At 43.8% G+C, this 71,607-nt stretch overlaps 12 protein-coding genes across 12 annotated transcripts; 8 read left to right on the forward strand and 4 right to left on the reverse strand.

Moving 5' to 3' along the window:
- Positions 1–2,203: 2,203 nt before the first annotated feature.
- On the forward strand, positions 2,204–3,145 carry LOC310956833 (olfactory receptor 8G17-like; the record flags this gene model as incomplete). Its single annotated transcript, XM_083927205.1, has 1 exon — positions 2,204–3,145. The coding sequence occupies exon 1, from the start codon at positions 2,210–2,212 to the stop codon at positions 3,143–3,145; it is 936 nt and encodes a 311-aa protein (XP_083783331.1). The 5' UTR covers positions 2,204–2,209.
- Positions 3,146–6,617: 3,472 nt separating this feature from the next.
- LOC310956834 (olfactory receptor 8G17-like) lies at positions 6,618–7,571 on the forward strand (the record flags this gene model as incomplete). The annotated part of the gene is made up of 1 exon (XM_083927206.1): positions 6,618–7,571. The coding sequence occupies exon 1, from the start codon at positions 6,627–6,629 to the stop codon at positions 7,569–7,571; it is 945 nt and encodes a 314-aa protein (XP_083783332.1). The 5' UTR covers positions 6,618–6,626.
- A 3,946-nt stretch (positions 7,572–11,517) lies between these two features.
- Positions 11,518–12,468, forward strand: LOC310956612 (olfactory receptor 8G17-like; the record flags this gene model as incomplete). The annotated part of the gene is made up of 1 exon (XM_083926905.1): positions 11,518–12,468. Exon 1 carries the CDS (start codon positions 11,527–11,529, stop codon positions 12,466–12,468), a length of 942 nt encoding a protein of 313 aa, XP_083783031.1. The 5' UTR covers positions 11,518–11,526.
- A 7,141-nt stretch (positions 12,469–19,609) lies between these two features.
- On the forward strand, positions 19,610–20,554 carry LOC310956611 (putative olfactory receptor 52L2; the record flags this gene model as incomplete). The annotated part of the gene is made up of 1 exon (XM_083926904.1): positions 19,610–20,554. One exon carries the CDS (start codon positions 19,610–19,612, stop codon positions 20,552–20,554), a length of 945 nt encoding a protein of 314 aa, XP_083783030.1.
- Positions 20,555–24,484: 3,930 nt separating this feature from the next.
- On the forward strand, positions 24,485–25,429 carry LOC310956214 (putative olfactory receptor 52L2; the record flags this gene model as incomplete). Its single annotated transcript, XM_083926380.1, has 1 exon — positions 24,485–25,429. One exon carries the CDS (start codon positions 24,485–24,487, stop codon positions 25,427–25,429), a length of 945 nt encoding a protein of 314 aa, XP_083782506.1.
- Positions 25,430–29,705: 4,276 nt separating this feature from the next.
- On the forward strand, positions 29,706–30,650 carry LOC310956669 (putative olfactory receptor 52L2; the record flags this gene model as incomplete). Its single annotated transcript, XM_083926982.1, has 1 exon — positions 29,706–30,650. The coding sequence occupies one exon, from the start codon at positions 29,706–29,708 to the stop codon at positions 30,648–30,650; it is 945 nt and encodes a 314-aa protein (XP_083783108.1).
- A 3,124-nt stretch (positions 30,651–33,774) lies between these two features.
- Positions 33,775–34,728, reverse strand: LOC310956835 (olfactory receptor 52D1-like; the record flags this gene model as incomplete). Its single annotated transcript, XM_083927207.1, has 1 exon — positions 33,775–34,728. One exon carries the CDS (start codon positions 34,726–34,728, stop codon positions 33,775–33,777), a length of 954 nt encoding a protein of 317 aa, XP_083783333.1.
- A 7,580-nt stretch (positions 34,729–42,308) lies between these two features.
- Positions 42,309–43,238, reverse strand: LOC310956836 (olfactory receptor 52N5-like; the record flags this gene model as incomplete). The annotated part of the gene is made up of 1 exon (XM_083927208.1): positions 42,309–43,238. One exon carries the CDS (start codon positions 43,236–43,238, stop codon positions 42,309–42,311), a length of 930 nt encoding a protein of 309 aa, XP_083783334.1.
- A 6,604-nt stretch (positions 43,239–49,842) lies between these two features.
- Positions 49,843–50,793, reverse strand: LOC310956837 (olfactory receptor 52N5-like; the record flags this gene model as incomplete). The annotated part of the gene is made up of 1 exon (XM_083927209.1): positions 49,843–50,793. The coding sequence occupies one exon, from the start codon at positions 50,791–50,793 to the stop codon at positions 49,843–49,845; it is 951 nt and encodes a 316-aa protein (XP_083783335.1).
- Positions 50,794–54,821: 4,028 nt separating this feature from the next.
- On the reverse strand, positions 54,822–55,772 carry LOC310956838 (olfactory receptor 52N5-like; the record flags this gene model as incomplete). Its single annotated transcript, XM_083927210.1, has 1 exon — positions 54,822–55,772. One exon carries the CDS (start codon positions 55,770–55,772, stop codon positions 54,822–54,824), a length of 951 nt encoding a protein of 316 aa, XP_083783336.1.
- Positions 55,773–63,246: 7,474 nt separating this feature from the next.
- Positions 63,247–64,191, forward strand: LOC310956839 (olfactory receptor 52Z1P-like; the record flags this gene model as incomplete). The annotated part of the gene is made up of 1 exon (XM_083927211.1): positions 63,247–64,191. One exon carries the CDS (start codon positions 63,247–63,249, stop codon positions 64,189–64,191), a length of 945 nt encoding a protein of 314 aa, XP_083783337.1.
- A 5,939-nt stretch (positions 64,192–70,130) lies between these two features.
- Positions 70,131–71,060, forward strand: LOC310956840 (olfactory receptor 5B17-like; the record flags this gene model as incomplete). The annotated part of the gene is made up of 1 exon (XM_083927212.1): positions 70,131–71,060. The coding sequence occupies one exon, from the start codon at positions 70,131–70,133 to the stop codon at positions 71,058–71,060; it is 930 nt and encodes a 309-aa protein (XP_083783338.1).
- Positions 71,061–71,607: the final 547 nt, after the last annotated feature.

Here is a 71,607-nt window from a genome sequence, read left to right on the forward strand (position 1 = left end):
TCCAGCCAAACTCACGCTCCATCATCCCCTCACTCGTGAACATGATCCCGAGGTCCTTGAACTCATTTGGGGTCAGGACTCATTCCCTACCTGGAGTAGGCAATCCACCGGTTTCCTGCTGAGAGCCACTGCCTCAGATTTAGAGGTGTCTATCCTCATCCCAGCCGATTCACACTCGGCTGCGAAACGATCCAGTGAGTGCTGAAGGTCACTGACCCACGATGCCATCAGGACCACATCATCTGCAAAAAGAGACGAGATCCTCAGCCCACCGAACTGCAACCCCTCCCCACCACAACTACGCCTCGATATCCTGTCCATGAAAATCACGAACAGGATTGGTGACAAAGAGCACCCCTGGCAGAGGCCGACCCCCACCGGGAATGACTCTGACTTACTGCCGAGGATCCGGACACAGCTCTCGGGTGTACAGAGATTGGACGGCCCACAGAAGTGACCCCCTCACCCCATACTCCCGCAGCACCCCCCACAGTATCTCCCGAGAGACCCAGTCATGTGCCTTCTCCAGATCCACAAAACACATGTAGACTGGAAGGGCATACTCCCAGACCCCCTCCAGGATCCTTGAGAGTGAAGAGCTGGTCCTGGTCCAAGTCCAGGACGGAATCCACATTGTTCCTCTTCAGTCTGAGGTTCTACAGGACGAACCCTCCTTTCCAGCATCTTGGAGTCGACTTCACCAGGGAGGCTGAGTAGTGTGATCCCCCTGTAACTGGCTCACAGCCTCTGGTCCCCCTTTCTGAACAGGAACCACCACCCCGGTCTGCCACTCCCTTGGCACTGTCCCAGACTTCCACGCAATGTAAAAGAGACGAGTCAACCAAGACTGGCACTGATACCAGAAAAGCTCTGCCGGAGGTGTGAGTTGAAGATCTCTCGGACAGGGGCCTCCTTCAGACGTTCCCAGTTCACCCGCACTACTGGTTTGGGTTTACCTGGTCTGTCCAGAATCTTCCCCATCCTCTGACCAACTCATCCCCAGATGGTGATCAGTTGACAGCTCTGCCCCTCTCTTCACTCGAGTGTCCTCAGATCAGATGATACGATCACAAACTGGATCCTGGACCTTTGGCCTAGGGTGTTCTGGAACCAGGTCCACTTCTGAGCCTCCTTATGTTCCAACATGGTGTTTGATTAAGACAATCCGTGACAAGCACACAAGTCTAATAACTGACAGCCACTCGGATTAAGATCACAGAGGCCGTTCTTCCCAATCACGCCTCTCCAGGTGTCTCCATCGTTGCCCACATGGGCGTTAAAGTCTCCCAGCAGAAGTATGGAGTTTCCTACTGGAGCCCCATGCAGGACTCCATTCAGGGTCTCCAAGAAGGCCGAATAGTCTGAACTGCTGTTCGGTGCATATGCACAAACAACAGTCAGAGTTTCCCCCAACCACCCGTAGGCATAAGGAAGCGACCCTCTCGTCCTTTGGGTTGAGGTGGTTCAGGATCATCTGGTAAGGATGAACCCTGGGCGCCTCCCTAGGGAGGTGTTCCAGGTACGTCCAGCTGGGAGGAGGGCTCGGGGAAGACCCAGGACCAGGTGGAGAGATTAGATCTCCACACTGGCCTGGGAACGCCTCAGGATCCCCCAGTTAGAGCTGGTTAATGTGGCCCAGGAAAGGTAAGTTTGGGGTCCCCCGCTGGAGCTGCTGCCCCCGAGACCCGACCCCGGATAAGAGGGTGAAGAAGGGGTAAAAATCGAACAATTGAATACTTCCTCCTTTGTCAAACATGTGATCTTCTATTTGGGTTATTTACGTTTTTATTTCATTGCCTTTTTTGTTCTTCATGTTTGCAATGAAATATAAACAAACAAAGCTCAGTGAGCATCAAACAAAACTTCTTCTTGTCTCTGTGCTCACAAGCACAACACGTATGCCGTTTGTTTACGTTTGCATAGTTGCATCATCGCTGAGGAAATTGTGTTTATAAAATCTTGCTTCAGGGATCTTCAGAGGTGCTGGTAGGAAGCATCAGCAGTGAGCGTTGAGGGAAAGACTGAGAGACACTTGAAGACAGTATCACTAATCTGCATGCGACTGCTTCTTCACAATTTTTGCAACTTGCTCTCATCGTTTCTGATAAAATGTCTAATCCCATGTAAGAATATTTAGATATTTTAGATTGTTACTAATAAGACAAACTCATTATCTGTGATTTTTACATGATTTTGTTCTTTCAGGTTGATGGAAAACTTCACCTACAACAGCTTCACGCTCCAGCTGGAGGGGTTAAATGTGTCAAGAGAGTTTTTGTACCCTTTGTTTTTCTTCTTCTTTTTCTCCTACCTCTTTATAATTGTTGCAAATGTAGGCATTGCTGTTCTGGTTTTCACTGACAAAAACCTGCACCAGCCCATGTATCTGCTTTTTTGCAACCTGCCCTTTAACGACATCCTTGGCAACTCGATCATGGTGCCCCGTTTGCTTATGGACATGTTGAGATTTCAGTCTGAGCCGTTCATCAGTTATTATGAATGTGTGGTCCAAGCTTTCACCACACACATGTTTGGTGCCACCGCTCACACGGTGCTCATGATTATGGCCTTCGACAGATATGTGGCCATCTGTAATCCTCTGCGTTATTCAACCATAATGACCAACAAGATGGTGCTGAAGCTGACAGTCTCTGCCTGGGGGGTGGCCTTTGTTTTGGTCGGGATTCTGCTCGGTCTGACCGTACGACTGAACCGATGCAGGACTCTGATCACAAATCCTTACTGTGACAACGCCTCACTGTTTAAACTCTCCTGTGAGAGTGTGTTCATTAATAATGTCTATGGCCTCACGTTCACTGTCGTCCTGTTCACAAGCTCAATTGGCAGCATGGTTCTCACCTATGCTAAGATTACAGTCGTCTGTCTGTCCAGTAAGAACAAGTCTTTGAACAGTAAAGCCTTGAAGACCTGCAGCACTCATCTGCTTATGTATCTGATCATGTTGCTCAGTGGGATGCTTGTTATCATCCTGCATCGCTTCCCTCAGTACTCAGACTACAGAAAACTTGCTGCTATCTTGTTCCACATCGTCCCCGGCAGCCTCAACCCCATCATTTATGGAGTTCAGTCCAAAGAGATACGGAAATTCCTGTCACAGTTCACAAAGATTTTGCCATTGTTGTAAATAGAATTATCTATGAATATAAAATGTCAACTCAGGGTATTCTGCTGTGCTTGTTTCTGTCAGTTTTAGATGTACTGTATAAGCACTTAAAGTACACAGAATGTATGATTATATTTCAGTAATAAGGTGTCATCTTTGACAGCTGTGTTATCTGGAAAATACAGATGCAAGCACCTTTGTAAAACCTGGGACAAAAGTTTTAACATAATACCCATGAACTGTGGCAGGAACATGCAAAAGCACCTTTTCTCTTAACTGTGTGGCATCTGTACTTCAACCTAGGACTCAAAGGTTAGAGTTATTATCTGGAAACATAGGATAGATTTATGTCATAGAAAAAAAGGGAAATTCACGTACTTTCAGATATTACTTTAAATACAACACTGATGATCAGAGTCATACGATGGTTGCACAGATAGTAGTTTTAATGTAATAACTAAGATAGACAATGCTACAAGAACCTGTTGGGTCCACTTGGTTCCTAGTAACTGATACCCAAAAACTATTTACCTTGTTTACAGAGCATACAGCACAGTCACTTGACATTAAAGTACAAATTAATGTAAATATGTATATCGTTTTATCCTTCAATAAATATCAAAATTCGTAACAGAAAAATAAATGGTTCCTGTTTTATTTTCACTATTCCAAAACAAGACACGCTACAGGAATCATTGGCTGTATTTTTGCACATAATGTAGATCAAACTTCATCCATAAAGTTCTGTGATATGAAGCAGACATTTGGTGATAAGGATAGAGCGTTTGTTACAATTTAAAAAGCCTTAAGAGTCCAGAAATGCTGAAAGCTTTGGGTTTGGAGGGGCTTTCTTGGTCCACACATCTCTTCAACATTGTGTTGAAGTCTAGGACAGTGCCATGGGAGTGGCAGACCGGGGTGGTGGTTCCTGTTCAGAAAGGGGGACCAGAGGGTGTGAGCCAGTTACAGGGGTATCACACTACTCAGCCTCCCTGGTGAAGTCGACTCCAAGGTGCTGGAAAGGGGGTTCGTCCTGTAGAACCTCAGACTGAAGAGGAACAATGTGGATTCAGTCCTGGACGTGGACCAGGACCAGCTCATCACTCTCAAGGATCCTGGAGGGGGTCTGGGAGTATGCCCTGGAGAAGGCATTTGACCGGGTCCCTCGGGAGATTACTGTGGGAGGTGCTGCAGGAGAATGGGGTGAGGGGTCCCTTCTGAGGGCCGTCCAGTCTCTGTACACCCAAAGAGAGAGCTGTGTCCGGATCCTCGGCAATAAGTCAGAGTCGTTCCCGGCAGCGTTGGGCCTCCTCCAAGCCGAGTGTGAAACGGCCGGGATGAGGATCAGCGCCTCTAAATCTGAGGCCATGGCTCTCAGCAGGAAATCGGTGCCCCTGAGACCTGACCCCTGATAAGAGGTTGAAAATGAGTGAGCAAGTTTTTCTAAAATGGCAGTGTTAAAGTGTGTGGATCACTGAAACGGTTTGAAACCTAGGATATGGCTGGAATGTGTACGGCATGAAACAGATTTGGATTGAGCGGAGGTCTCTGTGACCACGGTTTTCAAACCTAAACGAGAAAATAAAAAATATTTAATGCTGTCAAATATTTTAAACACATGACTGTGGTGATCACATAACTATTGCATTTCTACTTTCAAGGTTAAATGTACCTTTTTATTATCCTCAAAGGGACATCTGATATACAGCTAGCCGTAGTACATAAAACACAAAAACAACCAATAAATAAACACAACAGCAGCAGCAAAATAGATTCAAATTTTACATTTTTAGAGTTATTTAAAATGCTGATAGCAGCAGAAATAAATGACCTCTTGAATCTATTACTTTTGCATTGCAGCAGAATGTATCTGCGCTCTGATAGTAGCAGCATGAATTCTGACTCTAGCTCGGATCAGTCAAGATAAATTGAGTTTTTCTCAAGGACCCGTCCGGATACAGGTCATGAAGGTTGTTCAGTGAAGCTGTACTAGAAATTTTGCTGCACACCATTGCACTCAGAAACTACCCTGTACCAGCATATCCAAGAAAGGGTAAGGTCAGATCCAATAAAACAGTAATAAAACATTTTCATTAAAGTGATGTCTACACAAAACTAATACTATTTTTTTTAGACACAGCATCAACTTTGTATTTAACGTTATGAAACAAAACTACTACTTGCTTAGGGTTACAAAAAGATAACGGACTGGCTTAAAATGAGTCACAGACAGAGGGATGTCATTGAATTGGCCAACTTAAAAAAATATCACAAATGACTTTTGGACACAAACTCCTGTCTCCTGGGTGACGGTCCTGTGTTTGTCTGACATATACCCCCCCCCCCCAACCTTCCCTCAGTGAAAGGCAGTGGTAAGGTACCAACAGGCCTGAAGGGTTGCAGAGAAGTTCAGAGAAGGGGAAAAAGGGGGGAAATGGGGAACCATCCAAGAGGTGTACAGTAAGGGTGAGATGTTGTTGACCTCAACTGAGGAGGAAATCGGGCAGTGGAAGGAGCACTTTGGGGACTCAGACTAACAAACTAACACATCCTGTATTATAGAGGCAGAGCTGGAGGCCAATGGGGGGCATCGTCAATTTTGACTATCCCCAAACGATATATCTTAAGTCAAAGCAATCAAGTTTCAATCTAAAACAATTACACTACTATTAAACAACTAAACCATTGCACTCAGAGGTTATACAAAAACAATACTTGGTTATAATACCAAACAAAACAACACAACAGGTGTCATTATTTCTATTGTATGGTCCCTCTCATTAGTTTCAGTTTGAGTGTTAAATACTGTAGATTATTTATTTTTCCAATGTAATGAATTCCAGTTACTAGAGGCTCTACAGATAAGCAAGCTTTGTTTTTGCTTTAGGAAGTGAAAGATGACCCTTGGTGACATCTTCTTTATTGAGAATGGTGCATTTTATATTTTGGTAACTTTAAGCTTGAGGTGGGATGATTTAGAAGAAGTGTTGGTTCAAGAGAGGGTGAACAGGGTGACACAAATGTGACTTTATAATCTTAGAGATAAAAATTGTACATTGTTGCTTGTAAACAGTTGCAATGGCAAACATAGAAACGTCTTCATGTTGCATCACACACTGCCTGACGTAATGACGACTGATTCCCTTGCAGATAAAACCATGTCTACAAAAACATAGCAACAGAGGAGATCTGGTGGATATGACCAGCAATGAGCAATGAGCAATGAGCAGGTATTACTGAACTACATGTTTCTTTACAACTTTCATTCTTTATATTTCTGTATTGTTATTTTTTATGATAAACTTGGACTCCAACATGAAGTAACAGAAACACTTTAACCATCCACACTGGGATATATTCATTAATACCGATATCTGGGAAAACCTGCAGGTTTCTATTGTGGTAAGTTGCAGAATAGTACTGTGACTTGATGATCTCTGGAATCTAAATTGCCAGGACATCACTTGTGACATTTATAGGATTGTTTTTCTCTTTTAGGTTGATGGAAAACTTCACCTACAACAGCTTCACATTACAGCTGGAGGGGTTAGATGTCTCAAAGGATTCTACGTACCCTGTGTTTCTTATTATCTTGTTCACCTACTTGTTTATCATTTTTGCAAATGTAGGCATTGCTGTACTGGTTTTCGTGGACAAAAACCTGCACCAGCCCATGTACCTCCTGTTTTGGAACTTGTCATTCAATGATTTACTTGGAAACTCGATCATGGTGCCCCGTTTGCTTATGGACATGATGCGATCTCCCTCTGAACGCATCATCAGTTATTATGAATGTGTGGTTCAAGCTTTCGCCACGCACATGTTCAGTACCACCTCTCACACTGTGCTCATGATTATGGCCTTTGACAGATATGTGGCCATCTGTAATCCTCTGCGTTATTCAACCATAATGACCAACAAAATGTTGATAAAGCTGACAGTTTTTGCCTGGGGGGTGGCCTTTGTTATGGTCGGGATTCTGCTCGGTCTGACCGTACGACTGAACCGATGCAGGACTCTGATAAAAAGCCTTTACTGTAACAATGCTGGGCTGTTTAAACTCTCCTGTGAGAGTGTGTTCATTAATAATGTCTATGGCCTCACCTTCACTGTCGTCCTGTTCACGGGTTCAATTGGCAGCATGGTTCTCACCTACACTAAGATCACAGTCGTCTGTTTGTCCATGAATAACAAGTCTTTGAACAGTAAAGCCTTAAAGACCTGCAGCACTCATCTGCTTATATATCTGATCATGTTGTTTAGTGGATTGGCTATAATTACTCTGCATCGCTTCCCTCAGTACTCACACTACAAAAAACATGCTGCTATTTTGTTTCACATCATCCCCGGCAGCTTCAACCCCATTATTTATGGCTTGCAGTCCAAAGAGATGCGTTTATACTTGTCTAAGTTGTTTCAGTTCAAAAAGGTTATGCCTTCGAAATAAAGATGATGTGACATGCTCACAAGAGGCTGCTACTCATTTAATTAAGGGCATGCATCTATTTGATCCCTTATATTGCCTTAAATTGAACACTGATGCCCAGAGGCATAAGATGGCTACACAGACAGTAGATTTAAAATATTGACTTACATAGACAAGTCTTAAATCAGCTGTTTCCTTTAATTATCTATAGTATAGGGTCCTCATGGGTCCACTTAATACCCAACAGGGCTCTGCATTACTGTGTCAGCTTCAGAAATGTATAAACTGTAGTGTTTTGTTTACAAAGCCTTAAGCACAATGACTTCACCATAAAATGCAAATGAATTAACATATATATCTTTTTTTCTATCAATAAATATAAAAATACATGAATGAATAGTTCCTCTTTTATTTTCACTCTACCAAAACAAGACATGTTACAGAAATCACCGGCTGTATTTTAGCACATAATGATAATCATCATATTTCATCCCCAAAGTTCTGGGATATAAAGCCGACGTGTGGTGATAAGGATGGGACACGTTCTGTTTTAAAAGGTTGTTATAAGTGAAAATACCTCTCAAGAGAATAAAAAGCATAGCAAAGATGGTGGTACTAAGATTTGTTACTTCTAGGAAAACAAATAAGAATTCAAAACCGATTTGGAAAGTAAATGGACTTGTACTTATATAGCGCCTTTCTAGTCATCTGACTACTCAAGGCGCTTCACAGTGTCTGTCACATTCACCCATACATTCACACTGATGGCAGTGGACATCTACATACCATCTAATCTGATCTAACCATTCACACCACATTCACACACCCATGCGCAGCACGGGGAGCAATTCGGGGTTCAGTGTCTTGCCCAAGGACACTTCGACATGTGGACCGGGGGGAGGAGGTGGGGATCGAACCGCCAATCTTTTGAACAGAGGACGACCCACTCTGCCACCAAGCCACAGCCGCCCACCAAGCCCAAAGTTGTTCTAAAACAACAGTGTTGAAGAAATGAAACAATGGTTTTAACCTTTTCAATGCAAATACATCAGTGTGTTCACCTCGTAACAAAAAAGGATCTCAGTCAGATTCATGTGCGGACTAACACGATTAGTTATAACCTAGTAGCTGGAATCTATGATGCTTGCAAGAGGTTTATAATGAGCAGCAGTTAATGGCTGTAACCATTGTCTTCATAGATAAATTAAAAAATAGGACAATTGCCAAAGACTTCAAAACGAAATATGGGACCGGTCTATTTAATGCTGTGAAATAATCGAAGCACATGACGGTGCTGATTATGTAACCATTGAATGTGACCATTGCATTTAATGTTGTGCAACGAAACTACTTGCTTAGGGTTAGAAAAATATAATGGATGGGCTTAAAATGAGTCACGGATGTAATGACGTCATAGAGTTGGTCAACTACAAAAATACCATAGATGACTTTAGGTTTCACACGGGACACAAACTCTAGTGTCCAGGGGGCTGTTGCACGAAACCTAGATAAGAGATTAAGCCGGGATATTCCGGTTATCCTGGCTGACTTTATCCATGATCTGGTTGCATGAAAGCACAGGCACCTAAGTTACCATGGCAATATATTCTGTGTTGTTAGCCTGGTCCAGACCCGGGCAGCAGGGGCTCTGGGGACGTGGAGCGTCACCTCTCTGTGGGGGAAGGAGCCGGAGCTTGTGCGAGAGGTAGAGCGCTACCAGTTAGATCTGGGGGGGCTCACCTCAACACACAGTCTGGATCTGGACCCGTAATCCTGGATAGGGGTTGGCCCCTGGTCTTCTCTGGAGTTGCCCAGGGTGTGAGGGGCCGGGCGGGTGTGGGGAGACTCACAAACCCCCGGCTGTGCGCCGTGGTGTTGGAGTTCACCCAAGTGGACAAAAGGGTTGCCTCCATACGCCTGCAGGTGCTGGGGGGAAACTCTGACTGTTGTTTATGCAAGGCACCGAACAGCAGTTCAGAGTATTCGGCCTTCTTGGAGACCCTGAATGGAGTCCTGCATGGGGCTCCAGTAGGGGACTCCATAGTTCTGCTGGGAGACTTCAACGCCCACGTGGGCAACAATGGAGACACCTGGAGAGGCTGATTGGGAGGAACGGCCTCCCTGATCTAAATCCGAGCGGCGGTCTGTTATTAGACTTCTGTGCTGGTCATGGATTGTCTATAACTAACACCATGTTCGAACATAAGGATGCTCATAAGTGGACCTGGTTCCAGAGCAGCCTAGGCCAAAGGTTAATGATCCCGTTTGTGATTGTATCATCTGATCTGAGGCCGTATGTTTTGGACACTCGGGTGAAGAGAGGGGCAGAGCTGTTCAGCTGATCACCATCTGGGGATGAGTTGGTCAGAGGATGGGGAAGGTTCTGGACAGACCAGGTAAACCCAAACCAGTAGTGCGGGTGAACTGGGAACGTCTGGAGGAGGCCCCTGTCCGAGAGAACCTCAACTCACACCTCCGGAGGAGCTTTTCTGGCGTCCCTGTGGAGGTTAGGGGCATTGAACCGGAGTGGGCAATGTTTAAAGCTTCCACTGCTGAAGCTGCAGCCGTGAGCTGTGGCCTCAAGGTCTTAGGAGCCTCAAGGGGTGGTAAACCTTGAACACCTTGGTGGACACCAGTGGTCAGGGAAGCTGTCCGACTGAAGAAGGAGGCCCTCAGGATCTGTTCTCCCAGAAGACTCCAGAGGCAGTTGCAAGATACCGACAGGTCTGAAGGGCTGCAGCCTCTGCTGTGTCAGAGCCAATTACAGGGGTATCACACTACTCAGCCTCCCTGGTAAAGTCAACTCCAAGGTGCTGGAAAGGACCATAGGACGGTCGAACCTCAGATGGACCAGCTCTTCACTCTCGCAAGGATCCTGGAGGGGGTCTGGGAGTGTGCCCATCCAGTCTACATATGCTTTGTGGATCTTGAGAAGGCATATGACCAGGTACCTCGGGATGGGGTGAGGGGGTCACAAAGCGAGAGCCGTGTCCGGATCCTTGGCAGTAAGTCGGATTTCTTCCCAGTGGGGGTCGGCCTCCGTCAGGGATGCGCTTTGTCACTATTCCTGTTTGTGATTTTCATGGACAGGATATCGAGGCGTAGTCGTGGTGGTTCGGGCATCTAGTAAGGATGAACCTCCAGGCACGTCCAGCTGGGAGGAGGCCTCGGGGAAGACCCAGGACCAGGTGGAGGGATTAGATATCCACACTGGCCTGGGAACGCCTCAGGATCCCCCGGTTAGAGCTGGTTAATGTGGCCCGGGAAAGGGAAGTTTGGGGTCCCCTGCTAAAACTGCTGCCCCCGCGACCCGACCCCGGATAAGCGGTTGAAGATGAGATAGTCATGAAAGTACCAGGGATACAGTGTGTATATATATATATATATATATATATATATATACACACACACACACTCCCCAAAACCGCTGTTGCTGTGTAAACTAAAGGCACATCTGATAAAATATTTTGTTGTTTTTACCTGCAAGTGTTTAGTCTTTAGATGAGTAAGAATTATAAAGAAAAGGTGAAAAGGGTAAAAAATATGACTTTCTTATCATAGAGGTAAAAGTTGTACATTGTAGCTTGTCGACAGTTGCAATGGCCAAAATAGAAACATCTTCATGCCTGACGTAATGACGAGTGATTCCCTTGCAGATAAAACCATGTCTATAAAAACAAAGCAACAGAGGAGATCTGGTGGATATGACCAGCAATGAGCAATGAGCAGGTAATACTGAACTACATGTTTCTACATTGTTACTTTTTTATGATAAACTTGGACTCCAACATGAAGTAACAGAAACACTTTAACCATCCACACTGGGATATATTCAGTTATACCGATATCTGGGAAAACCTGCAGGTTTCTATTGTGGTAAGTTGCAGAATAGCACTGTGACTTGATGATCTCTGGAATCTAAATTGCCAGGACATCACTTGTGACATTTACAGGATTGTTTTTCTCTTTCAGGTTGATGGAAAACTTCACCTACAACAGCTTCACATTACAGCTGGAGGGGTTAAATGTCTCAAAGGATTCTACGTACCCTGTGTTTCTTATTATCTTGTTCACCTACTTGTTTATCATTTTTGCAAATGTAGGCATTGCTGTTCTGGTTTTCGTGGACAAAAACCTGCACCAGCCCATGTACCTCCTGTTTTGGAACTTGTCATTCAATGACATACTTGGAAACTCGATCTTGATGCCCCGTTTGCTTATGGACATGATGCGATCTCCCTCTGAACGCATCATCAGTTATTACGAATGTGTGGTCCAAGCTTTCACCATACACATATACGGCACTAGCGCTCACACTGTGCTCATGATTATGGCCTTCGACAGATATGTAGCCATCTGTAATCCTCTGCGTTATTCAACCATAATGACCAACAAAATGTTGATAAAGCTGACAGTCTCTGCCTGGGGGGTGGTGTCTGTTTTGGTCGGGGTTCTGCTCGGTCTGACTATTCGACTGAACCGATGCAGGACTATGATAAAAAGCCCTCACTGTGACAATCCTGCACTGTTTAAACTCTCCTGTGAGAGTGTGTTCATTAATAATGTCTATGGCCTCACCTTCACTGTCGTCCTGTTCACAGGTTCAATTGGCAGCATGGTTCTCACCTACACTAAGATCACAGTCGTCTGTCTGTCCAGTAAGAACAAGTCTTTGAACAGTAAAGCCTTAAAGACCTGCAGCACTCATCTGCTCGTGTATCTGATTATGCTGCTCAGTGGAATGGCGATCATTATTCTGCATCGCTTCCCTCAGTACTCAGACCTCAGAAAACTGGCTTCTATCTTGTTTCAAATGATCCCCGGTAGCTTAAACCCCATCATTTATGGATTGCAGTCTAAGGAGATATGTAGATTCTTGTCAAAGTTGTTTACGTCCAAAAAGCTCTCAGCATCATAATAATAAGCCTTGGAGCCTGAAGCTTATTGTTTAAATGTTGAACATTTAGAGTTTAGAGCTTAATGATGAAATTAACTGATGACTGTTTCATTCTCATAAGTTGTTGCAGCTAATCTTGGGTTGATACAGTTTTTACACAGACTTGGGTGCAAAATGTAACCGCTTTTGACTGTTGATTTTATTTATTTATCTCTTTGTTTGCACAATTTAAAGATATACAAAGAAATGGCAAAGGATAAAATGTGCAGGAAGAGGAAAAATAACCCAGAGGGCTAATTTGAATCCTCCATCGTAAAACAATTCACAGTTATCAAGATTTCAAAATGCAGAAAATGCAGAAAATAATAGAAGTGATGGTATGAATATATGTTTGATAGCAACAATGATATGAAAGAACAATGAAGACCAAAAAACAAAACTGTGAGTGTGTAATATGTAAGGAAGTGTGTGAATTTGTGTGTGTGTGTAAGAGGGATAGTTCTTTACTCTATTGACCCCTGAACAGGTAAATTACCTCTGAGTAAAACAAACAAGACATGAACAACAATACATGAGGAAAATAATTCATAAAACAGCAGTTAAATGCTTTTTAAAGCATCTTCTGTAACTCTACGGAGAACCCGCAATCTTATTGACAATTCAATTCTATGAGTGAAGATGTGATGATTTACAGGTTGAACATGAACGTAACTGTTGAACTGCTCAGGAATATTCCCTTCACTTAAAAGTATTTTGTAAATAAAAACACACATTTGAAAAATATTTATGCCATAAATAGTAAGAATCTGGAGTTTCTGAAATAAGGGGCAGATGAAATTTGTGACTCTGATCGAGATTCAATGCTAACAAAACATTTCTGGAGGATCAAACTTTAGTGAAGAGTAGTTTGAAAAAGAAAGATAAGGATAAATTAAGCTGTAGTAAAGTATGAGGATACACTTAGTGGTGACGAAATGACCAACCCTCCTTATTATACCAACCCAGTCAGTTTGTTCTCTCTAATTGAAACTATCATCAACATTAACAACATTAAGCTAAAAAGCACAATGTCAGTTACGTTAGCTGCTAATTTTGACCAACACAAGGCTAACATTAAGCTACATAGCATAGTGTCAGTAACATTAGCTGCTAATTTAACCAACACAAGGCCAACATTAAGTCAAATAGCACAACGTTAGTTTTATTAGCTGCTAACTTTGACCGACACAAGACCGACAGTACAGCTACATAGCACAATGTTAGTAACATTAGCTGCTAATTTTGACTGACACAAGACTGACATTAAAGCTACATAGCACATGTGAGTAACGCTAGTTGCCAATTTTGACCGACACAAGACCAAAATTCAGCTAAAAAGCACAATGTCAGTTACATTAGCTGCTAACTTTTGCCATCACAAATTGAAGGCAAGGATTGTAAAATAAATGTTATTGTTTGCTTTTATCTTGCTAACTTTGTCCATTGAATTAAGATAACCTGACATTAGCTGCAGAGATTGGCCATTGCGAGGCTAACATGAAACATTATTTCACAATGTCAGACACACTCACATTAGCTGCAGACTTACCGTCACATCTGCTCGCTGGAGACTTTGCGTTGTCTTCATTACCGTGGGAATTCATGGCATTTGGTTTGGTTACATAGCACAATGTTAGTAACGTTAGCTGCTAATTTCGACCAACACAAGGCCAACATTAAGCTACATAGCATAGTGTCAGTAACATTAGCTGCTAACTTAACCAACACAAGGCCAACATTTAGCTACATAGCACAATGTTATTTTATTAGCTGCTAACTTTGACCGACACAAGGCCAACATTAAGCTACATAGCACATGTTAATAACATTAGCTGCTAATTTAACCAACACAAGGCCAACATTAAGCTTAATAGCAGAATTTTATTTTTATTAGCTGCTAACTTTGACCGACACAAGACCGACAGTAAGCTAAAAAGCACAATGTCAGTAACATTAGCTGCTAACTTTTGCCATCACAAATTGAAGGCAAGGATTGTAAAATAAATGTTATTGTTTGCTTTTATCTTGCTAACTTTGTCCATTGAATTAAGATAACCTGACATTAGCTGCAGAGATTGGCCATTGCGAGGCTAACATGAAACATTATTTCACAATGTCAGACACACTCACATTAGCTGCAGACTTACCGTCACATCTGCTCGCTGGAGACTTTGCGTTGTCTTCATTACCGTGGGAATTCATGGCATTTGGTTTGGTTACATAGCACAATGTTAGTAACGTTAGCTGCTAATTTCGACCAACACAAGGCCAACATTAAGCTACATAGCATAGTGTCAGTAACATTAGCTGCTAACTTAACCAACACAAGGCCAACATTTAGCTACATAGCACAATGTTATTTTATTAGCTGCTAACTTTGACCGACACAAGGCCAACATTAAGCTTCATAGCACATGTTAATAACATTTGCTGCTAATTTAACCAACACAAGGCCAACATTAAGCTTAATAGCAGAATTTTATTTTTATTAGCTGCTAACTTTGACCGACACAAGACCGACAGTAAGCTAAAAAGCACAATGTCAGTAACATTAGCTGCTAACTTTTGCCATCACAAATTGAAGGCAAGGATTGTAAAATAAATGTTATCGTTTGCTTTTATCTTGCTAACTTTGTCCATTGAATTAAGATAACCTGACATTAGCTGCTAATTTAACCAACACAAGGCCAACATTAAGCTTAATAGCAGAATTTTATTTTTACTAGCTGCTAACTTTGACCGACACAAGGCCAACATTAAGCTACATAGCACATGTTAATAACATTAGCTGCTAATTTAACCAACACAAGGCCAACATTAAGCTTAATAGCAGAATTTTATTTTTATTAGCTGCTAACTTTGACGACACAAGACCCACAGTAAAGCTGCATAGTACGTGTTAGTAACATTAGCTGCTAACTTTGATCGACACAATGCCAACATTAAGCTACATAGTGCATGTTTGTAACATTAGCTTCTAAGTTTAAGCGAAACAACGCCAACATTAAGTTAGATAGTACAACATTAATTTTATTAGCTACTAACTTTCACCGACAAAAGACCGACATTAAAGCTATGTAGCACATGTTAGTAACATTAGCTGCTTCTTTTGACCAAAAAAACGCCAACATTAAGCTAAAAAGCACAATGTCAGTTATATATCTTGCTAACTTTGTCCATTGAATTAAGCTTACCTAACAGTAGCTGCTAGTTTGACCATTGCGAGGCTAACATGAAACATTATTTCACAATGTCAGACACACTGACATTAGCTGCAGACTTACCGTCACATCTGCTCGCTGGAGACTTTGCGTTGTCTCAAATTAACAAAATAGGCAACAAACTGAAGTGGGACTCAAGTGGCATTTGGTTTGTGGCGCTAAAGGCCTCCATAAATATATGTAAATTTACTGAGCAGTCAGGTTTCTTTGAACACTTTACTCACTCCATCACAATTCCATAATAATAACATAAACTACACTAAAGTACATTTAAACTTATCTTCCAATGTGTGAGACTAAACTCTGCCTTCGCACATGTACTTGATCTAACTGGCTTTTACAGGCGTTTTTTATTATTAGCATTATTTGCCGTCTGTTTGTTCTCTGACCATCCTGCAGGCTGTGAGCGCTCTGTTGATGCTAACGTTAGCAAGATCTTTCCAGTTACCACCAAAAAACGTTTTTAATTCATGTAACAACTTATTTTTTGACATTATCACCCATGAAGTTAAAGTCCTGGCATATATTATCAAATGTAATTAGATTCTTCTTAACTAATAACCAACATTTAGCTAACATGGCTACACGAGTGTAATTAGCCGAGTCATTTTCCAGTTAGATTAGCAGTTAGACTCTCTGTTGATGCTAACGTTAGCTAGATCATTCCAGTTACCACCGAAAAACGTTTTTAGTTCATTTAACAACACATTTTTGACATTATTACCTATAAAGTTAAAGTCCTTGCATATATTATCAAATGTAATTAGATTATAGTTAACTAATAACCCACATTTAGCTAACATGGCTACACGAGTGTAATTAGCTGAGTCATCTTCCAGTTAGCTAGCAAGAATGTCATCTTTCAAAACTTACCCTTTACTTGCTAGCTCCAGTATCTTGATCTGTTGATAGCCGTGAAATCACTCCTCTCAGTTCACTTCATCTCTCTATCACAAAATAAAGAAGGCAAAGCTAACATGTTGGAAAACAATGAGCTAATTTTGTACATGTACTTGACCTAACTGGTTTTTACATGTGTTTTTTATTATTAGCATTATTTGCCGTCTGTCTGTTCTCTGACTGTAGGCTGTGAACCTCACAGAGCTTAGCAGTTAGACTGTTGATGCTAATGTTAGCTACATCTTTCCAGTTACCACCAAAAAACGTTTTTAGTTCATCTAACAACTTATTTTTTACATTATGACCTATGAAGTTAAAGTCCTTGCATATATTATCAAATATAATTAGATTCTTCTTAACTAATAACCCACATTTAGCTAACATGGCTACACGAGTGTAATTAGCCCAGTCATCTTCCAGTAAGCTTAGCAGTTAGATTGCTCTGTTGATGCTAACGTTAGCTAGAGCTTTCCAGTTACCACCAAAAAACGTTTTTAGTTCATGTAACAACAAATTTTTGACATTAATACCTATAAAGTTAAAGTCCTTGCATATATTATCAAATGTAATTAGATTATAGTTAACTAATAACCCACTTTTAGCTCATATGGCTACACGAGTGTAATTAGCCGAGTCATCTTCCAGTAAGCTAGCAAGAATGTTATCTTACCCTTAACTTGCTAGCTCCAGTATCTTGATCTGTTGACAGACTTGAAATCACTCCTCTCAGTTTACTTCATCTCTCTATCACAAAATAAAGAAGGCAAAGCTAACGTGTTAGCAGACAGACAGAGCCTTTATTTTTGTCCAAATTAACTATTCGTATCCGTACTCGGAGTGGGCGGGGCATGATCCGGGGTGGGCGGAGTTTAAACCAGCGTGTTATTGATATGGTTGATCAGAAATAGTTTTATTTAATGGAGATTAGAAAACGATTAACAGGACGGCGTCAGCGTTTAACTTCAGATCCAGTTAGTAAACAAACTATTTACACAAGTTTACAACAATGAAAAGTAAAATGTAAGGAACAAAAGTTTTCATACTCAACATACATTTATTCTTTATGATCAGTGTGATTGTTTGTGTGTGTGTGTGTGTGTAGGGACTCTTCTCATGCTGCTGCAGAGGTTTGCTCTTATTTCCAGCAGCATTAGTGGTTAAAAAAGACCTTTTAATGCCTTCACCGTGCTGCCCCGAGCTAACCACCGTTAGCCACGTCCAGCTGTTAGCATCTCTCCTGATTTCTACCTTAATAAAAACTGTCTCCATGGTTACTGAGGATTAAAGTGCAGAAAAAGACCCTGGAGGAGGATTTTATGCTGCAATTACACTTTTAGCTAACTTAGCATGCTAATGCTAACACTGTTATCACTTCTTTAGTTTGTTCTTATTTTATTTAATCTGCTTCTAAACTGCACGCTGCGTGTTGTTGTTTATTGTATAAACCTGCGTTTAACCACGATGTCTGTTGCACTCTGTCCCATTTAGTTATTGTTTGATGTATTTGACGTTAGCTTGATTTGATGTGATTGCTGTTTTTATGCTTATAGTCACTGATCCTTTCATCTTTGTGTTGAAACTGTTGCACAATCATAAATAAAGCTTCTTGAATCTTGGATCTTGAATCTATCTTTTGACTCCTGACATATCACATTAAAACTCAAATTAATGGATTAATGGCAAGCGTGCCGCTCCTAGACGTGGTACGGTTGCACTCACACTGGTCAAAGGAACCAGACTTTAGACGTGGAACGTGCTGGGGCACGGGGCGGAGGCACAGTGGGAGGGCGCCGTTTTGTCTCAAATAATAACTTTTACAAACTTTTAACAGCAGATTGCAGCAAAACAGCACTTCAGCGCACGCACTCGTCCTGTCATGACGTTGCTCTTCACTACGTTGGGCTACGCAGCAGAAATCTTCCATTACTGTGAGTTCATGTTCAGCACTGTGCATCTGAAAGCCAGACTGCTCATAATTAGATTTTTGTTTTTGCAAATGATCAGATAAGAGTAAATAATACCACCAGGCATCACCAAGAGATAACTTTAACACATTCAGGTGCATTTCCTTTATAAAAAAACAAAAGTTTGTTAATGTAAACTGTCGCTATTCTTAAATAAAGTAATTTCAAATCACCAAGACAGGAAAATGTGTGTGTATGTACCTAATAACCTTGTTGTCAGGTGCAGACGCTGCCATGATTCCAGCTCGTTGTCGTCACTAATCCCATGAAGATGAATCCCATGAAGATTACGTGATGTTGTCTTTGGTCACGATCGAGTTTTCCCCAGAAGAAATAACGTTTATAAACCCGACTGATGTGAGCGGAGGGTTCAGAGGAGGCCTGGAGACGGCTGTGCGGGACAGAAAGGTTCTTATTGTTGCTATTTTGTCTTCACTTTCACCTCAGATGATGTTTTTCCTGCAGCTCAGAACAGAAAAGTCACTTTGTTTGCAGGAAACGTTCATTTAGTGACAGACTTGTGACTGTAAATGACTGTGAATGTGCTGTTTAAGGGGTTCACGTGTGAAATGCTTTGGGTGCTGAATGAGTTTAAACCAGAGGATCAAACACATCTGCAGATACGAACTCTCTGTGTTTTGCTTTTCCAGTGGAGCCAACATGATTCTAGTGCAGCTGAATGTGAAAAGCAATGATGAAGATATTTAATGCAAATGTCTTTCAGCACGATTTCTGTTGATGCATCAATGATTTGCATGTTTGATCTTTGACTTTTAAGGAAACTTCCACTGCTGACACTGTGCACGTTTCTACGTTATGTCGTATTTTTCCACTGTGGGGTGAATTTTGTCACTTATTTAAAGCCTTTGAGGACTTTGTCCGTCTGTTGTTGTGACTGTGAGGTTAAAAGCATCAGGAACATCGTCTACATCGTGGTGTCTTTAGAGATAATCACAGTTTGCACCAGTTTCTGTTTCATTGTTGTGTCATTGATGGTCTTCCCTCCTCTCTCTCTCGTTTTATCTCTGCACAGCTCAGATGGAAAACTACACGTATAACAGCCTCACTCTTCAGCTCGAGGGCTTAAGGATCAGCAAAACCAACAAGTACCCCATCTTCTTATTCCTGCTCTTGGCTTACGTGTTCATCCTAATTGCCAACGTGGGCATTGTGTTGCTGATCCTGACGGAGAGAAGCCTCCATCAGCCCATGTACCTGCTCTTCTGTAACCTGTCCATAAATGATGTCATGGGAAACTCCCTCCTGGTTCCTCGGGTGCTCGCAGACGTACTTGTTCCCCCGTCTGAGCGTGTTATTCACTACTACGAGTGTCTGATGCAAGCTTTCACCACGCACATGTTCAGCACCAACGCACACACGGTGCTCATGATTATGGCCTTTGACAGATATGTGGCCATCTGTAACCCTCTGCGTTATGCTATGATAATGAACAGTCAAATGGTGCTGAAGCTGACAGTCTCTGCCTGGGGGGTTGCCTTTGTTTTGGTCGCCATTCTGCTCGGTCTGACCGTACGACTGAACCGATGTAGGACTCTGATCACTAATCCTTACTGTGACAACGCCTCACTGTTTAAACTCTCCTGTGAGAGCGTGTTCATTAATAATGTCTATGGCCTCACGTTCACCGTCGTCCTGCTCTCGTCCTCTATCGGCAGCATCGTCCTCACCTATTCTAAGATCACAGCAGCCTGTGTGAGCAGCAAGAGCAAGTCTTTGAACAGTAAAGCCTTGAAAACCTGCAGCACTCACCTTTGCCTGTACCTCATTATGCTTGTGAGTGGGATGATCCTCATCACCCTTCATCGCTTCCCCCAGTACGCAGAGTACCGGAAGATCTCAGCCATTCTCTTTAACGTCGTCCCCGGCAGCCTCAACCCCGTCATCTACGGGCTGCAGTCGCAGGAAATACACACGTGTTTGTCAAAAAGGTTCCACCGGAAGAAGGTTCAACCCTCGTTTTAACATTTTGTAAATTCATAAAATAGTTTTCTTTGTTTTCATTTGTAAGTCCATAAGTGAGGAACTCAACAGGAATCCATGATAACAAACTTACAGTAACACTTCACATCATTCCCTCCCTACGTTGAGGTCGGGACCCAAAACGGGTGGCAGAGTCATTTTTACTGGATCATCAGTCGGCAGAGTAAATGGATAAGTGGGAAGACAAGTGTTCAAGGAACAGCTGAAGCACATGACTGATGATTGTAACTCTGCTCAGACGGTCAAAGGTCCGACCGGTACTACAAACAACACCAGGACCCACATTGATCTGATCTTTACCAACAGACCTGAAAGGATGACCAACTCATGCCATATGATAACTGGGCTGTCACATCATAACACTGCTCTCATATCAGGAACATGAGCCTTCAAATGATTTACGACACTTTCTGTGAATAAAGCATTTATTTCCATCCCAAAAACAAGTAAGAGGATTTTAAATTAGCCATAAAACATTTAAACGGCACAAACTACTTGTTACAGAAACATTCATTCATTCATCTTCATCCTCTTGTCCCTGTCGGGGTCTCGGGGGGCTGGAGTCGATCCCAGCTGACATCGGGCGTGAGGCGGGTCCACCCTGGACAGGACGCCAGTCTATCACAGGACACATAGAGACGAACAGAGACAGACAACCATTCACACCTACGGGTGATTTAGAGTCATCAATGAACCGAACACCTGCACGTCTTTGGACTGTGGGAGGAAACCGGAGAACCCGGAGAAAACCCACGCAGACACGGGGAGAACATGCAAACTCCACACAGAAGAGCCCCAGCCGGGATTCAAACCAGGAAGAGGCTACAGTGCTAACCACCAGACTACCGTGCCGCCCAGAAACATTAAATACCAAAATCAATTCTTTTTTTAATTAAGATTAAATACAATTGAACTCCATTGTGCCCCTTTGAGTCATCACTGCCAACCAGAGAAATGTGGGAGAAACAAAACAAACAAACTAAGAACGACGGGAGAAACAAAGGGATCCTGGACGAGCCCCCAATTCATGTCACCTGAGAGTAACTTGATGCTTTCCCTTTTCCCCAAATGCCTTTGACCAGAAGATGAAGTCCAAACCACAGACTTGCTCTAACCCTCCTGTTCTCCTAAGGGTCAATTTGACCCCATTTAATGTTTTAAATCTCTAAATAACGACGTCTTTTATTGTTTTTTTGCTTTATATTTGTGACTTTTCCTCATTTTATGGGGACAACTCATAAAAACCCTAAAATTATCATGATTATATATATTTTTTATTGTTCTTATCGTACATGTACTTGTGGCATCGGTGTTCCTTTGGCTCAGTTTGATAATCTGGATGATTTAATCATTATTATTATTGTTTATTTTACAATTCAAATATTATATGAGGTCAGATTCATGCTGCTGTCCTTGATAACGGACGTTACTTTCATTCCAGATGTTACAAATAACACAAAATAGCACTTAAAATAACAGACTTACTTTAAAACACACACACAGAAATCCCTCCATGCAGTTTAACATCAGTGATATTTTTCATTCTGTTAAATAAATACATAAAGTACCCGACTTCACTTGAGTCACACATTGATTATGATCATTTTCCAGATGTTTAAACTGCTGCGGTCAAATTGACCCCTGGAATAAATGGTGTTGGTGAAATCTGAGGGCAACAGGAGGGTTAAGGTGGTTGTCTTCACGGTGAGAAGGACCAACAAGAACCAAACGCTCCCCTGGGCGAACATGACTGTGCAAGAACGCACAAAGGCCAGAGAGTTGCATGTTCTCCCCGTGACCCCGACAGGGACAAGAGGCTGAAGATGAATGAATCAATGAATGATGTAGTTAGAGGTGTTAAACACTGAATGGGGTCTAAATGACCCTGAGGAGAACAGGAGGTTAAGGCCGAGGATGTAAAGTAAAGAAATTACAGACGAAGCAAGAGGGGGTTGAAAAAATGGATGGTCAACACCAAAGACGCCAACGCTCATCCATCTGTTCTTCCCCTTCAGCCAGGGACGTCAAAGTCAAACACATCAGAGGCCAAAGAACCAAATCTGCTCCGAGCCGAGGGCCGGACTGAGTTAATGTTTATTAAAACATTAAAATGATGCATTTAACCTGTTGAACCAAGAACAAACACAGTGCACCGTATTTTATTTAATCACTAAATGAATAATACAATATTTTTGTATCTGTCAGTGATTTCAAGGAAAACACTTTCAACAGGCAAACAGCAAAAAATAAAATAAAACATGTTAAATCACCCGTAGGTGTGAATGGTTGTCTGTCTCTGTTCGTCTCTATGTGTCCTGTGATAGACTGGCGTCCTGTCCAGGGTGGACCCCGCCTCACGCCCGATGTCAGCTGGGATCGGCTCCAGCCCCCCGTGAGACCCCGACCCCGGGATAAGCGGTTGAAGATGAATGAATGAATGAATGTTCCTTAATATCCAGATAAAGACACGCAGCTTTGTGAACATGTGCTTCAAACCCCCTGTTCTCATCTTCCACCTTCCCTTTAGCCGTTATTGGGGGGGGGGGGGGGGGCTGAACGTTGACATCTGCCCTGAATGCTGATGAATAATGAACTTGTGGCGCTGCAGTGAGTTCGCGGGCTACCGTTGCATGTGGGTAATGTAGTTTTGGTGCATTGGTGACAAACACCAGCAGGCGGCTGTGGCGTGCGGCCGGTTCTGATACTCATCAAATATCAGCCCGGGGGCCGAGATCATTCATTGACCTTGACTTGACTTTGACACCAATGCCTTAAGTCCTTCACCTGTCTGTGTTATATATGCACAGATATGTTTTTAAATTTAAATATTGTAAACACGCTGTGTTGTTGTCTTGTTTTATGTCAGGATGCTCATTAACCCCAGGTGAAGGGACTGCAGAGGAACATTATCCTTTAAGCTTATTCAGGTTCATTTAATCTTATTAATGTGCACTCTCGCTATTCTTAAATAAAGAAATTTCAAATCACAGGTTGTAGAAATGTGCGTGTGTCCTCATGTTCCAACATCTCGATCATAAAGTGTAAAAACACAGTCTGAGTCTAATCAACTTCCACCTCATAAACCTGTTGTCAGGTGCAGACGCTGCCATGATTCCAGCTCGCTGTCGTCACTAATCCCATGAAGATGAATCCCATGAAGATTACGTGATGTTGTCTTTGGTCACGATCGAGTTTTCCCCAGAAGAAATAACGTTTATAAACCCGACTGATGTGAGCGGAGGGTTCAGAGGAGGCCTGGAGACGGCTGTGCGGGACAGAAAGGTTCTTATTGTTGCTTTTCTGTCTTCACTTTTACCTCAGATGATGTTTTTCCTGCAGCTCAGAGCAGAAAAGTCACTTTGTTTGCAGGAAACGTTCATTTAGTGACAGACTTGTGACTGTAAATGACTGTGAATGTGCTGTTTGAGGGGTTCACGTGTGAAATGCTTTGGGTGCTGAATGAGTTTAAACCAGAGGATCAAACACATCTGCAGATACGAACTCTCTGTGTTTTGCTTTTCCAGTGGAGCCAACATGATTCTAGTGCAGCTGAATGTGAAATGCAGTGATGAAGATTTTTAATGCAAATGTCTTTCAGCACGATTTCTGTTGATGCATCAATGATTTGCACGTTTGATCTTTTACTTTTAAGGAAACTTCCACTGCTAACACTGTGCACGTTTCTACGTTATGTCGTATTTTTCCACTGTGGGGTGAATTTTGTCACTTATTTAAAGCCTCTGAGGACTTTGTCCGTCTGTTGTTGTGACTGTGAGGTTAAAAGCATCAGGAACATCGTCTACATCGTGGTGTCTTTAGAGATAATCACAGTTTGCAGCAGTGTCTGTTTCATTGTGGTGTCATTGATGGTCTTCCCTCCTCTCTCTCTCGTTTTATCTCTGCACAGCTCAGATGGAAAACTACACGTATAACAGCCTCACTCTTCAGCTCGAGGGCTTAAGGATCACCAAAACCAACAAGTACCCCATCTTCTTATTCCTGCTCCTGGCTTACGTGTTCATCCTAATTGCCAACGTGGGCATTGTGTTGCTGATCCTGACGGAGAGGAGCCTCCATCAGCCCATGTACCTGCTCTTCTGTAACCTGTCCATAAATGATGTCATGGGAAACTCCCTCCTGGTTCCTCGGGTGCTCGCAGACGTACTTGTTCCCCCGTCTGAGCGTGTTATTCACTACTACGAGTGTCTGATGCAAGCTTTCACCACACACATGTTCAGCACCAACGCACACACGGTGCTCATGATTATGGCCTTTGACAGATATGTGGCCATCTGTAATCCTCTGCGTTATGCTACGATAATGAACAGTCAAATGGTGCTGAAGCTGACAGTCTCTGCCTGGGGGGTGGCCTTTGTTCTGGTCGCCATTCTGCTCGGTCTGACCATACGACTGAACCGATGCAGGACTCTGATCACTAATCCTTACTGTGACAACGCCTCACTGTTTAAACTCTCCTGTGAGAGCGTGTTCATTAATAATGTCTATGGCCTCACGTTCACCGTCGTCCTGCTCTCATCCTCTATCGGCAGCATCGTCCTCACCTATTCTAAGATCACAGCAGCCTGTGTGAGCAGCAAGAGCAAGTCTTTGAACAGTAAAGCCTTGAAAACCTGCAGCACTCACCTTTGCCTGTACCTCATCATGCTTGTGAGTGGGATGATCCTCATCACCCTTCATCGCTTCCCCCAGTACGCAGAGTACCGGAAGATCTCAGCCATTCTCTTTAACGTCGTCCCCGGCAGCCTCAACCCCGTCATCTACGGGCTGCAGTCGCAGGAAATACACACGTGTTTGTCAAAAAGGTTCCACCGGAAGAAGGTTCAACCCTCGTTTTAACATTTTGTAAATTCATAAAATAGTTTTCTTTATTTTTATTTGTGAGTCCATAAGTGAGGAACTCAACAGGAATCCATGATAACAAACTTACAGTAACACTTCACATCATTCTGTCCCAACGTTGAGGTCAGGACCCAAAACGGGTCGCAGAGTCATTTTTACTGGATCATCAGTCGGCAGAGTAAATGGATAAGTGGGAAGACAAGTGTTCAAGGAACAGCTGAAGCACATGACTGATGATTGTAACTCTGCTCAGACGGTCAAAGGTCCGACCGGTACTACAAACAACACCAGGACCCACACTGATCTGATCTTTACCAACAGACCTGAAAGGATGACCAACTCATGCCATATGATAACTGGGCCGTCACATCATAACACTGCTCTCATATCAGGAACATGAGCCTTCAAATGATTTACGACACTTTCTGTGAATAAAGCATTTATTTCCTTCCCAAAAACAAGTAAGAGGATTTTAAATTAGCCATAAAACATTTAAACGGGACAAAATACTCGTTACAGAAACATTCATTCATTCATTCATCTTCAGCCTCTTGTCCCTGTCGGGGTCTCGGGGGGCTGGAGCAGATCCCAGCTGACATCGGGCGTGGGGGGTCCACCCTGGACATGACGCCAGTCTATCACAGGACACATAGAGACGAACAGAGACAGACAACCATTCACACCTACGGGTGATTTAGAGTCATCAATGAACCCAACACCTGCACGTCTTTGGACTGTGGGAGGAAACCGGAGAACCCGGAGAAAACCCACGCAGACACAGGGACAACATGCAAACTCCACACAGAAGAGCCCCAGCCCGGATTCAAACCAGGAAGAGGCGACAGTGCTAACCACCAGACCACCGTGCCGCCCAGAAACATCAAATACCAAAATCAATTCTTTTTTAGTTCAGATTAAATACAATTGAACTCCATTGTGCCCCTTTGAGTCATCACTGCCAACCAGAGAAATGTGGGATAAACAAAACATACAAACTAAGAACGACGGGAGAAACAAAGGAATCCTGGACGAGCCCCCAATTCATGTCACCTGAGAGTAACTTGATGCTTTCCTTTTTCCCCAATTGCCTTTGACCAGAAGATGAAGTCCAAACCACAGACTTGCTCTAAGCCTCCTGTTCTCCTAAGGGTCAATTTGACCCCATTTAATGTTTAAAATCTCTAAATAACGACGTCTTTTATTGTTTTTTTGCTTTATATTTGTGACTTTTCCTCATTTTATGGGGACGACTCATAAAAAAACTAAAATTATCATGATTATATATTTTATATTGTTCTTATCGTACATGTACTTGTCTCATCGGTGTTCCTTTGGCTCAGTTTGATAATCTGGATGATTTAATCATTATTATTATTGTTTATTTTACAATTCAAATCTTATATGAGGTCAAATTCATGCTGCTGTCCTTGATAACGGACGTTACTTTCATTCCAGATGTTACAAATAACACAAAATAGCACTTAAAATAACAGAGTTACTTAAAACACACACACAGAAATCCCTCCATGCAGTTTAACATCAGTGATATTTTTCATTCTGTTAAATAAAAACATAAAGAACCCGACTTCACTTGAGTCACACATTGATTATGATCATTTTCCAGATGTTTAAACTGCTGCGGTCAAATTGACCCCTGGAATAAATGGTGTTGGTGAAATCTGAGGGCAACAGGAGGATTAAGGTGGTTGTCTTCACGGTGAGAAGGACCAACAAGAACCAAACGCTCCCCTGGGCGAACATGACTGTGCAAGAACGCACAAAGGCCAGAGGCAGCGTTTTATGAGTCGGCACAAACACAAAGCTGCAAAACGATCGACGTGAATTCAAAGAATAAGGAACGAGTTAAGGAAACAACTGAGAGAAGCAACCGTGGACTTCTTCTTTATGGTCACTTGGAAACTCCAAAGCTGTCTGGACCCAGATCAAGAAACGACTGTTTAAAGTATTTCCATTAAAAAACAATTGACCTTGTCAGGTTTTCCCAGTTAAATTAGGAAAAGTCATTAAATATAAAGCTAAAACAAATGATGTTAAGCACGTAGTTCGCCTCACAGCGAGAGGGTTCCTGGTTTGAATCCCTTCTGGGGCCCTTCTGTGTGGAGTTAGCATGTTCTCCCCGTGACCCCGACAGGGACAAGAGGCTGAAGATGAATGAATGAATGAATGATGTAGTTAGAGGTGTTAAACACTGAATGGGGTCTAACTGACCCTGAGGAGAACAGGAGGTTAAGGCCGAGGATGTAAAGTAAAGAAATTACAGACGAAACAAGAGGGGGTTGAAAAAATGGATGGTCAACACCAAAGACGCCAACGCTCATCCATCTGTTGTTCCCCTTCAGTCAGGGACGTCAAAGTCAAACACATCAGAGGCCAAAGAACCAGATCTGCTCCGAGCCGAGGGCCGGACTGAGTTAATGTTTATTAAAACATTAAAATGATGCATTTAACCTGTTGAACCAAGACCAAACACAGTGCACCATATTTTATTTAATCATTAAATGAATAATACAATATTTTTGTATCTGTAAGTGATTTCAAGGAAAACACTTTCAACAGGCAAACAGCAAAAAATAAAATAAAACATGTTAAATCACCCGTAGGTGTGAATGGTTGTCTGTCTCTGTTCGTCTCTATGTGTCCTGTGATAGACTGGCGTCCTGTCCAGGGTGGACCCCGCCTCACACCCGATGTCAGCTGGGATCGACTCCAGCCCCCCGTGAGACCCCGACCCCGGGATAAGCGGTTGAAGATGAATGAATGAATGAATGAATGAATGTTCCTTAATATCCAGATAAAGACACGCAGCTTTGTGAACATGTGCTTCAAACCCCCTGTTCTCATCGTCCACCTGACGTTTAGCCGTTATTGGGGGGGCTGAAAGATGACATCTGCCCTGAATGCTGATGGATAATGACCCACTTGTGGCGCTGCAGTGAGTTCGCGGGCTACCGTTGCATTGTGGGTAATGTAGTTTTGGTGCATTGGTGACAAACACCAGCAGGCGGCTGTGGCGTGCGGCCGGTTCTGATACTCATATACTCATATACTCAAATATCATCCCGGGGGCCGAGATCATTCATTGACCTTGACTTGACTTTGACACCAATGCCTTAAGTCCTTCACCTGTCTGTGTTATATATGCACAGATATGTTTTTAAATTTAAATATTGTAAAAACGCTGTGTTGTTGTCTTGTTTTATGTTAGGATGCTCATTAACCCCAGGTGAAGGGACTGCAGAGGAACATTATCCTTTAAGCTTATTCAGGTTCATTTAATCTTATTAATGTGCACTGTCGCTATTCTTAAATAAAGTAAATTCAAAATCATAGGTTGTAAAAATGTGTGTGTGTCCTCATGTTTCCAACATCTGGATCATAAAATGTAAAAACACAGTCTGGGTCTAATGAACTTCCACCTCATAAACCTGTTGTCAGGTGCAGACGCTGCCATGCTTCCAGCTCGCTGTCGTCACTAATCCCATGAAGATGAATCCCATGAAGATTACGTGATGTTGTCTTTGGTCACGATCGAGTTTTCCCCAGAAGAAATAACGTTTATAAACCCGACTGATGTGAGCTGAGGGTTCAGAGGAGGCCTGGAGACGGCTGTGCGGGACAGAAAGGTCCTTATTGTTGCTTTTCTGTCTTCACTTTCACCTCAGATGATGTTTTTCCTGCAGCTCAGAGCAGAAAAGTCACTTTGTTTGCAGGAAACGTTCATTTATTGACAGACTTATGACTGTAAATGACTGTGAATGTGCTGTTTGAGGGGTTCACGTGTGAAATGCTTTGGGTGATAAAAGATTTAAACCAGAGGATCAAACACATCTGCAGATACGAACTCTCTGTGTTTTGCTTTTCCAGTGGAGCCAACATGATTCTAGTGCAGCTAAATGTGAAATGCAATGATGAAGATATTTAATGCAAATGTCTTTCAGCATGATTTCTGTTGATGCATCAATGATTTGCATGTTTGATCTTTGACTTTTAAGGAAACTTCCACTGCTAACACTGTGCACATTTCTACGTTATGTCGTATTTTTCCACTGTGGGGTGAATTTTGTCACTTATTTAAAGCCTTTGAGGACTTTGTCCGTCTGTTGTTGTGACTGTGAGGTTAAAAGCATCAGGAACATCGTCTACATCGTGGTGTCTTTAGAGATAATCACAGTTTGCACCAGTTTATGTTTCATTGTGGTGTCATTGATGGTGTTCCCTCCTCTCTCTCTCGTTTTATCTCTGCACAGCTCAGATGGAAAACTACACGTATAACAGCCTCACTCTTCAGCTCGAGGGCTTAAGGATCAGCAAAACCAACAAGTACCCCATCTTCTTATTCCTGCTCTTGGCTTACGTGTTCATCCTAATTGCCAACGTGGGCATTGTGTTGCTGATCCTGACGGAGAGGAGCCTCCATCAGCCCATGTACCTGCTCTTCTGTAACCTGTCCATAAATGATGTCATGGGAAACTCCCTCCTGGTTCCTCGGGTGCTCGCTGACGTGCTGGTTCCCCCGTCTGAGCGTCTTATTCACTACTACGAGTGTCTGATGCAAGCTTTCACCACGCACATGTTCGGCACCAACGCACACACGGTGCTCATGATTATGGCCTTTGACAGATATGTGGCCATCTGTAACCCTCTGCGTTATGCTACGATAATGAACAGTCAAATGGTGCTGAAGCTGACAGTCTCTGCCTGGGGGGTGGCCTTTGTTTTGGTCGCCATTCTGCTCGGTCTGACCGTACGACTGAACCGATGCAGGACTCTGATCACTAATCCTTACTGTGACAACGCCTCACTGTTTAAACTCTCCTGTGAGAGCGTGTTCATTAACAATATCTTTGGACTCACGTTCACCGTCGTCCTGCTCTCGTCCTCTATCGGCAGCATCGTCCTCACCTATTCTAAGATCACAGCAGCCTGTGTGAGCAGCAAGAGCAAGTCTTTAAACAGTAAAGCCTTGAAAACCTGCAGCACTCACCTTTGCCTGTACCTCATCATGCTTGTGAGTGGGATGATCCTCATCACCCTTCATCGCTTCCCCCAGTACGCAGAGTACCGGAAGATCTCAGCCATTCTCTTTAACGTCGTCCCCGGCAGCCTCAACCCCGTCATCTACGGGCTGCAGTCGCAGGAAATACACACGTGTTTGTCTAAAAGGTTCCACCGGAAGAAGGTTCAACCCTCGTTTTAACATTCTGTAAATTCATAAAATAGTTTTCTTTATTTTTATTTGTGAGTCCATAAGTGAGGAACTCAACAGGAATCCATGATAACAAACTTAAAGTAACATTTATCAGTTATACTTTGAAGAAAACGATGAATGAGAAATCGTAAAAGGAGTAAAACTTGGACGTAAATGAAGTTTAACAACGGCAAAACTCACACAGCTCATTTATCCCGTTGCATGCTCAGTACTTCCTAAACATATGCATTGACGTGAGAACATATTAAAAACAGTCGTGCATGAACTTGCAGCCCGTCCGTGCACGTGTGAGACTGTTTATATAAAAGTTTGGGGAAGCAGCTTTCTGTTGTTATCCATCGACGGTTTGGAACAAACTTCCCATCAGACAAGAAACTTGTGTTTATAGTTTTAATAAACAGCTCAAAACATGGTTTTACATTATGCTTTTAATTAATTCCCACTGTGGAGCAAGAATTCAAGGTAACGCCAAGTGAGTTATTATAAATAATTTGTCATTTAAACAGTGAAGTACTTCTTTATCTCAATAATTGTCCCAAACCATTAAAACTACAAAACGTAGAAATGTTCCTGTGACATTTGATACTAAAAAAGAGGAAAGGGAGGACGCTACATGAAATTCCACCAACTCCAACCGTCCTCTAGTTTTGTGTTGATGTGATTCAATGGAAGATGTTTTTATTGAATGTCAAAGATGAAATAAACTGTAAACTATGTAGAACCACGTTGATTCTGTATTTGGCTTGTTTCCCAAAATGTGACTTTAGAAAGAAGGACTCTTTGGTTAAACTGTAAAATAAAATCATCTAAATAACTGTTTTTCTTAGAGCTTGATCTTTTATATGTAACACATATATGTAGGACCTGGGGAACATAGGACCCGGGCAACATAGGTATGCTCCCGATATCCCACACTGATTTCAAAAAGGTTGCCGACCCCTATGCTACATGGAACAGGGAAACTTCAGCTCCCTCTTCACCACAACGGTCCGCGGTGTGAGGAAACAAAATGGACGCCCGTGGTGTGAGGAAACAAAATGGACGTCCAGCGGTGTGAGGAAACAAAATGGACGCCCGCAGTGTGAGGAAACAAAATGGACCCCCGCGGTTTGAGAAAACAAAATGGACGTCCGCAGTGTGAGGAAAACAAAATGGACGTCTGCGGTGTGAGGAAACAAAATGGATGTGCGCGGTGTGAGGAAACAAAATGGACGTCCGCGGTGTGAGGAAAACAAAATGGACACCCGCGGTGTAAGGAAACAAAATGGACGTCCAGCGGTGTGAGGAAACAAAATGGACGCCCGCAGTGTGAGGAAACAAAATGGACATCCGCAGTGTGAAGAAAACAAAATGGACGTCCGCGGTGTGAGGAAACAAAATGGACGTCCGCGGTGTGAGGAAAACAAAATGGACGTCCGCGATGTAAGGAAACAAAATGGACACCCGCGGTGTGAGCAAACAAAATGGACATCCTGCGGCATAAGGAAACAAAATGGACACCTGTGGTGTGAGGAAACAAAATGGACGCCCTGCGGCATAAGGAAACAAAATGGACATCCTGCGGTGAGAAGGACGAAAATGGACGCCCGCGGTGTGAGGAAACAAACACTGCGGGCGTCCATTTTGTTTCCTCACACCGCGGACGTCCATTTTGTTTTCCATGTCCATTTGGAAGATAACATTTTGACACATTTAAAACAGTCTTTAATAAAATAATATTATTCAAACAATTTATTAGAAATATGCTGGTGTGTCATGTCCCTTATTTAAAAAAAATAACAATAAACAATACATTCAAACTGAGATTTTATTAAAGTGTCCAGCATGATGTTAATACTTAAAATATAGATGTGTGAAGTGAAAACAATACCATTAACCTGAAAAAGACAACTTGATCATTGATGAAATGTATGTGAAATATCATCATGACGTAAGTTCACACAAATGTTTAATGAAATAAAAAAAAACGTTATTCTGATTTTGTGTGTTCTTTTTTGTTTTTATTATTTTTCTTTATGTTTTTATTCCTTTCACATGTTTGAAATTAAAAAAAAGAATTTTCTACCAGCTGCTGCAAAATACGTTCAATAGACATCAAATTTATATCAAATGCTCCTAAAACTATTTTTTTTTTAGGTTTTTATTTGTAGCTTCTGTGAGAAATCAATTTTTGTGGGTTTTCCTGAGTTTAAAGTATAAATCCTTGGTTTCTGTGTGTTGATTAACGTAACAATCTCGTTCAAGCTGTTGGTGAGTGCTGGGGGACTGTGGAGAGGTGTCACATGAGGGCTGCGGATGGTGACGATTTGTGGTCGTAAAACATTGATAACATCTACTGGGGTCATAAACAATGGGTGGTGTTTTTGTTGCTATTGTTACTGTGATGTTCGTACGGTGCTGTGATGTGATGCGTTGTTGGTAGCGTCTCTGCTGTCTGCACGCAGCTCAGTAAAGACATGATTTAAGAAACACTGAGGACCCCAGAGAATTTCTTTCACACGTCCCGGTCTTGTTCCTTATGTATTCCAATCAAAACATTCATGTTCAAGCGTCACATCAGCTCACGCAGGTTTCAGTATTATGACGTTGCCTCATCAAACAGAAACAGAAACAGTACAGACAAACCAAATAAATGCAGCTGTGGACCAGCAACTCCTCCCTTCAGTGACGAAAAATCACCGTTTCTGTCAATGGAACCTGGCTGTGGACATGTTTGAGCATAATTTGTTGACTTAGCTGCTTTGCTAACATTGACGCAGCCGGTGCCAGTGTTCACATTATTCATGACCTCATTGATTAGCTTACTGTGCTAACATGCATCACTGCTTTGTGCTAACGGCTGAGTGGATCTGTCCATTTGAAAAACCCAGAAAATAATGTTAATCTGCCTTTAAACCCGGGGTAGGTGGTCTATCTTTGGTGTATTTGGGGGGGGTGAAGATACCCATCTTTAATCATTTTAATTCAAGAGAGAAAACTAAGCTTCTGCACCTGGTTCAGGACAGAAACCATTCTTTTAAATTCTTTAATTTTTTCGCAGCTTTAAGGAAAAGTGTGCGTCCAATTCAAGGTACTCGATTGATGAGACCTTTATTATCATATTTAGAAGATATCAATGGAAACTTTTCACATTCATGACTTTGTTCTTGTGAAATGCCCCTACAATCTTCCGTCTGAGCTCTTTACACTGCAGCCCGTAGATGATGGGGTTCAGGACCGGGGGAATGGCGAAGAACAAGACGGACGCCACTTTCCCCCCCTCCGCCCACTCAGGCCGCCGGTGCATGATCATGGGGGTGAATGACACAACCAACATGATCAGGTACACAGCCAGGTGGGTGGCGCAGGTCTGCAGCGCCCGGCTGTTCAGCACCTTGTTCTTGCTGCGCAGACACGCCATGGCGATCCTCAGGTAGGTGAGCGCCACGCTGCCCAGGGAAGAGCCCAGGATGACCACGGCACTGCCGAGGCCGTAGATGTGATTGATGAGAAGATTTTGACACGAGAGCTTGAACAAGGAGGCGTTGTCGCAGTACGGGTTGAGTATAACTCGCCTGCAGCGCGTCAAGCGGATAGTTAGGCCCAGGAGGATTGCAACGGAGATGAAGGCCGCCACCCACGCCCCAACGGACAGCTTCACCACCATCCTGGTGGTCATGATGGTGACGTATCGCAGTGGGTTGCAGATGGCCACGTAGCGATCGAAGGCCATGATCATGAGGGCCGAGTGAGAGGTTCCTGCGTGAAAGTGAGCACAGAAGGCCTGAACGACACAGTCCATGTAGCGGACATAGCGCTCTGCACTTGGAGTAAAAACTTCACTGAGCATGCGAGGGATGACTGTCGTCGCCCCGAACGCATCGTTAATACTCATGTTGCAGACGAGCAGGTACATGGGCTGGTGGAGGCTCCGCTCCATGGTGATCAGCACCACCAGGCCGATGTTGGACACCATGATGAAGATGTAGATGATGAGGAGGAGGATGAAGGTGGGAACGGAGGACTGAGGGCTCACCTTCAACCCCTCAATGGATATAACGTCCATGTTGGAAGTTTGGTTGTCCATGCTGCAGGAGGAGGGTCGTAGAGAGAATTCAGTCAACCCTGTTCGATATCAAACTGAACGATGATGAAGGTGAATCGTGAGCTGGTTCAGGCCTTGAAAGGAAGAAGCAAAAATAAATGATTCAAGTCCACACGTGAAATCTGAGACGTCCCCTCGGTCGACTCTGCCTCAGCACTGGACTTGAACGGTCAGGACTGATCGCTCGGGGGCGTTTTGACCCATTTTCAACCCATTTTTTATTTTGTGAGAAATGGCAGTGATGTGTGTCATCGCAGTAGTTAAATGATTTCCTTTAGTTGTGCAGTACCTCTTTCAACACGTGTAAAATAACCTCTTAACCTCCTGTTCTCCTCAGGGTCAGTTAGACCCCATTCAATGTTTAACACCTCTAACTAAATGCTTAACATCATTTATTTTTGCTTCATATTTAATGACTTTTCATAATTTAACAACTGGGACAACCTGAAATTAACATGATTATGTTTTTTATGTCGTGAACACAAACTTCATCAATGTTCCTTTGGGTCAAAGTCGATATAATCATTATTATTTTTACCTATTTTACATTAAAACTATTCATAAATACACGTTACTGTGCTTTATAATGGAAATTTCTTTAATTCCAAATATTATAAATAACACAAAATTGTACTTATTAATAATAAACTTACTTTAAAACACACATGAATGTCCTTTAAACAGTTTAAGTTAAATTAGTGAGATATGTGTTTTTTCCTGTTTATTTCCAAACACACGTAAAAGAAGGTGTTTGCTGCTGTGTTTAATTTAAAACGATATTAACGTCAACAAATACACAGAGAATACATAAGACATTAAAACTTAAGCAACAACATTGATTATGATCATTTTCCAGATGTTTAACGGTCAAATTGACCCTTAGAATAAATGGTGTTAGTGAAATTTGAGGGCAACAGGAGGGTTAACCCCACAGCAGTCGCTTTATAATATCATTGTTTTTCACCAGGTGTTCAAATCAAAGCCCCTGAACTCCCTCGCAGGTGTTTTCAGTTAATCCCGTTGGTTAAACCTCTCCTCAGCACCGTGTGGGTGCGTCTACTGGGACTGATTGACACCTTCGACCCGAGCAGAGGTGCAATCAGACAGAAGAGCTGAAAGCACCTGAGGGCGTTCAGGGGCTCTGACTGTGGTTGTGTGTTTGGATCATGATTATTTAAAGCATAGGTGTGAAAGTGATCCAGTAAAGAGTCGCTGTGGCTGCAGGTTTTCATTCCAACCAATCAAAAACACACCTGGTCCAACGAATCAGCTGTGAGAAGACAGTTCAGGTGGTTGAGTAAGTGGAGTCAGGTGTGTTTTTGCTTGGTTGGAAGGGAAACCTGCAGCCACAGCGACTCTTTACTGGATCAGTTTGACACCCATGACTTAAAGAGTTTCCTGTTTTAATCCACCAGATCACGTCGACGAAACCCCACATGATGTTAAAGAATCAAATGTTTTTGTCATTTTAAATGCAAACTTAAAGTCACCTTCTCTTAAAGTGAAGCAGTTTTCAAACATTCAGGAAATTGCAAAGACGCTGTCGACGGCACGTTCAGAATAATCCTCTCAGTTTGGAAGTTTTGCGTTCAAACAGTCTGAAGACAAAGTGTGCAGAGGACGTTGCCTCGGTCGACTCTGCCTCAGCACCGGACTTGAACGGTCTGGACTGATTTAAAACGCTCGTTTTGACCCATTTTCAACCCATGATTTTTTTTATTTTGTGAGAAATGTCAATATTAACCCTCCTGTTGCCCTCAAATTTCACCAACACCGTTTATTCTTGGGGTCAATTTGACCGTTAAACATCTGGAAAATGATCATAATCAAAGTGTGACTCAAGTGAAGTCGGGTACTTTATGTTTTTATTTAACAGAATGAAAAATATCACTGATGTTAAACTGCATGGAGGGATTTCTGTGTGTGTGTTTTAAGTAACTCTGTTATTTTAAGTGCTATTTTGTGTTATTTGTAACATCTGGAATGAAAGTAACGTCCGTTATCAAGCACAGCAGCATGAATTTGACCTCATATAAGATTTGAATTGTAAAATAAACAATAATAATAAAGATTAAATCATCCAGATTATCAAAGTGACCCAAAGGAACATCGATGAGACAAGTACATGTACGATAAGAACAATAAAAAATATATATAATCATGACAATTTTAGGTTTTTTATGAGTCGTCCCCATAAAATGAGGAAAAGTCATAAATATAAAGCAAAAAAATGACATTATTTAGAGATGTTAAACATTAAATGGGGTCAAATTGACCCTTAGGAGAACAGGAGGGTTAACAGCAGCAGTTATGTGTGTCATCGTTATATAATTGACTTTAGTTGTGCAGTATCTCTTTAAACACGTGTAAAATAACCTTTTAAATATCCTTCAGTTGTGATTGAAAAGTGAGGTCAAAGTGACGGTTTGTTACAGATTAGAGATCTTATTAGTTATATCAAGACAAACCTTGGTTTTAAATCATAAAGTTCATGTTTTAAATTGTTAATAATCAAACAGACAAATCTGAATGAATTAAAACATCTCCAAGTCTGAAAACAGGAAGTTTAAAATGATAAAAACTAGAGAAAGTTGGATTAATATTCAAGGATTATTCCAAATATAATATTCATAATTTAATTAAAGTAATTTAAAAAGCATATTTTCCAAATTAGACCTTATTCCAAATGTTAATAAATATATAAATCAGGCAAATCTGAATGAATGAAAACATCTCCAAGTCTGAAAACATGAAGTTTAAAATAGTAAAGTGCTGCAGGACCACAGGAAAAATCCACGCCCCAAAGAAAACACTTTAAAAATGATGATTAAGTTTTAAAGCGACAGGCTTTTGTGCAGACGTCACCAACGCTGGACTGAGTTGATGCGCCTGCATGTTAACACGGATATTAGTGGTATATTAATATTTTACAGCATAGAAGGAACATTGGCTTTTTCAGAATAAGGGTAAAAACAGATTCACAGTATTTTGTGCATTGATTTCAGTTTGATCTTAAAAACACCTCGTCCCTCAGCCAGGAGACCTGCGTCTGAGACATACATCTGAAAACATAATCAGGCACATACACTGTTCATTAAAATGGGTGCAAACCAAGAAACCAGCCCCCACTTCATGCCATCTAAACTTTAAGGCTTTTCCAGCAACAAGAGCAACGAGCGTCTGGTAAAAACACGCAGACGTGACGGTTCCTGCAGCGTTCAGGGAACAGCTGAGCAGTGGGAGAGACCGATGCTAGATTGTGAGTGTGTCAGGTTTACCTCTGTTGACTTGAGCCTCCTCCACACAGACCACGCGGAGACTGACGGACGCCTTTTTATCAGCAAACTGAGCGTCTGGCACTCCACCCTTTGTGGTTCACCGGGCAACTGTTGCTGTCAACGTGGCATCAACGTCACCTCAACTCTCTGTGGTTCAGCTGTTCTTTAAATGCCTTTTCTGGATCCAGTCTAGTCTCTGATGTCTGTTCACCACGTTATTAACGATGACCAATGAAATCAGTCATTACAGTTATGATCCCTAATATTTCTGTAATACCCAGATATGAAATGAAGATGTGTTTGTTGTCTCTGGGAGAGTTTAATCTCTTTGTGTTAGATTGTACAGAGTACATGAGAGTAAGGGCGCACTCACACTGTCCCTCCGCACCACGCCAAAACAGGTTTTCCGGGTAGAGCCTAGTGCGTTTGACCAGTGTGAGTGCAACCGCTCTGCGTCTAGCTGAGGCACGCTTGCCGTCCACGGCCCGTTTGGGAGAGGTGGGCTTTTGTAAAGCACGTTTGCACGTGTACGAGCACGAGCGTGCGCACGTGTACGAGCACGAGCGTGCAAACGTGTACGAGCACGAGCGTGCAAACGTGTACGAGCACGAGGCCTACGGCGGTTCTGAGGTCATTTTCTGTGCGCCTGTTGGGACGTAGAAAAAGAAGGAGGGACCATGCGCGGACATTTCAAACAATGGCGGTGAAAGGTTCACGTTGGTGTGATGCGGAGGTGGAGTGTTTACTGCAGATTTGGTCGATGAAAAGATTCAGAAACAGTCGACAAGACGCACAAAAACTCAGAGGTCTACGGAAAGATCTGGAAACAAAGCCACGCATCGCCATGACGTCATCAATGCGTGTGACGTGTTACGGCGTGATGACGTATAGGCAGCAAGAAGCATCCTCCGAGGCCCAGGTAGTGTGAGTACAAACGGGGCTGGAGGGGGGGACAAGGACCCTAAAGCACGGGGCACGGGACGGAGGTACAGTGGGAGGGCGCCCTTAAGGATAATCTGAATTCACATAGAAGTGCAGGCACAAGAAAACACTGGATCTGGATTCAACACGTCCGCAGTGCGTTAAAATGTCAATTAAGTGATTTCTGATCAAAGTCACAATATCACCAGTCCGTCAGCCTCCTCCACAGACCACATGGAGAATGACGGACCCCTTTTTATTGGCGGACTAAACGGCCCCTGGCACTTTACTTAAGGAAAACCAGACGACTTCTTAAAGTTTAAAAAGTTTATTATAAAAACAACAGGAAATCGTTTTCTGTATTTTGTGTCAGAATTCCCAGTTAGTGAACCTGTCAGGTCTCTGCAAACACCTCAAACAAAACCTTATTGGAACATTCATTCATTCATTCATTCATCTTCAACCTCTTGTCCCTGTCGGGGTCGCGGGGGGCTGGAGCCGACCCCAGCTGACATCGGGCGTGAGGCGGGGTCCACCCTGGACAGGACGCCAGTCTATCACAGGACACATAGAGACGAACAGAGACAGACAACCATTCACACCTACGGGTTATTTAGAGTCATCAATGAACCGAACACCTGCACGTCTTTGGACTGTGGGAGGAAACCGGAGAACCCGGAGAAAACCCACGCAGACACGGGGAGAACATGCAAACTCCACACAGAAGGGCCCCCCCCCCCACCCCGAGGCGACAGTGCTAACCACCACACAACACCACCGTGTCGCCCTGTATTGGAACATTTAAGGCCATTCATCCCACACACACACTCTCACGCATATTCGCATACACACTTCGTTCACTGGTGGTGCAGAGGCAAGCCCCCGCCTCTTTGGCGCCCAATTTCTTCAATCAGCCGCAAATTTCTGTAAAGAGAAAAACCTCCGTCCTCAGGTTAAACCCCATTTTCTACTCTCACATTCCTTAAGTATCAGATTTCTCGTCCCAAACTATTGTTTTTCTACCAAACCTGAGGCCGACGGCAACAGTCCTTCATTGTGTCATGAGTTAGATTATTAATTATATATAAGCGTACTATCATTTTATATATGTTCTATATGTGCACAAAAAAACAATAGTACACTTTATTCATATTGGGACAAATATAAACACTTTATGTATAAAAATATATGTGTGTAAGTGGAGTCTACTCCTGCTGGACATTAGAGAGAATTCAGCTTTAAGTGTAGTCTCCTCCTGCTGGACATTAGAGGGAATGCAGCTTTAAGTGGAGTCTCCTCCTGCTGGACATTAGAGAGAATGCAGCTTTAAGTGGAGTCTACTCCTGCTGGACATTAGAGAGAATGCAGCTTTAAGTGGAGTCTCCTCCTGCTGGACATTAGAGAGAATGCAGCTTTAAGTGGAGTCTCCTCCTGCTGGACATTAGAGAGAATGCAGCTTTAAGTGGAGTCTCCTCCTGCTGGACATTAGAGAGAATGCAGCTTTAAGTGGAGTCTCCCCCTGCTGGACATTAGAGAGAATGCAGCTTTAAGTGGAGTCTCCCCCTGCTGGACATTAGAGAGAATGCAGCTTTAAGTGGAGTCTCCTCCTGCTGGACATTAGAGAGAATGCAGCTTTAAGTGGAGTCTCCTCCTGCTGGACATTAGAGAGAATGCAGCTTAAGTGTAGTCTCCTCCTGCTGGACATTAGAGAGAATGCAGCTTTAAGTGGAGTCTACTCCTGCTGGACATTAGAGAGAATGCAGCTTTAAGTGGAGTCTCCTCCTGCTGGACATTAGAGAGAATGCAGCTTTAAGTGGAGTCTCCTCCTGCTGGACATTAGAGAGAATGCAGCTTTAAGTGGAGTCTCCTCCTGCTGGACATTAGAGAGAATGCAGCTTTAAGGCACTTCTCCATTATCTCCATCTTTATTATACAGTCTATGCAATTGATCCTAAGTCCCGCCCCCCTTAATGTGAAGTTTTCCCACACGACATGTCAACATGGCGTTTACACAGATACCGGGCTGGGGCATGAAACGAGAAAGGAGGAAAAACCAGGAAGGAGGCAAAAAAAATGCAATGTTTCGTTCATCCACCAGGTGGCACTAAGCAGTTGTGGATGGGTGCGTTCAGGGGCGGTCCCTCATCACGCATGAAATTTGGAGCGAATCGTACAAAGCTAAGTTGTGGATCAAAGATAAGTCGATAGTTCCTCCACCAGGGGGCAGTAGGAGCTGAACTAAACATGGCCTGGTGCGTTCACGGGTGAAACGTCTTCAAACATGTGTAGTTTAGAGGAAGTTGGACAATGTTGATGGAAAATATGGCACTTCCTGTTTCCACAAGAGGGTGTCGTGAGCGAGATTGCGGCTTTGACCATACGGAGGCGTAGAGGGCGGGGCTGTTATCATGTACATACATTTTAAAGCAGTTTGGATGAAGTGTGTGGGATAGAGAGCTGTGAAAATGCACGGTGATGGATCCAAAATGGCGTCGGCATTGCGGTCGTGCCCTTTGACCTACAGATGCAGAGCACAACGTTAGATCATCAAGAAAATTAATTGGATAAAATCCCTAGTACTGGTAAGTTAAGATAAAACATGTGGTAATCACGCCAAAATGACAGGTCAAAATCAAAATGGCTGACTTCCTGTTTGGAGTAGTCTGTTAGACTTACACAGGTGGACCGACTTTCACTCATATGTAGTTTGTTGTGCCCTAGCAGCGACGCCCTTTGACCTACAGACTTGCAGAGTACAACCTAAGCTCAGCTCGGTCGGTAGAAGACCTGTGGAAATCTGTGGTAGGAGTTCATTTTGAGCAGAATAAACTAAAATCAAAATGGCTGACTTCCTGTTTGGAGTAGCCTGTTAGACTTACACAGGTGGACCGACTTTCACTCATATGTAGTTTGTTGTGCCATAGCAGCGACGCCCTTTGACCGACAGGCTTGCAGAGTACAACCTAAGCTCAGCTCGGTCGATAGAAGACCTGTGGAAATCTGTGGGAGGAGTTCATTTTGAGCAGAATAAACTAAACACAAAATGGCCGACTTCCTGTTGGGTTGAGGTGAGATCTGGTATAATACATGTGTGAACCGATTTTCATGTGCGTGGGACAAAGTGACCCGACTTCCCTTTGGGGATTTTAATAGTTTGTTTATGTTATTTGATATTTTGATATTTTGATATTTTGCCATTTTGCGTCAACTTTGTGCGACCACCCAAAAATATCGAATTACGGATCCGGTCAAAAGGACACAATTATAATGATAATAACAGTTTCATTTGGACCTTTTTTCAAGTAATTCAATTTCATCACAGTCTCTGTTTGTCATTGAGTTTAGTCACTTCGTACACTCTCATCATATTTTTGATGTAAATACGACGATGACTTTTTCTCGGATGGCTTTGATTTGCAGTCCGTAGATCACAGCGTTAACGGAAGGAGGAAGCACGTGGAACAAGATAAACAACATCTTCCTCTCATCTGATAAGTTCTGGAAACGATGGAGGATGATGATGATGAAGCCTGAAAACAACAGGATGACGTACACGGCCAGGTGGGTGGCGCAGGTCTGCAGCGCTTTACTGTTCAGCGACTTGTTCTTACTCCTCAAACACACTATGGCGATCCTCAGGTAGGTGAGCATCACGCTGCACATGGACACGGCCATCAAGGCCATGGCAGTGCCGAGGCCATAGATGTGGTTAATGAGGATGTTCTCACATGACAGTTTGAACAAGGAGGCGTTGTCGCAGAACGGGTTGCTTACCCTGCGCCTGCAGCGTGACAGGCGGACGCTGAGGCTCATGAGGATTACAATCAAAAAGAACGCTACCCCCCAGGCCGATAACGACAGCTTCACCACCATCCTGTGGGTCATGATGGTGGCGTATCGTAAAGGGTTGCAGATGGCCACGTAGCGATCGAAGGCCATGATAATGAGCACGTTGTGAGAGAGTCCTGCATAGAAGTGAGAACAGAAGGCCTGAATGACACACTCATAATAGTGAATGTACCGCTGTGTCATGGGAGTAAAAATATCACTGAGCATGCGAGGGATGACTGCCGTCGCCCCGAACGCATCGTTAATACTCATGTTGCAGACGAGCAGGTACATGGGCTGGTGGAGGCTCTGCTCCATAAAGATCAGGACCACCAGGCCGATGTTGGACACCATGATGAAGATGTAGACGAGGAAGAGGATGATGAAGGCGGGAACGGAGGACTGGGGGCCGACCTTCAACCCCTCAAGCTGTAGAATATCCATGTCGAGGGTTGCGTTGTTCATACTGCAGGGGGAAGAAAAATGCATAATTATGGCAAAGTATCCCGTTAAGCAGCAAAACTAAAAACTATATTTATAAACTTAACAGAGGAAGCAGAACTAAACACAAATCTGCTTAAGTAATAAAGGAAGCTGCTGGTTCTCGTGTGTACATGTGAGGACACGACACTGTATATATAATCCTTTCCGGGAACCATCATCTTAGTGCTCCTGGTAGGGTTGTTAGACTTATGTGCTAGTTTCAGATTGTCTATAACTAACAACATGTTCAACATAAGGATGCTCATACGTGTACGTGGTACCAGAGCACCCTAGGCCAAAGGTCCAGGATCCAGTCTGTGATGGTCTCATCTGATCTGAGGCCGTATGTTTTGGACACTCGGTGAAGAGAGGGGCAGAGCTGTCAACTGATCACCATCTGGGTGAGTGGGTCAGAGGATGGGGAAGGTTCTGGACAGACCGGGTAAACCCAAACCAGTAGTGCGGGTGAACTGGGAACGTCTGGAGGAGGCCCCTGTCCGAGAGATCCTCAATTCACACCTCCGGAGGAGCTTTTCTGGCGTCCCTGTGGAGGTTGGGGGCATTGAACCGGAGTGGGCGATGTTCAAAGCTTCCACTGCTGAAGCTGCAGCGGTGAGCTGTGGCCTCAGCGTCTTAGCTGCCTCAAGGGGCGGTAACCCTGGAACACCGTGGTGGACACCGGTGGTCAGGGAAGCTGTCCGAAGAAGGAGGCCTTCAGTATCTGGTCTCCCAGAAGACTCCGGAGGTGGTTCTAAGGTACTGACAGGTCTGAAGGGCTGCAGCCTCTGCTGTGTACGAGGCAAAGATGGAGCGGGTGTGGGAGGAGTTCAGAGAAGTCCTGGAGAAGGACTTTGGGGGGCACCGAGGTGCTTCTGGAAAACATTCAACACCTCAGGAGGAGGGGGGGGGGGGCTGGAGTGTAACCCTAACCTTGACCCTAACACTGCCCCTAACCCTGACCCTAACACTATCCCTTAATCCGGACCCTAAGACTACCCCCTAACCCTGACCCTAACACTACCCCCTAACCCTGACCCTAACACTACCCCTTAACCCTGACCCTAACACTACCCCCTAACCCTGACCCTAACCCTGACCCTAACACCACCCCCTAATCCTGACCCTAACACTACCCCCTAACCCTGACCCTAACACTACCCCCTAACCCTGACCCTAACCCTGACCCTAACACCACCCCCTAACCCTGACCCTAACCCTGACCCCTAACCCTGACCCTAACCCTAACCCCTAACACTACCCTCTAACCCTGACCCTAACAATACCCCCTAACCCTGACCCCAATACTACCCCCTAACCCTGACCCTAACATTACCCCCTAACCCTGACCCTAACACCACCCCCTAACGCTGACCCTAACACCACCCCAACCCTGACCCTAACCCTACCCCCTAACCCTGACCCTAACCCCTAACCCTGACCCTAACCCTACCCCCTAACCCTGACCCTAACCCTAACCCCTAACCCCTAACCCTGACCCTAACACCACCCCCTAACCCTGTACCTAACACCACCCCCTAACCCTGAGCCTAACCCTGACCCTAACACTACCCCTAACCCTGACCCTAACACTACCCCCTAACCCTGACCCTAACACTACCCCCTAACCCAGACCCCAACACTACCCCCTAACCCTGACCCTAACACTACCCTCTAACCCTGACCCTAACACTACCCCCTAACCCTGACCCTACCCCTAACCCTGAGCCTAACACCACCCCCTAACCCTGACCCTAACACTAACCCCTAACCCTGACCCTAACACTACCCCCTAACCCTGACCCTAACACTACCCCCTTACCCTGACCCTAACACTACCCCCTAACCCTGACCCTGACCCTAACACTACCCCCTAACCCTGACCCTAACACTACCCCCTAACCCTGACCCTGACCCTAACACTACCCCCTAATCGTAACAAAAATGCTGAATCAGCAAAGGCAGAGGCGTATGCGACCGGGGAACATAGAGATGACCCCCCTTATACTGATCATGATAAGTCAATAACACCCAATAATAACAGCTGAGGGTGAATAAAAGGTTAAAGATGAATGATTTAATCTTCTACAGCTTTGACCAAATCAACATTATTGTTAACACAACAAAAACAAACAACATTCTCTCGAAATTTCTTTGTTTTCTTTTAGAAAAGTTCATTAAAAACATTCAAACACAAACAAAGGATTTTATGAAGCTTTTTGCTGAAAATGTTAAATTAAATTCTTTGACATAATCTGTTAAATCAGACGTGTTAATGTATTAAATACTTAATATGTTTTTATTTGTGGATCGCGAACAGACGTTAGAGTGAACAGTGGAATCAGTTTGCCTTTGAATTATCAGAGGATCATTTATCAGATTTAATCTTATCAGAATAAAACAAAATCATTAATTTCTCATTAAAATGATAATTTAGCTGCATCGATAAATGATACATTTATAATAAAGGTTCTTGTACATTAAGATGTTCTTTAACTGCGAGTTTCACTAAAATAAACCACAATAACATTAAATTAACACTTGTGTTTATCATAATGGCTGGATTAGTTTTCCTGTTTCTCAATATATTTCTTTAAAGATAGGTAACTTTATTTAAATAACATTCTTTAAAACATTTACGGTTACAAAGTTCTTCAAACACAGGATAAAATAATTTAAAGAATAAAACATGAATACAAGTACAAATCCATATGTTCCAGATTAACGCCACTCTACCAAAATAAACCAAACTAAACTACAAAGACTGATTTGAGACTAATTTTATTAAAATAAGACGTCTAACGTATTTCCATTTATAAGATCATCACTGTAAGTTTAGTCTGGAGGTTGCACAGAAATCTAAACATGATGATATTAGTTATAATTTAACGACAGCAGTTCAAGATCAACATTATTTTATTCTTTTCTTTTAAATCAAACCTCAAAGAAACTCTGATTGTAACACTTTCTACAGCTTCATAAATCAAAGTCTTAAAGTCAAACATCTGCACCTGATGGAGTTCAGGTCACTTTTGAACTTTAGTTTATATTTTAGATTTAAGACAATGAATCTAAACCAACGTCGTTCAGTCAAAACACGACAAACTGCAGCAACAATGTTCTTCTACATCAACAATATCCAGTTTTTCGTGCACAGAGCGTGTGCGGTTGTTGAGCCGCTGCGATGAAAACAATGAAAGATCAAACCCTCAACCTCGGTGAGTTCACTGTTCTTTACCTTTGCAGCCAAACAGAACTGATCTGCACTGTTTTCACTGAACGTTCAACAAAAGCTGCTTCATTTATCACTGTAACTTTATAAAACACTCACATCTGCAGTAAAACCTCTGACAGACTCACGTTTCCTGTCGTTCTGTTTCATCTGAATGTTTTAAAGTCATCAACGTTTCTCTGCTGTTGTTCTTTTGTCAGAGAACAAACAGGACGTTTGAGATTTGGTGCACAGTGGAAAACAGTGTGTGAGTGCATGTGTGTGTCAGGTTTACCTCTGTTGACGTGAACCTCCTCCAGTCAGACCAAAGGTCGACTCACACACACTTTTAATACGATGAATCAGCTGCAATGACGCTCACAACCACCTGATAAGTGCCTGATAAGCCAAACCAGGTTCTCAGGGCTCTGACGTCTTCACACCCAAATTATTCAATGATGTTATTTAAGTTTAATTTAACTTTGTGAGAAGTTAAATATCTTCTTCTTTATTATTTAGATTGCATTGAAACAATGGTGTTTACATTGTTGCTCACATCAGTGTGTAAATAATTCATCATCAAAGTTTGTGACTGCCGAGCTTTCTGCAACATGTTAAAGTTAGTAAAGTTGAGCTGGCAGCTTTTCAATAAGACATATTTTCCCCTTTCACTCATGTATAACAAATGTGAAACATCATTCAAACATCTCTATCCTTAAAGCTTACATAAGCAAATCTGTCGAGCAAGAGCAACAAACGAACTGCATCCAACCTGATCTCACAGAAATATGTGAAATGACGTGACCTCTTAAAGCAGGGGTGCCCAGTTCTGGTCCTGGAGGAACACTGTCTGGCCTGTTTTAGGTTTTTCCCTGCTCTTAAACACCTGATTCTGACAATTTTTAAACCTTTTACGAGCTTTAGGTGCTTGATAACGAACACATGATTAGACTCAGGTGTGTTAGAGCAGGGAGAAACCTAAAATATGCAGGACAGTGGCCCTCCAAGACCAGAATTGTTCACCCCTGTCTTAAAGCGATACCTTACTGATTGGAAACCAGCTCTGTGTCATGGTGCCCGAGTAGAGCAGATCAGAGTCTGGCTACTCTGTGGATAAGGGGGAATTCTCTGGCTTGTTTGCGTTTGTTCAATCCAATAACAATCATCTTGGGCTGTGTGGTGAAACTCTAAACTGTTATCCCAGAAGCTTGTGAGAAGTGGAAAAAATCGTAACTCACATTGGTCAAGTCACAGTCACTGGAGCAAGGTGCCGTCATAGTTAGAAGAAGGAAAATGAACTGAACTGAATACGGACTAGCTACATGTAGGCTGCCAGCATTGTTGTTGTTTCCAGTAGTAAAGGGGTTTAATGGAAAGAGGAAGGGAGGGATATCCATCGACATGCCAGAGAAAAGGCTTGAGAGGTCATGTCCAAACCTCCATTGTGGAGACGGCTGCTGGGGGTTGCAGTCAGAAGGTCACCATTTCCATGTTGTTGGGGCAAACTAAGGGCACACTCACACTGTCCATACGTACCGGGCCCAAGCGTGTTTCACAGGTAAAGTCTAGTTTCTTTGACCAGTGTGAGTGCAACAGTACCGTGTCTCGGCGCGGTATGCTTGCCGTCCACAGTCTTTTTGGGAGAGGTTGGCTTTTGTAAAGCACGTTTGCACATGTACGAGCACGAGATCTATGGCGGCTCTGAGGTCATTTCCTGTGCGCCTGTTGGGACATAGAAAAAAGAAGGAGGGACCATGCGCGGACATTTAAAACAATGGCGGCGAAAGGTTCACGTTGGTGTGATGTGGAGTGTTTACTGCAGATTTGGTCGATGAAAATATTCAAAAACAGTCGACAAGACGCACAAAAACTCCGAGGTCTACGGAAAGATCTGGAAACAAAGCCACGCATCGCCATGACGTCATCAATGCGCGTGACATGTTACGGCATGATGACGTATAGGCAGCAAGAAGCATTCGCCCGGGCCCAGGTAGTGTGAGTACAAACGGGCCTGGCCCACGGGGGGAGAGGGAGTGGGGAGACAAGGACCCTAAAGCACGGGGCACGGTATGGACGGACAGTGTGAGCGCGCCCTAAGAACCCCCTGGTGAAAGAAGTCATGAAGGAAGCCATCAAGCTGCAGAAAGAAGGCATTCTGGGCCTCGTTTGCCCTGAAGCAGCAGACAGGTGCAGGTTGGCTGCAATAGTTGGCGGAGAAAAAACCTGGGTGTGGAAGAAGTTCTGCAAGCCAATGGAGAAGGACTTTCATTTGGCCTCAAGGAAGTTCTGGCAACCTGTAAGAGGACTGAGAAAGGTAAAGCTGGGCTTGGCTCAGGCTGTAGCAGATCCAGTCGGGTGATATTGTTGAGTGGTGGAAAGAGCACTTTGAAGAACTCCTGAATGTAACCAACACATTGTGTTGAAGCAGATTCAAGGCTGAGGGTAAGACTTGTGCATACCCTGTCATAGGTCACTGAGGTATTCAGAAACCTCCTCTGTGGCCGGGCACCAGGGCTGGATGAGATTCGCCCGGAGATGCTGAAGGCATTGGACATTGCTGGCATGCCTCTTGAGTGTTTCTTAGAGGTTAGGGACAGTACCCGTGAGGTGGCAGACTGGGGTGGTTCCCTTTTTGAATAAGGGAGACTGGAGAGTGTGTTCAACTTATCGGGGTATCACATTGCTCAGCCTCTCTGGTGAGGTTTACTCCAGGGTGTTTGAAAGGAGGTCCCAGCCGACTTTGAGAATGTTTACGGTTATGCCCGTGGGAATATTGGGTACCAGGGTCATTGCTGTGAGCCATCTGGTCCTTTTGTAACCAGAGTTAGAGCTGTGTCCGTATACATGGCATGAAGTCAAATGCGTTATCAGTGGTTGTTGGCCTCTGTCAGGGTTTCCCCTTGTCATCGATTCTGTTTGTGATTTTCATGGACAGGATCTTAAGGTGCAGCCAAGGGGAGGAGAGTGTCTGGTTTGGGGAACCTCAGAATTGCATCTCTGCTCTTTGCAGATGATGTGGTTCTGTTTAGTTTAGAATTAGTCAGGATGAGCAGTGATGCAGGTGTTGGTAAGTTTAGACAATAAAATTACTTTGGTCAAGATCAGTAATGAAGGTTGTAGTTTGTCTTAGTTCTTCCGGGACATGAACACTGATCCTCCAGGTGAAAGTCCTTTGCTTTGGGACCCATCCACCACCCCGATCCTTCTTCAGACCTAGAGAGACAAACAACAAATCAACAAAAAACAAAACCACCTCTTTGGACCACGGTGTCAATCCGTATCCTCCCACCAGGTCGCCCAAAATTCAGGAATCACAAATTCTACACATAGTGGAATTTACATTTGTTTTCATTGACATGTCCTTTAGTTTGATTTTAGTCATTTCACCTCTGACACAGACTTTTTATTCCTGGTAAACATGATAATAATCTTTTGTCTGACTGCTTTGATTTGCAGTCCGTAGATCACAGCGTTAACGGAAGGTGGTATCACGTGGAACAAGATGGACAACAGCTTCCTATCATCTGATAAGTCCTGGAAACGATGGAGGATGATGATGATGAAGCCTGAAAACAACAGGATGACGTACACGGCCAGGTGGGTAGCGCAGGTCTGCAGCGCTTTACTGTTCAGCGACTTGTTCTTACTCCTCAAACAGACTATGGCGATCCTCAGGTAGGTGAGCATCACGCTGCACATGGACACGGCCATCGTGGCCATTGCAGTGCCGAGGCCGTAGATGTGGTTAATGAGGATGTTCTCACATGACAGCTTTAACAAGGAGGCGTTGTCGCAGTACGGGTTGTTTACGCTGCGCCTGCAGCGCGACAGGCGGACGCTGAGGCTCATGAGGATAACAATCAAAAAGAACGCTACCCCCCAGGCCCACAACGACAGCTTCACCACCATCCTGTGGGTCATGATGGTGGCGTATCGTAAAGGGTTGCAGATGGCCACGTAGCGATCGAAGGCCATGATAATGAGCACATTGTGAGAGAGTCCTGCATGAAAGTGAGCACAGAAGGCCTGAACGACACACTCATAATAGTGAATGTACCGCTGTGTCATGGGAGTAAAAACTTCACTGAGCATGCGAGGGATGACTGCCGTCGCCCCGAACACATCGTTAATACTCATGTTGCAGACGAGCAGGTACATGGGCTGGTGGAGGCTCTGCTCCATAAAGATCAGCACCACCAGGCCGATGTTGGACACCATGATGAAGATGTAGACAAGGAAGAGGAAGATGAAGGCGGGAACGGAGGACTGGGGGCCGACCTTCAACCCCTCAATTTGTAGAATATCCATTTTGGAAGTTTCGTTGTTCATACTGCAGGGGGAAGACAAATGCATAATTATTGCAGAGTATCCCGTTAAGCAGCAAAACTAAAAACTATATTTATAAACTTAACAGAGGAAGCAGAACTAAACACAAAGCTGCTGAAGTAATAGAGGAAGCTGCAGTTCCTGGTGTGTACATGTGAGGACACGACACTGTCTGATGAAAGATCATATATATAAAACATATAATTTACTGTATAAGAATATTTTATTCAAGATTTAAGATACTGTTGATCACGTTATTTTTTCAGTAAACCACCTGACTGACAGGATTAATAACGCTATAACTGCATCACTTCCAGTCACCCAGTGTTATTTACAACGTTACCATGATGTGAAGTTTTTACAGCCCATACAGTTTACCAGTAATTACCATCTTCTTACGTTTAATTCTGATAACGACCATTTTCCGTCCTTAAAAACACCAAATAAATAACATAAATAACATTAATACCAACAACTATATCTTGAGATTCCTTTAATGTTTCTGGTATTCGTTATTCGATATAGGCCGTTAAATTAGACGTGTTAATGTATTAAACACTTCCTACTCTGTGTTTCTTTGGTGAACAGTGAAATCAGATCATTCACAGCTGTAATTTTATATCAGAATAAAGCACAATAAATTAATTCATCACGAGAAGTCGATAATTCATCTGCACTGAACGATCAAAATACATTTATAATAAAGGTTTTTAAACTTTGAGATGTTGTGTAAGTGTGAAAAAATGCAGAAGTTGCACTAAAATAAACAACATAACATTGAAATAAACACTTGTGTTTCTCATCCTTGTTGGATTAGATTTCCTGCTTCTATATTTATTTCATTACACATTAAATAAAACATAAATACTGTTAAATATGCACATGAACATGATTCACAGCACTCAACCATAATAAACCAAACTAAACACTGATTTAACCCTCCTGTTCTCGATGCGATGTGGTTTCAACAGGGAGAGTAAAACAAAACACTGATTTCTGACTTTGAATCTAATAAATCTCCTCTTTTCTCCAAATATCACGCCCTTCCCCCGGGTCCATATACGCCATCGTAGGAAAGAAACACTGGCGCCATTAGTTTAAACATTATTATCATTAACGTCATCATCAGAATATTATTGTCCTTTTCTAAAATGCTGTTTACATGATGGTTTATAAAATCATACAGAATAAAATTCGTTCTTTTTGCAGCAGAAAGCTTCTGTCCGCAAGTTTTACGCGTGATGCCACAAAACCGCCTTCACACACGCTAATACAAAAGAGCGTATCCCAAAAACTACAACACACACAGTTCAAATAACTTGTAACTGTTAAGACTCATTTAAATTAACCCTCCTGTATTGTGTTTAAGTGCTATTTTGTGTTATTTGTAACATCTGGAATGAAAGTAACGTCCGTTATCAAGGACAGCAGCATGAATTTGACCTCATATATTATTTGAATTGTAAAATAAACAATAATAATAATGATTAAATCATCCAGATTATCAAACTGACCCAAAGGAACACCGATGAGACAACTACTTGTACGATAAGAACAATAAAAAATATATATAATCATGATAATTTTAGGTTTTTTATGAGTCGTCCCCATAAAATGAGGAAAAGTCGTAAATATAAAGCAAAAAAACAAAGAAAGACGTCGTTATTTAGAGATGTTAAACATTAAATGGGGTCAAATTGACCCTTAGGAGAACAGGAGGGTTAAGACAATGAGTCTAAACTAACACCAATGTTCCACTACATCAACAATATCCAGTGTTCGTGCACAGAGCGTGTGCGGTTGTTGAGCCGCTGCGATGAAAACAATGAAAAATCAAACCCTCAACCCTCCGGTGAGTTCACTGTTCTTTACCTTTGCAGCCAAACAGAACTGATCTGCACTGTTTTCACTGAACGTTCAACAAAAGCTGCTTCATTTATCACTGTAACTTTATAAAACACTCACATCTGCAGTAAAACCTCTGACAGACTCACGTTTCCTGTCGTTCTGTTTCATCTGAATGTTTTAAAGTCATCAACGTTTCTCTGCTGTTGTTCTTTAGTCAGAGAACAAACAGGACGTTTGAGATTTGGTGCACAGTGGAAAACAGTGCGTGATGCATGAGTGTGTGTCAGGTTTACCTCTGTCGACGTGAACCTCCTTCAGTCAGACCAAAGGTCGACTCACACACACTTTTAATACGATGAATCAGCTGCAATGACGCTCACAACCACCTCGGTGCCTGATAAGCCAAACCACCACTGGTGGCCCTCAGGGCTCTGACGTCTTCACACCCAAATTATTCAATGAGACGCAGTTCAGTGTCTCCTTTGTCTCACCTTCTTAGTGGATAACGCAAATAACTGCCTCATGATGGTATAATGGCATATTTCTGCATGTGGACCCTGTTTTAGAGACCTTGGCCTGTGTGGACCCTGTGTTAGAGACCTTGGCCTGTGTGGACCCTGTGTTAGAGACCTTGGTCTGTGTGGACCCTGTTTTAGAGACCTTGGCCTGTGTGGACCCTGTTTTAGAGACCTTGGCCTGTGTGGACCCTGTTTTAGAGACCTTGGCCTGTGTGGACCCTGTTTTAGAGACCTTGGCCTGTGTGGACCCTGTGTTAGAGACCTTAGCCTGTGTGGACCCTGTTTTAGAGACCTTGTGATGGGAGAAGTTCAGAGGGGGTTGTAATGTCTAAGGCATGTTTTGTTTGGTCTAAAGACGTCACCCAACCAAGGCTTAGCTCGTTCTGTCTGTGACCTTGTGACCCGGTCTGTGACCTTCTGACCCTGTCTGTCTGGATGGGGGGGTCTCCTCCTCTAAAAGGCGGAGCACCAGTGGGCTCGGGGTCATTCCTGCTAAACTCTGATCTTTGTGAGGAAGCAGGGGTGAACGTGTTTTTTGTCTGCAGAGGAAAAAAATACTTTGTCAAAATAAACCACGGAGAAAAAGCTGATCCTGTTTGTTGATCTTTATTGAAGAAATACATTTCCACAACAGTTTTTAAACAAGGGAGATTAGGGGTATCACATTGCTCAGCCTCTCTGGTGAGGTTTACTCCAGGGTGTTTGAAACGGGATCCAAGCCGACTTGGAGAATGTTTAGGGTCATGCCCGTGGGAATATTGGGTACCAGGGTCATTGCTGTGAGCCATCTGGTCCTTATGTCACCAGAGTTAGAGCTGTGTCCGTATACGTGGCATGAAGTCAAATGCATTACCAGTGGTTGTTGGCCTCTGTCAGGGTTTCCCCTTGTCACTGATTCTGTTTGTGATTTTCATGGACAGGATCTTAAGGTGCAGCCAAGGGGAGGAGAGTGTCTGGTTTGGGGAACCTCAGAATTGCATCACTGCTCTTTGCAGATGATGTGGTTCTGTTGGTTTCATCACACTGTGTCCTCCAGCACGCAATGGGGCAGTTTAGAGCCATATGTGAATTAGTCAGGATGAGCAGTGATGCAGGTGCTGATAAGTTTAGACAATAAAATGACTTTGGTCAAGATTAGAAATGAAGGTTGTAGTTTGTCTTAGTTCTTCCAGGACATGAACACTGATCCTCCAGGTGAACGTCCTTTGCTTTGGGACCCATCCACCACCCGACCCTTCTTCTGATGCAGATTTTGGGGCTCTTATACTACCTCACCTGATTTCCTCATTTGTGCCGTCATTTCTACAGTAATAAACATGCGGATTAGAGAGAATTCCTTTTTGTAGATTATAGTACGGACAGAGAATGAAGATGGTCTGGCCAAGGCCAAGCCCGATGATCATGATATTTAACAGTGAAAATGAAGTTGTATATCTTGTATATCCATATTCCTCCTTGGCTCATGCCACACACTTCCAGGAAGCTCATGAAAGCTGGGCCAGTAATCTTTGTTTTATTCTGCTGAGAGACAAACAAACAAACAAACAAACAAACAAAAAACTAAAGCTCCTCTGTGGACCGCAGCGTCAATCTGTCACAACTTCTACACATAGTGGAATTCACATTTGTAAGTATTTCATTGACATGTCCTTTGGTTTGTTTTTGTCATTTCACCGCTGACACAGACTTTTTATTCTTGGTAAACAAGATTATGATCTTTTCTCTGATGGCTTTGATTTGCAGTCCGTAAATAATGGCGTTCATGGAAGGTGGAATCACGTGGAACAAGATGGACGCCATCTTCCTTTCATCGGATAAGTGAGGGAAGCGATGGAGGGTGATGATGATGCAGCCTGACAGCAGCAGGATGATGTACACGGCCAGGTGGGTGGCGCAGGTCTGCAGCGCTTTACTGTTCAGCGACTTGTTCTTACTACTCAAACACACAATGGCGATCCTCAGGTAGGTGAGTGTCACGCTGCACATGGACACGGCCATCGTGCCCATGGCGCTGATGAGGCCGTAGATGTGGTTGATAATAACGTTTTCACAGGACAGTTTGAACAAGGAGGCGTTGTCACAGAACGGGTTGAGTACAACTCGTCTGCAGCGTGACAGGCGGACGCTGAGGCCGACACTGACTGCAATCAAGAGGAAAGCCACCGCCCACGCTGACACGGACAGCTTCACCACCATCCTGGTGGTCATGATGGTGGCGTATCGCAGGGGGTTGCAGATGGCCACGTAGCGATCGAAGGCCATGATCATGAGCACCGTGTGAGAGGTGCCTCCATGAAAGTGAGCACAGAAGGCCTGAACGACACAGTCCATGTAGCGGACGTAGCGCTCTGCACGTGGAATGAAAACTTCACTGAGCATCCGAGGGATGACTGTCGTCGCCCCGAACGCATCGTTAATACTCATGTTGCAGACGAGCAGGTACATGGGCTGGTGGAGGCTCTGCTCCATAAAGATCAGGACCACCAGGCCGACGTTGGACACCATGATGAAGATGTAGATGATGAGGAGGAGGATGAAGGCGGGAACGGCGGACTGGGGGCCGACCTTCAACCCTTCAAGCTGTAGAATATCCAGGTCGAGGGTTGCGTTGTTCATACTGCAGGGGGAAGAAAAATGCATAATTATTGCAAAGTATCCCGTTAAATAATAAAATATAGTTTGGGAGGGGTGGCAAGCCTTACTCTGCATAGGCTGCGTACATAGATAGATAGATACATGTACCTACAAACACTTCCACCTAAACACACAAACACCTTCACCCTCAATAGCACCCACTTACATCCTTGAGTGAGGCCCCTTCTTTAGGTGCACCCAGGAAAGTGTCCTATAAGCGCACATACCTACACGCACGCCTTTGACAGGACGGACTTGATTCTATCTCCACTCGAAGCCTGTTTCACTCCACTGCCATGTACAGAAAGGTATTTCCCCTGAATAATGTCTAAAACGTATACGGCACAGTGACTCTGGCCCGGCCTCTAGTTAAACATCCGTGTGAGTTCCTGACGAGCAGAAAATAATGAATAATGAAAAGTCCGTGGGCACGGCACGGATGGACAGTGGGAAAGCGCCCTTAGAGTCATCAATGACCCAAACCCCTGCACGTCTTTGGACTGTGGGAGGAATCCGGAGCAAACCCACGCAGACACGGGACAACATGCAGACTCCACACAGAAGGGCCCCAGCAGGGATTCAAACCAGGAACCCTCTTGCTGGCGGTGTCCTGCTCATTCTCCATATTCAACCTTTAATAGTTAATCACTTACCAGTCGCCCTGGTTACGCACAACGTTAGCATGATGTGCAGCTGCGGGTTGATACTGATGACGACATTTAAACATTTAAAATAAGTCGATAACAGAAATAACACGGAGAGTTTGGGGCGGCAGCTCGGTCCATAGGTCACTTGGCTGGGAACCGTAGGGTCCCTGGTTCAAGTCCCTGTGTGCACCATGAATGGAGCGTGGACTGGTGGCTGGAGAGGTGCCAGTTCATCTCCTGGGCACTGCAGAGGTGCTGTTGAGCAAGGCACTGAACCCCCAACTGCTCGGGGCGCCGGTCACTGGCACTCGCTCTAACATCTCTCCTTAAGTGCGTGTGTGTGTGTGTGTGTGTGTGTGTGTGTGTGTGTGTGTGTGTGTGTGTGTGTGTGTGCGTGTGTGTGCGTGTGTGTGTGTGGGAGGAATAAAGTAATTCTTCTTCTTCTTAAAAAATGCTGATTTAATCTTTTTAAGATCTTTATTGTGAACGCGACAAAAACAAACAACGTTCTCTTGAAAAGTTCATTAAAAACACAAACCTGAGATTTGATGAAGCTTTAGACTGAAGTTTAAATTAAATCCTTTGACATAATCTGTTAAATCAGACGTGTTAATGTTTTAAATACTTAATATTTTTATTTGTGGATCGCAAACAGACGTTAAAGTGAACAGTGAAATCAGTTTAGCTTTGAATTATCATCATTTATCAGCTTTAATTTTATCAGAATAAAACAAAATCATTTTAATTTCTCATTAAAAAAACACCTGTTTATAATTAAACATTTATAACAAAGGTTCTTGTTCACCAAAATAAACCACAATAACATTAAATTAACACTTGTTGGATTAGATTTCCTGCTTCTTAATTTATTTCTTCACACATTAAATAAAACATAAATACTGTTAAATATGCACATGAACATGATTCACAGCACTCAACCATAATAAACCAAACTAAAACATTGATTTCAGACTAATTTATATTAAAATAAGACGTCTGACGTGTTTTATAAGATCATCACTGTGAGTTTAGTCTGAAGGTTTCACAGAAATATAAACAACATGATGTTAGTTTGATTTAACAGCAGCAGTTTAAAAAGATTATTTATTATATTAAATGTGAAAGATTACAGATGTGTTCGCTTTAATGTGAGAGACTTATTTCACCAGTTTAAACTCAGACTCTCGTCACTGAAAAGCACTTTTCTCTCTCCTGCAGCTTAAAATCCACTCAGTTTATTTTAATACAGTGTTTTTCTGCGATAATTTACTTTTTACTGTAGTTTATATTTTATATTTCTGATTGTTTTGTAACGCTGCTACGACGACCTCATTCTATCCATCCATCCATCCATCCATCCATCCATCCATCCATCATCTATCTATCTATCTATCTATCTATCTATCTATCTATCTATCTATCTATCTATCTATCTATCTATCTATCTATCTATCTATCTATCTATCTATCTATCTATCTATCTATCTATCTATCCATCTATCTATTCATCTATACATCCATCCATCCATCCATCCATCTATCTATTCATCTATCTATCCATCTATCCATTTATCTATACATCTATACATCTATCTATCCATCCGTCCGTCCGTCTGTCTGTCTATCCATCTAACTATCTATTTATCCATCTATCTATACATCCATCTATCCATCCATCCATCTATCTATCTATCCATCTATCCATGTATCTATCTATCTATCCATCCATCCATCTATCCATCCATCAGATAAACTCTGATTTAAACTCTTTCTACAGCTTCATAATCAAAGTCTTAGAGTCAAACATCTGCACCTGATGGAGTTCAGGTCACTTTTGAACTTTAGTTTTTATATTTTTACATTTCTGAACCAACGTCGTTCAGTCAAAACACGACAAACTGCAGCAACAATGTTCTTCTACATCAACAATATCCAGTGTTCGTGCACAAAGCGTGTGCGGTTGTTGAGCCGCTGCGATGAAAACAATGAAAGATCAAACCCTCAACCCTCCGGTGAGTTCACTGTTCTTTACCTTTGCAGCCAAACAGAACTGATCTGCACTGTTTTCACTGAACGTTCAACAAAAGCTGCTTCATTCATCACTGTAACTTTATAAAACACTCACATCTGCAGTAAAACCTCTGACAGACTCACGTTTCCTGTCGTTCTGTTTCATCTGAATGTTTTAAAGTCATCAACGTTTCTCTGCTGTTGTTCTTTAGTCAGAAAACAAAACAGGACGTTTGAGATTTGGTGCACAGTGGAAAACAGTGTGTGAGTGCATGAGTGTGTGTCAGGTTTACCTCTGTTGACGTGAACCTCCTCCAGTCAGACCAAAGGTCGACTCACACACACTCTTTATACTCTCACTGGTCGTCCAATCAGGAGCGTTCAAGCCTTCTCGATGCCCTACAGACTCCTCTCAGCAAACTTTATTCAACTTCTCTCCAGCTGAAGTCAACGATCCATTGATTTATTTTTTCATCTCTCATCTTCAGCCTCTGATCCTGGATCAGGTCTCGGGGGCAGCAGCTCCAGCAGGGGACCCCAAACTTCCCTTTCCCGGGCCACATTAACCAGCTCTAACTGGGGGATCCTGAGGCGTTCCCAGGCCAGTGTGGAGATCTAATCTCTCCACCTGGTCCTGGGTCTTCCCCGAGGCCTCCTCCCAGCTGGACGTGCCTGGAACACCTCCCTAGGGAGGCGCCCAGGGTTCATCCTTACTAGATGATCCTGAACCACCTCAACTGGCTCCTTTCAACGCAAAGGAGCAGCAGCTCTACTCCGAGTTCCTCACGGATGCTGAACTTCTCCCCCTCTCTCTAAGGGAGACTCCAGCCCCCCTCCTGAGGAAACACATTTCACACGCTTGGACCTGGACCTGGTTCTTTGGGTCCTGACCCAGCTTTCATGACCACAGGTGAGGGTAGGAACCAGGACTGAGGGTAGATCCAGAGCTTTGTCTTCCTCAGCTCTCTGTTCATCACAACGGTGCGGTAGAGCGACTGCAGCTCCGCCCCCGCTGCTCCGATTCTCCGGCCAAACTCACGCTCCATCGTCCCCTCACTCGTGAACAAGATCCCGAGGTCCTTGAACTCCTTCACTTGGGGTCAGGACTCATTCCCCAGATCTAACTGTAGCTCCACCTCCCGCACGAGCTCCGGCTCCTTCCCCCACAGAGAGGTGACGCTCCACGTCCCCAGAGCCTATGCTGCCCGAGTCTGGTCCGTCGAGGCCCCTCACCTTCAGTGCCGTGTGCAGCCGTGTCTTTTTGGTCCTGGGAAATCAGTGCTGGCCAAACGCTGGACGATGACAATGTGCGGTTATTAAACGTGCGTGAGAACGGGCTGGTGGAGGTGTAGGTCGCTCTCACCACCACTTTGGTCCAAATCAGTCGTCTTCAGCCTCTTTTAGGCCGAGACCCGTCGGCTTAAAGAGCCCCGCCGACGCAAAGAGTCAACTTTGAGTCTTTGTAACTTTAGTCAGTAGTTGTTTCCTTTTTTTTATTTGCTCATTTTGTCCCTTTAGTCATTTTGTATCTCTTTATTTTTAAAGTGTTTTGCTGTTAAACATGGACCGTTCTTTTATTCACAGTCACGGTGGAGACAGAAAGCAGAGTCAGGGTGTTGGAAAGGTCAGAGACCATATGTCAACCTATGGAAGTGGGATGTGGAGGGTTTGTGGGCCGACCCCTCTGCAGGGCCTCACTGGGGCCAGCGAAGGGCCATCACCTCGGCCCCTGATGCTGCAGGAGTGGCATCAAGGTGGCTGTGGATCAGGAGGGAGAGGCTGGGCAGGTAGGGCAGGAGCGCTACCTGGACACAAGCTGGGACTGGATCCGGACTGGAGGGGGTGTGATTGTTTAAAGACCCGAAACTAGTGCACCTGGACACTGATGATGTGTCCAGGTGCCCCAGAGGGTGCATCTAAAATCTCCTTTAGTCTTAACGGTCTCCTTTAGACGTCTAAACTTAACGGTCTCCTTTAGTTTGAAACACTTGATAAAAACTCCTTTATTTCATTCAAATGGAGCAGAAACTTCACTTAAACTCAAACTAGTCCTCAGTTCTCCTGTTAAATGGTTTGAAGGCCTCGTTTCATGTCACTACACCTGTCGTCACCATAGAAACACAGGTGAGGCTGAGCCTCTGTTGCCAAGCAACAGCTGACCAGTGAGCGTGCGACGCTGCAGCTGAACGCCTCTGATGAACTCAATAAAGGTGCTGCAGCAGTTTCAGGACGTGTCTGGAGCTGAGGTGGTTTCACGGTAACAAGGTAAAGCTTCCAAACACAGAGCAGCTCCTGAGGCGTACGCAGCCGTGCAGAGACGTTCATGCGGACTAACGTATCCTTCCTTTGCTCTTCCAGGTTCAGACTGCAGTGAAATATCAGACATGTGGAGAAGTGACTGAGCCTTTGCATTGATGTTGTTATTGAGGTTCAGATGTTGCTCTGAATGAGTCTCTTTCCCCTCTGACACATGCAACAACAGTCAAAGTGCATCACGTACGTTGTTGTTCGTTGTTGATTCAAACTTTTCTCTCTCACAGTTTCAGGATCTGCAAACTTCACTGAATGGAGATCGTTTTTTGCAGGTGTCGTCTGATGATTCATCACTAATCTCAACATGTGAAAGAGAAATCTGCACAGTCAGATCTGTGTTTCACTTTGACTTTCCATGGGACGTCAAATTGTTCATGTGTGAATGTTTTCTTTGCAGCTTTTTTAACAGAAACAGTGAAAAAGTAAATAGATATAAAATGCATGTGCAGGTGAAGTAGAACTATGATATAATGAGACGACTTATACCAGATACATGATACGATGTGATTGTGATGAACGATGAATTTGAATCTATAACGATGCGATCTGATCCAGTTCTCTGCATCAGTGGTTCTCAAACTTTTTACACTAATGTCCCCCTGACAATGCATAAACAGTTTTGTTAGGGGGGAAAAAACGTTTTAAAGCCTTTAACATACAAAAACACTTGCTACTGCTACGTTTCAACCATAAATCCTGATGCATTTGTTTCCCACAGTTAAAACAGGAATGCTAAGTATGAAATGGGGAGTTAGGATCCATGCATGAGTCATGTACTCTGATGTACCCCTGCAGTACTCCAAAGTACTCCAAAGCACCCCCCTTTGAGAAAGACTGCTCTCCATGATCATAATCAAGTCAAACAACAGCATTTAAACTGATTTGTTTATTCTTTTACTTCCTGTCATGTGAAGGAAACGCACGACAAAAGTCTCATTTCAGAATAACACGTCTTTGTGTTCTTGACTTTCCCATCAGACATCTCCTGCAGTGATCGAACCGACTCTGACAGATTTCCTCGGACCTCGTTCTGAACGGTGAGTTCACTTTGTTCCCATCAAACTGGAGGTAAAGGGTTCAGACCGACGCACCCGTCGATCCTGCAGCGTAACACAGGAACGCTTCATCTCAGGTCAAACGCACGCTGAAGGGCCTTAACCCTCCTGTTCCCCTCTAATCTGACTCACACCGTTTATCCTCGGGCTCCATTTGACCCCCGACCCCCATTTGAATGATCAGAATCAAAGTCTTTACTCAGGTTTTAATGTCTTTAATGTTTTCTGTGTGTTTGTCGATGACCTAAATATCATTTTAGATGAAACTCAGCAGCAAACACGTCTTATCCTCTAGGTCCTGCAGGATAAGGTGACCTTGAAAATTCTGATGATCTAAAGTGGATCAGGGATATTTCCCTGTGTTCTAAAGTCAGGATATTATTTGTAAATAGTATTTAATGTTATTTATATTATATTATATTTAGAATGAAGTAATTTACATCATCAACAGCAGCACGTGTTAAACACAGGGTCAGTTTGACCTCAGGAAAAACAAACACTTTCAAACATTTCTAAATATTTGAATTGTAAAATAGAGAATAATAAGGATTATAGTGATTCTAATATAATATATGTGATTATCATGATTGTAATTTGTTGACATGAGCAGCTTTAAGTTGACTGTCGACCCAAAGGAACACCGATGGGACACGTTTGTGTTCAGGACGATGGAAAAACACAGTCATGTCAATAACAGGTGTTCAAAATTCATTAAATATGAAGCAAAGTAAATGATGTTAACTGTGTATTTACAGATGTTGGATGTGGTCAAAGTGACCCCACGGAGAACAGGAGAGTTAAATGTTGTGTTGTGATGTTTGTAATGTTCTGTTGAACGTACAGTTTGTGTTTTTGGTTCCTCTCCTGACGCCTTTTCCCGTCTCTTGTGTCTTTTCTGTGAAGTGTTATTGGAGCTGCAGCGAAAACTAACTTCACACTTGTTCTTATTTCCCCGTGTCGTCTCACCAGGTGACTCTGGAGATCGGTCGTGACCTGACGCACGTTTCCCTTCCTTCTTACACGATCTTTACGTCTTATATGTGATGGTGCTGTGAACTGACGTGTTCTTTCTCATAAGAGGAACATTCAACACTCCTCTAACGTTATACTCTTAATGTCAACGTGAGTGTGACCTTTTGTGACCTGTTCTTCATAATCTGCCCATCGACCGGTTCATGGTACATTGAGACCGGACCACGGGTCCAATCGTCCAAGTTTCCATGTAATTGCAGTTTCTGAATCTTTACACAGTTGATCAGATGCATTTGTAATAACTTACACAACACAACACAATGAAATGAACTGTTTTATTGAATGAATAGTCACAATAATCATTATTCCATCCAAACATCCAAAATGTTTTACATTTTCCAGTCTTTTGCGTCCCTGTTTGCATCGCAGCCGTCGTGCGTGTGAGATAAACGTGTAAATATGGAAAACCAGACTTTAAATGCAGAGGTCCTGCTCCTGGAGGGGTTAAAGGTCTCCCCCCAGTCCACCGTTCCTTGCTTCATCATCTTGCTCCTCATCTACATCTTTGCTTTGGTGTCAAACATCACTTTGGTGACGATGATCCTGACGAGCAGGAGCCTCCATCAGCCCATGTATCTGCTCTTCTGCAACATGAGTATTAACGACATTTTCGGGGCCACGATCGTCACGCCGCACGTCCTCAGAGACATTTTCAAACCCCTCACAGAGCGGTACATTTATTACACCGACTGTGCCTTTCAGGCCTTCTGTGTCCACCTCTATGCGGGCACCTCTCACACGGTGCTCATGATCATGGCCTTTGACCGCTACATGGCCATCTGCAACCCGCTGCGTTACGCCACCGTCATGACCCCCAGCACGGTGGTGAAGCTGTCTGTGGCGGCGTGGATGGCGACTTTCTTCATGGTGTCGATCCTCCTCGGCCTCAGCTACCGCCTTTCGCGCTGCAGGCGGGTTATTCCCAACCCGTTCTGCGACAACGCCTCATTGTTCAACCTCTCCTGTGAAAATCTAGTCTTCAATCACGTCTACGCCATTGGCAGCACGGTGCTCTGGCTGGGCGCCTCCATCATCAGCGTAACGCTCACTTACCTGAACATCGCTCTGGTGTGTCTGCGCAGTAAGAACAAGGCTCTGAACAATAAAGCGCTGCAGACCTGCTCCACCCACCTGGCCGTGTACATCTTCATGCTGCTGTCGGCCATCATCATCATCACCCTGCACCGGTTCCCTCAGATGTCAGACATCAGGAAGGTGGTGTCCGTCCTATGCGAAGTGTGTCTTCCTGCCTTCAACGCCATTATCTACGGCCTGCAAATAAAAGAGATCAAGCAGAGGATCGGCGCGTTGTTCTTCAACCGTAAAGTGACTCAATTGAAATGATGCTGTTTGGCCAGCCAGCTGACCGGCAGAACACCATCGACCTCCCAATAACAGCAAATGCCATCACATCCCAGCTCCTTAAGAACGGCTGTGTCCCTGATGCTGATAAGAACTTTGCCTGCACAACATCACACCAGGTGACCTCCCTGTGTAGAGCGGCTAGCGTGGACGCCAACTTGTCAGGGAACCTTACAACAGCTGAACTCCAGACTGCCTTGAGTAAGATCAAACAAGGGAAGGCACCAGGCCGTGATTACATCCACCCTGAGTTTGTGATTCACCAGAGTGCAAGAACATCTGCATGGCTCTGCTCATTCTACTCGGCATGCCTCCTGAGGTCCAAGCTCCCGAAGATATGGCGCTGTGCTGCACTCATAGCCCTTCCAAAACCAAACAAGCCTGCTGAAGACCCCAAATCCTACTGACCCATCTCACTGCTCTGTGTCCCATTCAAAATCAAGGAGAGGCTGATCCATAATTGCACCGAGCCAATAGTGGACCCCCTACTCCCACGGGAACAAGATGGCTTCCGGCGCGGAGGGTCAACGGTTGACCAGGTGACACTGCTCACCCGAGACATCGAGGACGGCTTTCAGGAAAAACAGAAGGCTGGAGTAGTGTTGCTGGATCTCATTGCCGCTTACAACACCATCTAGCACCGTGGACTCCACCTAAAGCTATTAAAGATCATTCCCGACCGGCACATGGTGAAGTTCATCATGGAGATGGTGACGGTCAATGCAGCAGGCTTAGGAGGCTGAGGAATGGTGTTCCTTCGGGGTCTGTCCTCGCACCGATGTTGTTCAACATTTACATCCAGGACATACCGGAGACAACCTCCGGGAAAAATGGCTACGCTGACGACCAGGCCATTATGATGAGACGACCGACATGGGAGCAGATGCAGGCCGGCCTAAACCAGGACATGGACCCCCTGGCAGCCTACATGCGTGAGTGGCATTTACAGCTCAGCAGCGGCAAGACAGTTTCAGCAGCTTACCCCCTGAACCACAGTGAAGCCAGACAGGAACTGGACAAACAACACCTTGAAGAAGTGACGGCCAAAGTGTCATCAAGGGTCGCACTTATTCGACGTCTCGCTGGTACTAGCTGGGGTGCAACTGCCAAGGTGCTTCGAATATCAGCACAAGCTCTGGTCTTCTCCACAGCTGAATCATGTGCCCCAGCCTGGTGCAGAAGCCCACACGCCAGGAAAGTCGACACTGCCATAAACACCGCCCTTCGGACCATAACTGGCTGCCTGAAACTTACCCCTGTGTCCCATCTGCCAACACTAGCGGGAATTGCCCTGGCCGGCCTCTGGCCAGAGGCTGCTGCCCTTGCTCTTGCAAGGAAAGCCCAAAGACACAACTGCCATATCCTGCACAATACCACCCCAACAGCACTGCCTCCTCATAGACTGAAGTCCCACCACCCGTACAACAAGGCGGCACAAGAGCTGCTCAGGTCCATCCCTGAGGACCTGACCTGAGGCATGGCTGGCGGCAGCCTGGAAGCAGGAGTGGGAGTCAGCGGGGCCCTCACGAACCCACCGTCACATCCATGACCCTGGAGGCGGTCTTGAAGGAGAGGACCTGCCATGCCGGCAATGGACTCTGCTGAACGGCCTGCGAACTGGGGTCGGGCGCTGCAAAGCATCAATGAGGGAGTGGGGCCTGGCGGACAGAGCAGCGTGTGAGTGTGGGGAGCCGGAGCAGACCGCTGAGCACAGGATCACCACCTGTCCCCTGGATAAACCACCCTCGGAGGCCGGCCTCTTCGATGTGGGACCTGAGATGAGAACGTGGCTAAATTCTACTGAGCTGGACGTTTGATGATGAAACACGAAAGAAGAAGATGCTGTTTGGTCAGAAAGTTGCACAAAATCAGTAAATACTTGCATGTTACAGGACACATTTAGGAATATTGATAATATCAGTTCAGTTCATCTGCAGAGATCATGTTGAAATGATTTATTCGTTGGTAAATCACATTTCACAGAAGAATTGTAAATGCATGCCAATTCAGTATCACATCATATAATATTGTACATGTTTAAGACCTGGCTTTCAGTTTATATCATTTTGTACAAAGATTTCTGAATAAATAGAAGTTTTAGAAGCAAACAGGCGTCAGTTTGATTATTAAATTGTATGAGTTGTATTGTTTAACAGGAAAAATGCTTCAATAAATCATAAATCAATAAACAGCATCATTCCTCAGTGAAGTTTTTTAAAACAGACAGTAATGTCAGCTGAGATCACCTGCAGGACTAAGGGTTAACGTTCGGCTGGAGGGGAAACTTTGGCGAGCCCTGTGTGGCAGTTCTGACTCTTATCCATCAGGACCAAAGGAGGAAATAGTTTTACATATTAAATATATTTAATATTTACACATTAATGAGCCACAGAGTCTGCACACAGGGGAGTTTAGGAAGGATGGACGAGTCTTCAAAACATCAGACTACTGTAGCTGGGATTAAGATGGGAAACAGGTAAAAAAAAAAGCCACGCCCACCTCATCAGTCTCACTCTACTCACCTGTGCACACAGCTGCCCCTCATCACATGCAATCAGCCCAGTATATATTCACCAGCTCCACACTCACTCCTCTGCCAGATTGTTCTTTGCCATGTGAGACTCTCCCGCAGTTTCCTGCCTGACTTCCTGCCTGACTTCCTAGTACCACGGCCTCCTGACCCTGACCCTGACCCTGACCCTGACCAAGATTTCAGTCTCTTCTCTCCTGGTTCCTGTTTGTGACTGCTCGCCTGATTATATGGTTCCTGCTCCTCATCAGATTGTCTGCCTGTGCTGTCGTCTCCTGGTACCGAACTTCTGCCTGCCTTGACCAAGCCCCCTGCCACTGTGTTGTTGTACTGTTTGCCTGTATGCCTGAGCTTCAATAAACTGTTGAACTATCTCCATTTGTTCTGTCTTTTTTGTGCTGCAATTGGGTCCATACATCACCCGTTACAACAATGGCTGAACTACGGACGATGATATGGGCGTTTGTTGCCATCTCCATTTCCTCTAAACAAAGAAAACACATGATGCTTCATAATATCAGCATTTCCTTGGTGGTGGGGAAAGTTAATAATGAATGAATGCATTATACGGTAAAATTATATCAGTCCAGCTGTGGAACAAAGGCCCGGTTGGAAGAGGCCGGAGTGAGCCTCAAACTCTTTGTGTCCTTGTCCATGAAGGATGACCAGAAGTATTATCGCAGCAGAGCCAGGGTGCAGCTCTCCTCGGGCTGACAAGTGTGATGACTGTCCCCACTGGAGGAAAACAGGCTGCATGGAAGATAATTGGACTCAGCCACCGCCCAAGCAAGCAGGCCCAAACCGATCACGTTGGGGTCACCATTTTATTGCAGAACAATGTATTGTAAAAATAGAAAGATCTACAAAGGAGTCAGCAGACCATCTCAGCAATCAAGTGTGAATTTTATTAACACATTGACAGAAGCTCTCACTACATCTCCTTCACAATAATCCCAAAGTGTCTCCTTCCAGTTTCTCACTTTATACTGATGTTCGTGCGTTAACAAAGTTTACACGCCCCATGGTTTCATACACTCCTATTACTGTCCATCACTTCCCAGGCTCTCCCAGTGTGTTTGTGTGTCCAGAACCTCATCACATGCCCATAAATAGTCCTGTTATTCACTTGGCAGGATGTGATCTTATCGGCCTCTATTTCCTGTTATCCACTGTTCTTGTAGCACACACACTTTTCCCTGATAAAGCCTTTCTTTCTTCCTGAGCCTTTATCAGGGTTTCCCCTTGTCACCGATTCTGTTTGTGATTTTCATGGACAGGATCTTAAGGTGCAGCCAAGGGGAGGAGAGTGTCTGGTTTGGGGAACCTCAGAATTGCATCACTGCTCTTTGCAGATGATGTGGTTCTGTTGGTGTCCTCCAGCGCGCAATGGGGCAGTTTAGAGCCGTATGTGAATTTTAATTTCAGCAAACTTTATTAAACTTCTCTCCAGCTGTAATCTGAAAAGTCAATCAATCAATTGATGTGTTTTTTTGTTCCTGGGAAATCAGTGCTGGCCGAACGCTGGACGATGACAAAGTGCGGTTATGAAACGTGCGTGAGAACGGGCTGGTGGAAGTGTAGGTCGGTCTCACCACCACTTTGGTCCAAATCAGTCGTCTTCAGCCTCTTTTAGGCCGAGACCCGTCGGCTTAAAGAGTCGGCTTTCAGTCATTGTAGCTTTAGTCAGTAGTTGTTTCCTTTTTTTATTTGCTCATTTTGTGTCTTTAGTTTTTTTGTATCTCTTTATTTTTGAAGTGTTTTGCTGTTAAACATGAACCGTTCTTTTATTCACAGTCAAGGTAGAGACAGAAACCAGAGTCAGGGTGTTGGAAAGGTCATGAACTAAACCGTCTCCTTTAGTCGTCTAAACTTAACCTTTAGTTTGAAACACTTGATAAAAACTCCTTTATTTCATTCAAATGGAGCAGAAACTTCACTTAAACTCAAACTAGTCCTCAGTTCTCCTGTTAAATGGTTTGAAGGCCTCGTTTCATGTCACTACACCTGTCGTCACCATAGAAACACAGGTGAGGCTGAGCCACTGTTGCCAAGCGACAGTTGACCAGTGAGCGTGCGACGCTGCAGCTGAACGCCTCTGATGAACTCAATAAAGGTGCTGCAGCAGTTTCAGGACGTGTCTGGAGCTGAGGTGGTTTCACGGTAACAAGGTAAAGCTTCCAAACACAGAGCAGCTCCTGAGGCGTACGCAGCCGTGCAGAGACGTTCATGCGGACTAACGTATCCTTCCTTTGCTCTTCCAGGTTCAGACTGCAGTGAAATATCAGACATGTGGAGAAGTGACTGAGCCTTTGCATTGATGTGGTTATTGATGTTCAGATGTTGCTCTGAATGAGTCTCTTTCCCCTCTGACACATGCAACAACAGTCAAAGTGCATCACGTACGTTGTTGTTCGTTGTTGATTCAAACTTTTCTCTCTCCCAGTTTCAGGATCTGCAAACTTCACTGAATGGAAATCATGTTTTGCAGGTGACGTCTGATAATTCATCACTAATCTCAACATGTGAAAGAGAAAAAGTAAATAGATATAAAATGCATGTGCAGGTGAAGGAGAACTATGATATAATGAGACGACTTATACCAGATACATGATACGATGTGATTCAGGGAACGATGCATTTGAATCTATAACGATGCGATCTGATCCAGTTCTCTCCAGGATCATTATCATAATCATGTCATGTGAAGAAAATGGACGACAAAGGAGGGTTAAATGTCATCTTGTGATATTTGTTATGTTCTGTTGAACGTACAGTTTGTGTTTTTGGTTCCTCTCCTGACGCCTTTTCCCGTCTCTTGTGTCTTTTCTGTGATGTGTTATTGGAGCTGCAGCGAGGCAAAACTAACTTCACACTTGTTCTTATTTCCCCGTGTCGTCTCACCAGGTGACTCTGGAGATCGGTCGTGCTGCTGCTGGACTTTATCTCTGTTCTACGCACCTGACGCACATTTCCCTTCCTTCTTACACGATCTTTACATTTTACATGTGATGGTGCTGTGAACTGACATGTTGTTCTTTCTCACAAGGGGAACACTCAGCACTTCCATAACGTTATACTCTTAATGTCAACGTGAGTGTGACCTTTTGTGACCAGTGCTTCATAATCGGCCAATCGACCGGTTCATGGTACATTGAGACCGGACCACGGGTCCAATCGTCCAAGTTTCCATGTAGTTGCAGTTTCTGAATCTTTACACAGTCGATCAGATGCATTTGTAATAACTTACACAACACAACACAATGAAATGAACTGTTTTATTGAATGAATAGTCACAATAATCATTATTCCATCCAACATGTTTGACATTTTCCAGTCTTTTGCGTCCCTGTTTGCATCGCAGCCGTCGTGCGTGTGAGATAAACGTGTAAATATGGAAAACCAGACTTTAAATGCAGAGGTCCTGCTCCTGGAGGGGTTAAAGGTCTCCCCCCAGTCCACCGTCCCTTGCTTCATCATCTTGCTCCTCATCTACATCTTTGCTTTGGTGTCAAACATCACTTTGGTGACGATGATCCTGACGAGCAGGAGCCTCCATCAGCCCATGTATCTGCTCTTCTGCAACATGAGTATTAACGACATTTTCGGGGCCACGATCGTCACGCCGCACGTCCTCAGAGACATTTTCAAACCCCTCACAGAGCGGTACATTAATTACATCGACTGTGCCTTTCAGGCCTTCTGTGTCCACATTTATGCCGGCGTCTCTCACACAGTGCTCATGATCATGGCCCTTGACCGCTACATGGCCATCTGCAACCCGCTGCGTTACGCCACCGTCATGACCCCCAGCATGGTGGTGAAGCTGTCTGTGGCGGCGTGGATGGTGGCTTTATTCACGGTGTCGATCCTAATAGGCCTCAGCCTCCGCCTGTCACGCTGCAGGCGGGTTATACCCAACCCGTTCTGCGACAACGCCTCATTGTTCAACCTCTCCTGTGAAAGTCTAGTCCTCAATCACGTCTACGCCCTCGGCTACACGGCGCTCTTGCTGGGCGCCTCCATCATCAGCGTAACGCTCACTTACCTGAACATCGCTCTGGTGTGTCTGCGCAGTAAGAACAAGGCTCTGAACAGCAAAGCGCTGCAGACCTGCTCCACCCACCTGGCCGTGTACATCTTCATGCTGCTGTCGGCCATCATCATCATCACCCTGCACCGGTTCCCTCAGATGTCCGACATCAGGAAGGTGATTTCCGTCCTATGCGAAGTGTGTCTTCCTGCCTTCAACGCCATTATCTACGGCCTGCAAATAAAAGAGATCAAGCAGAGGATCCGCACATTGTTTTTCAATCGAAAGTGACTCAAATCAAATGATGCTGTTTGGCCAGAAAGTTGCACAAAATCAGTAAATACTTGCATGTTACAGGATACATTTAGGAATATTGATAATATCAGTTCAGTTCATCTGCAGAGATCATGTTGAAATGATTTATTCGTTGGTAAATCACATTTCACAGAAGAATTGTAAATGCATGCCAATTCAGTATCACATCATATAATATTGCACATGTTTAAGACCTGGCTTTCAGTTTATATCATTTTGTACAAAGTTTTCTGAATAAATAGAAGTTTTAGAAGCAAACAGGCGTCAGTTTGATCATTGAATTGTATTGTACAGTAAAGTCAGCTGAGATCACCTGCAGGACTAAGGGTTAACGTTCTGCTGGAGGGGAAACTTTGTCGAGTCTTGTGTGGCCGTTCTGACTCTTATCCATTAGGACCAAAGGAGGAAATAGTTTTACATATTACACATATTTAATATTTACACATTATTGAGCCACAGAGAGTGATATGGGTGTTTGTTGCCATCTCTGTTTCCTGGAAACCAAACACATGATGCTTCATAT

The sequence above is a fragment of the Echiichthys vipera genome (genome assembly GCF_963691815.1).
Source record: "Echiichthys vipera genome assembly, chromosome: 14".
In the NCBI taxonomy this organism is placed as follows: Eukaryota; Metazoa; Chordata; class Actinopteri; order Perciformes; family Trachinidae; genus Echiichthys; species Echiichthys vipera.